Source organism: Coptis chinensis, chromosome 4 (assembly GCF_015680905.1).
Source record: "Coptis chinensis isolate HL-2020 chromosome 4, ASM1568090v1, whole genome shotgun sequence".
Lineage (NCBI taxonomy): Eukaryota > Viridiplantae > Streptophyta > Magnoliopsida > Ranunculales > Ranunculaceae > Coptis > Coptis chinensis.
This window is the reverse complement of record NC_141459.1, coordinates 90,472,136-90,544,224: the sequence shown is the minus strand read 5'-3', so window position 1 is coordinate 90,544,224 and position 72,089 is coordinate 90,472,136. Positions and strand designations below refer to the sequence as shown.

Sequence of the window (72,089 nt, the reverse complement as noted above, 5' to 3'; positions counted from 1 at the left end):
TAATTTTCAATATATGACACTTTTGTAATTTAAATTGGGTAGAAAAGTATAAGAACTTTTTTTTTGTAATTTTGATAAAATATACGGACTAATATTTAATTTAGAAAAAAAAATAGGGACTGTTATGTAATTATCGTACAATATAGAGACGGTTATGTAATTACCGTAAAGATTAGGGACTGTTATATTTATATAAAACATAGAGACCTAATTTTTTTTTTTTAAAAAAAAAGGTTTTTTAGACATTTACCTAACTTTAATGCTTGATGCCGGTCAATTAGATTTGACTCTCATTGACTGTTTGTACAAATTTTCTATTTTCTTCTAAAAAATATAAATAATAATCTAAAATTCCCATGATGAAATATTGAATATGCTCTCAATGATTTCTATTTCGTATGCAATTTGCTATTTAAAATCAAGTCTTTCTATTATAGTATTTAACAAACATGAACCGATGAATGCACTCAACGGGTGTTTAAAGTTTTAATTCATGTATTTGATGGCCATTGAAGGCATATTCAACATTTCATCAATGGAGTTTTAGATTATTATTATTATTATTTTATTAAAAGAAAATAGAAACATGGACTAACGGTCAATGAGAGTCAAACCTAATTAACGGGCATCAAACGTTAAAATGGGGGGCATGTCTAAAGAAAATTAGAGTGGGGGGTTATGTCTAATTCCCAATTATAATTTTTTTTGGTGTGTGGGGGTATGTCTGAAAACCCAAAAGTAAAATAAAAAATAAATAAATAAACTCATAAATGACAAAAATACCCCTGTGATGGACATAAAATGTGACATGAATTTTCTTGTTCATCAACCCCACATTTTTCTAATATAGTAAGATATGTCGAACCATTAGTTAAAATCGATATTGTGATTTTAAAAGAAAATAAATCCATGTCATGTGGAGTTACAAATAAGGAGCTGCATGATGCAGATGCTGCTCAGAATTCCTCCCATATTTGGTTTTGACTTTTGAATCTATTTGAGTGTCATGAATTCCTCTATTTCCATCCAAATTAGTTGGATTAGTTAGAAACTTAGGACCCATCTTATGCCTGAAAAAGCCCAAGAATAGATAACCTAAAGGGTTTTAACCTTTCCCATTCAGAAAGGGGTTGTCCACAACTCCGCATTACAAGGTCATCCATTTCATGATTTTTATCCCCTTACTATACCCAAATGGGTCTCACGTGTCCTTGCAGCTATAATTATCTCTAATATTAAAAGGGCCCAATTAAATTGCCAAAGCAAAAAAAAATGGAGTCACGCACATGCACAAAAACACAAGTCTGACAATCTTGTAGTATGATACTTATGTTACAAAGTTCATGGATCATGGATACCTTTGTTCTGACTTGCTTCTGTGCACAGTGCACTTCTCTGCCAATCCCATTTCCTATTATCCGCTCTTCATTTGGTGACTCCAGTATGAAATACCATGTTACCTGAATACCTGATCTTTCTGAAGAAGGATTGAAGATCATCAGAGAACCTTAAAGACTGATGAGCAGGTTAGAAATGTGGACAAAAATAACATTCGAGTGTACACAAAAGGAAGTGCCTAGGCGCCTTTTCTGTAACCAAATTCCATGTGACCAATGACCATATTCCCTTCACCAAAAACAAATGACCATATTCCTATTTTGGATAAATCAGAATGCACCAAAAAGCTTATCTCTTCTCTCTGATCTTACTCCCATGTGAGGCACATGTCCACTCAGTATACCTGTTCTTCAAATCAAGATTGAGACTTAGATCCTTGATAATCTTAATTGTCTACATTTGGCTTGTCAAGTACAGGGTGTTGAACTGTTGATACACCATTACCCTAATAATAAATAAGAACATGGAAGCGCGCAATTATACTCACCATGTACCACATTTTCAGAAAAAAAAGAAAGAATTATTGACTCCAAGTGGATAATAATGATTATTGTCTTATTTCATATCGAAGTCAAATGTGTGAAAATAAAAGTATATATGTATTAGAATTTCTGTTCAAATTGAAATTGTGAACCTAATATTTGTATAATATATTTGGTACACCATCAGAGTTAAAATTGATTTTATCAAGTATGTTATCAATTCCAGTTGTAACACTATTATTTTGATTAGGCCAACTATTAGGACGTTAAGATTTGTTTTCCGAATTCAATCATTAGATATTTGAACCACGACTACGATCTTTCTCATAGCATTATCAATGACTCGCTAGATTAATCTCTCACATATGCCAGTTAGGAGTTAGGAACCTGAGCCAAAAACTTAAGAACAAAGCGAAAATAAGTTGAGCTACTCGGGCTGGGAATTGATTTTGGCTCGCTCATGCTTATTCGTGTAACATGGTTAACCACAGAACTAGTCTAAACGAAAGTGATCCAAGCCCTAAATGTAAGCTACGGAGCCATTCAAGCTTCCTTATTGGCTCGGTTACACTCATAGTCGGGTGATCAGTCACAATAGTTTTGGCTCAAAATTCACCATAGTGGTTAAGTCAGATTGGTGGTATACTGGTAATCGATCTGGTATATCAATATATACAGTATGTGTTTGTCTTTTTGTCTTTGCTATGGAGGATGGGAGGGAAAAAAATTTCCAAACTTTTAGCTGCCACAAACTTGGTGCACATTTTCCATGGGCATTTCCAAAATCCAAATGACCATGTGGGCGAACAGCAAATTTGTAATGTTGAGTTTCCTTCCCATGTGATTGCTTCACAAAAGGCAATCAAACGACTGTGTCAAAGCTAAGCTGGCACAGGTTTCAATGTGACAATGTTGACGCAGTACTAGTTCTTTTGGACCTCGTTCGATGATTAACATGTCGGCTTTTACCACTCTCCGTACTCTGTGAACATCTTAGATTCCTCACCCTTGAGACATTCTTAAGTACTCTTTACACCGTAATCATTGTTTGTTGGCATATGCGAACTTGGCCTATGGGCCTATAAACTGTATTTTATAGCTTCTCGTTCAGTGTTAGAATGAGGAGATCGGTGGTTTTGGTGCTCTGTGCAATGGAGAAAAATGAGAGTTAAGACGAGGTTTGAAACAATACGACCTCGTGTGCTAACAGTGTGATTGAGACTCGTGCGTATAATGTGGTAAAAAATATGTAAGACTTGGACAAAATATAAGAGACATCTCCAAACATCTTTCTAAACCCCAAAACATGGTCATCTATCATTGGGTGTGTTTGTTAAGTGACAAAATTCTAGTGGAAAAATATAAGATTTGTCAGTGTTTTTCCACGTCAGGCAAATCTTTAGTGGAAAATTTTCAGTTTGCCAATAGTTTTCCAGTGTTTGTAGCTGTATAGCACACGTGCCATGGTGACTTCACCTTAGAGGCTAAGAGGCCTTGTCAAATTCTTCAATAAAGACACAACCTTAATCTAATGGAAAACAGTACAATACCCAATGATAGATGGCCATGTTTTGGGGTTCAGACAGATGAACCATCCCAAGAAGAAGTCCCGGCTTATTGTAGTATAGTACTATAGTTAGCACATTTTATGTTACAATGGACTGTTCAAATGTCCTTAGATATCTTTAGATCTACTATCTATATACTAAAGGAGAGACCTTTAAAGAAGGATTTTCTCTCTCCTATGTGGCACTCTAATATGAGAGTTAGCTTTTTTTTCTATCTTATGTGGCACTATAATATGAAAGATCTTTGAAGAGTTTGAGTGTATTTCTAATTCTTATATTTGGAGAGTTTGAGTGTATTTCCAATTTTATATATTTGATCAAATAAAAAAAAATATTACTAAAAAAATAGGTGATTTGTAGAAATACTAAAAAAATTACTAAAAAAAATAGGTGATTTGGAGAGTTTGAGTGTATTTCTAATTCTTATATTTGGAGAGTTTTAGTGTTCCAATTCTTATATATTTGATCAAATAAAAAAAAAATTGCTAAAAAATAGGTGATTAGTAAAAACTAATTTATATTTAATCAAATAAAAAAATTGCTAAAAAAATAGGTGATTTGTATAAACTAATTTCCTATTACAAATCATACAATTTTAGTATCTATAATAAAACACCTAATTTTATTTGAATATATTCTTAACATGACTTCAAAATATAGTTAAAAATAATTATACAAAATATATAATAGAAAATGAAAAAAATAATAATAACGGCAAAGCAATAATGACAAATATTTTAAAATATATATAATATTTAATGAAATTAACGACAAAAAACAATTAATGGAGAACGGGTTGGATGCAAATGCATCGAACTAACCTCAAATAATATTTAACGGAAAATCGGAAACTGGATGCAAATGCAAGCATTAAACTAATCTTAAAAAGTAATTAATATAAAATCAGAATATGGATACAACTGCATTAAACTAATCTCAAAGAATAATTAACAGAAAATCAAAACTTAGATACAAATACATCAAACTAACATAAAAAAAATAATTGTCGAAAAATCAGAAACTGGATGCAAATGCATTGAGCTAACCCTCAAAGATTAAATTAATGGGAAATCGAAAACTGGATGCAACTGTATTGAGCTAACCTCAAAGAAAAATTAATTATAAATTGAGAACATAATGCAAATGCGTGGAACTAATCTTAACAAATAATTAACGGAAAATCGAAAACCGAATGCAACTGCATTGAACTAATCTCAAAAAATATACTGGATGCAAAACCTCAAGAAATAATTAACGGGAAATCGGAAACTAGATGCAAACTCATTGAACTAACCTCAAACAATAATTAACGGAAAATCGGAAACTAGATGCAAATGCAACTTTATCAGATAATAAACATGAGAAATCGAAAACTTGATGCAAATACATCAAACTAATCTCACAGAATAATTAACGGGAAATCAGAAACTGGATGCAAATGCATTGAACTGACCTCAAAAAACAATTAATAGAAAATTGGGAATTTGATGCAAATGTATTGAACTAACCGAAAAGAATAATTAACGATCAATCAGAAACTGGATGCAACTGCATTAAACCGATCTCAAAAAAATAAATAATGGGAATTGAAATTGGATGCAACTGCATTGAACTAACCTCAAAAATATAAATAACGAAAAATCGAAACTAAATACAAATGCATTAAACTAACCTCAAAACATAGTTGGGTTATATGTTGTGGGAATGTCTCGATAAGTATAGTTTTGCATTTAAAATGATGTTTATCTTATCTCTTTCCAGATGATGATTGGGAACTCCTTGCTATTCAAGTAGCTTCAATATATATGAACTTACTTTATTAGGCAATCTCACAAAAATTCAATCAAACTTCTATTATTAAACAAAAATGAAGTTGAAGAATTTTATCAAAGGTGAGTTATTTTTTTAATGGAGAGTGAGGTTTTCACGTTATAAGAAATTTGGTTGAGTGATCAATATAATATTAATATATAATAGTTATGCATATTTGCAAATATTTTTTAGAATAATTAATATAACAACACCCATTTGTAGATAATCTTTGAAGATTCCACATAGTGAGTCATGCATAATTTAAAGAATAATTAACGAGAAATCGAAAACTAGATAATCTTCGATGATCCCACATAGTAAATTAAGTATAATTTACTTTTTATGTCATCTTTTCAATGACACTACAGATGGATCAGTAGAAGTTGGTATTACACACCACATTGAATAATTATAAGGAAATTGGAAACTAGATTCAAATACATGGCGAGCTCAAGGAGTAATTAATGGGAAATCATAACTTTTATGCAAATTGCATTAAACTAATGAGAGTAACTAACGGATAATTAGAAATTGAATGCAAATCCTTGAAAAATATTTATTGAAAAATCGGAAATAGTATGCAAATACATCAAACAAACCTCAAATAATAATTAATGGGAAACCGGAAACTGAATGCGAATGCATTGAACTTAACTCAAAAAATAATTAACATAAAATCAAAAAACGAATGCAATTGCATTGAACTAACCTCATAAAATAATTGGTGGGAAATTGAAAACTAAATACAAATGCATTGAAATAACCTCAAAGAATAGTTAACGGAAAATAAAAAACTGGATATAATTATATCAAACTAACCTCAAAGCATAAATAATCAGAAACTAGATCTTGAGATGTATTGAACTAACCTTAAAGAGTTATTAACATGAAATCGGAAACTGGATCCAAATGCAATGAACTAATCTCAAAGACTAATTAATGAAACATTAAAAAATGGATGAAACTACACTGAACTAACCTAAATGAATAATTAACGGAAAATTATAAATTTGATGTAACTGCATTGAACTAACCTCAAAAAATAATTAACCGGAAATCAGAAACTTGATGCAAATGCATTGAACTAACCTCAAATAACAATTAACATAAAATCTAAAATTATATGCAACTGCATTGAACTAACCTCAAAGAATAATTAATGGAAAACTAAAAACTGGATGCAACTGCATTAAACTAAAATTAGAGATTAACTAACGGGAAATCAAAAATTGGATGCAAATGCATTGAAATAACATAAAAAAATGGTTAACTAGAAATCGGAAGTCAGATGTAACTGCATCGCACTGACCTCAAGGCATAAATATCCACTTTTTTAGCCTTCTCATATGAGTAATTACAAGTAATTATGAACCCAAAACGAAAGTGAGTTTATAAAAATAGACTCTTACATGTATGCAAACTGTATAGAAATTGTAAACTATCGAACTAACCTAGAAAAATAATTAATGGGAAATCAGAAACTGGATGCAAATATATTGAACTAACCTCAAAAAGAGTAATTAACGGAGATTGGAACACGGATGCAAATACAATGAACTAATCTCAAAGACTAATTAACTAAACATCAAAAACTGGATGCAACCTAGACGCGTCTTGAATTAACTTTAATTAATAACTAACGGAAATCATAAAGTGGATGTAATTGCACCTTTATACTAACCTCAAATAATAATTAACGGAAAATCGAAAACTTGATGCAACTGCATTGTACTAACTTCAAAGAATAATTAATGAGAAATTAGAAACGGGATGCAACATACTATATTAAACTAACCTCAAAGAATAATTAATGGAAAATCATAAACTTGGTGCAAATGCATTGAACTAATAACCCTAAAACATATTTGTATTTTATGTAGAGGGGATAAATGTAAAACAAATATAGTTTTGCATTTTAAGTATTGTTTATTATAATTCTTTTTATTGTGATTGGGAATACCTTGCTATTCAAGTATCTTCAATATTATCTTCGCCGCATTGGGCATTCTCACAAAACTTCAATTATTAAACCTAACAATAAAAAAAAAAAAAAATCGATTAGTTTTATCAAGATTTGGTGCTTCATTTTTATAGAGAGTGGTGCAAGAAATTTAAATGAGTAATTAATATAATTTTCATATCTCATAACTATGCATAGTTGCTAATATTTTTTAGAATAATTTAATATAACGGCACCCGTTCGTAGGACACGTTCATATGATAAATCTTTTCAAGTGGGAGTAGTGTATTATTTGAGGATATGGAAACAATCAATCTGTTTTAGTGATTTGTACACATTAGTACGTAAGCCGAACGGTGATGATTTACCGCTAAATCACCATAAATCTAATAAAACTATTATACAAGCTAGATCGAGTTTAAAATAATTTTATTTGAAAATTACAGATTAATATTCTAAACCACAAAGTGAATAGAATATCTCAATTTGATCCCTTAGTTTCCAAGTACTTATGCACCATAATTGCTGTTCATTAACGTATTTCGGTTTATTTTCAATAAAAAAATATTCTGATTAAAAAATTTTCCGCTAAATCACCATAAATCTAAGAAAACTATTATACAAGCTAGATCGAGTTTAATATAATTCTATTTGAAAATTATAGATTAATATCCTAAACCACAAAGTGAATAGGCTATCTCAATTTGATCCCTTGGTTTCCAAGTACTTATGCATCATAATCGCTGCTCATTAACGTATTTCGGTTTATTTTCAATAAAAATATATTCTGATTCGAAAATTTGCCGCTAAATGACCATAAATATAATAAAACTATTATACAAGATAGATCGAGTTTAAGATAATTCTATCTGAAAATTACGGATTAATATCCTAAACCACAAAGTGATGAGGCTATCTCAATTTGATCTCTTAATTAGTTTCCAAATACTTATGCACCATAATCGTTGGTCATTAATGTATTTCGGTTTATTTTCAATAAAAATATATTCTGATTCGAAAATGTGTGTGAGACATTTTGTAAAGCATTTTCAGCCCACAAAATATTTAATAGATCCCGGGCGTATGTCCGGGTCCAAAATCTAGTATATATTATAGCTATACCCTCTTAGCTCTATTTTTCAAGGCTTCACAGAGTCTCCAATTTTTTGTAAACTCTAATACTAATTACAAAAAAAACAATTCCAAATCATTAGATATATATTATAGTTATACCCCTCACCAATCTATTTTTTGGAACACTCATAGAGACTCCAGTTTTTTCCAAACTCTATTACTATTTACTAATTACGAAAAAGTTGGATATAAATAAATAACAAATCTCATCTATAGTTTCACAAAGGCTCGAACTTTTCCTAAACAATATAGCTAATTATGAAAAAAAAAATATACAACAAAACTAAATTGTTAAAAACAATAGTTTCAACCAAAAATGATTTTCCTAAAACCCTTACGCGACAAAGAATAGTTTCCACACTAATCTCAGGTGAAATTCAACATAACAAAGTTTCTTTCTAGAAAATGACAATTAAACTATGAAAAAACAAAGGAAAAAATAAATTGAGTTGCTTGAACATTTACTTTATGCATTTGTTAACCACACATGTGACTAAGAAAAAATAAAGTAAATCATAAAATAAGTAACAGTACAGGTGTACACCCAAAACAAATAAAATTGTATTGTATGCACTACATATATGGGCCTAACAAATAAAGTTGGATCAATTTGATGTGTCATCCACTGTGGGATTTAGACATTTAGTCATAGTTAAGGATTTCAAAAACTACAATTCCGACCACAATAATTATGGCATATTCCAATTAAATTCTTGAATTTTATAATTTCCAATTTTAGCAGAATAACGAGATTCAATTAAAACGAACGTTGACTTAAATAAATTATATAACTATTTATTTAGTTAAAGTGGACGTTGGGCTTAAATAAATTATATACCAAACCAAAACAAATTACATGTGGAAAATTAAATTATACAAAAAATAACATCACAAAATATATAATAGAAAATGAAAAAAAAAATAACGGCAAACCAATAATGACAAATATTATAAAATATATATAATAATTGTATGAAACTAACAGAAAAAAGAACAATTAACGAGAAACATAAAACTAGATGCAAATGCATCGAACTAATCTCAAATAATATTTAACGAAAAATCGAAAATTGGATACACATGCAAACATTAAACTAATCTTAAAAAGTAATTAATGATCAATCGGAATATGGATATAACTGCATTAAACTAACCTCAAAGAATAATTAATGGAAAATCAAAACTTGGATGCAAATACATCAAACTAACATAAAAAAATAATTGTCGGGAAATCGGAAATTGGATGCAAATGCATTGAACTAACCCTCAAAGATTAAATTAAAATAAAATCGGAAACTGGATGCAACTGTATTGAACTAGCCTAAAAAAAATTAACTATAAATTGGAAACAGGATGCAAATGCGTGAAACTAATCTTAAAAAATAATTAACAGGAAATTGAAAACTGGATGCAACTACACTAAACTAATTCTAAAAAATAAATTGGATGCAAAACATTGAACTAACCTCAAGAAATAATTAACGGCAAATTGGAAACTGGATGAAATTCATTGAACTAACCTCAAACAATAATTAAATGGAAATCGAAAACTAGATGCAAATACAACCTCATCGAATAATAAATGAGAAATCGAAAACTGGATGCAAATGTATTAAACTAATCTCAAAAAATGATTAACGGAAAATCAGAAACTGGATGCAAATGCATTGAACTGATCTTGAAGAACAATTAACAGAAAATTAGAAATTGGATGCAAATGCATTGAACTAACTACAAAGAATAATAAACAAGAAATCGGAAACTAGATGCAACTGTATTGAACTAACCTCAAAAAATAAATAACAGAAAATCAGAAACTTGATGCAAATGCATTGAACTAATATCAAAATATAGTTGTGTTATATGTCGTGGGAATGTCTCGATAAGTATAGTTTTGTATTTAAAACGGTGTTTATTTTATCTTTTTTCTTATGATTGGAAACACCTTGCTATTTAAGTAGCTTCAATATGAACTTCTTCTTATTAGACAATCTCACATAACTTCAATCAAACTTCTATTATTAAATAACAAAATGAAGTTGAAGGGTTTTATCAATGGTGAGTTATTTTTTTTTAATAGAAAGTACATGGGGTTTTCATGTTATAAGAAATTTGGATGAGTGATCAATACAATATTTGTATATAATAGTTTTGCATATATAGTTGCACATATTTTTCAGAATAATTAATATGATAGGACCCGTTCATAGATAATCTTTGAAGATTCTACATAGTGAGTCAGGTATAATTTAAATAATAATTAACATAAAATCGGAAACTGGATAATCTTTGATGATCCCATATAGTAAATCAAGCATAATTTATTTTTATGTCATGTTTGCAATTAAGGACACTACATATGAATTAGTAGAAAGTTGGTATTACAAACCATATTGGATAATTAAAAGGAAATCAAAAACTGGATTCAAATACATTTAACTAAGCTCAAAGAGTAATTAACAGGAAATCGAAAACTTTATGCATATACGATAAACTAAACTCAAAAAGTAATTAACTAGAAATCGGAAACCGCTGCAACTACATTAAACTAACGTCAGAGAATAACTAACGGAAAATTAGAAATTAGAAATTAGTTGCAAATCCTTAAAAAATATTTAACGTGAAATCGAAAACGGTATGCAAAAATGCATCAAACAAACCTAAAATAATAATTAACGGAGAATCGAAAACTTGATGCAAATGCATTGAACTAACCTCAAAAAATAATTAACAGAAAATCAAAAACCGAATGCAACTTTATTGAACTAAACTCATAGAATAATTAGCTGGAAATCAGAAACTAGGTGCAAATACATTGAAATAACCTCAAAGAATAGTTAACAAGAAATCAGAAACCGGATGAAATTGCATTGAACTAACCTCAAAGCATAAATAATAAAAAATCATAAACTAGATGCAGATGTATTGAACTAACCTCAAAGAATTATTAATGAGAAATCGAAAACTAGATGCAAATGCAATAAACTAATCTAAAGACTAATTAACAAAACATCGAAAAATGGATGCAACTGCATTAAACTAACCTCAATGAATAGTTATCGAGAAATCATAAATGTGATACAACTACATTGAACAAACCTTAAAAAATAATTAACGGAAAATCGAAAACTTGCTACAAATGAATTGAACTAACCTCAAAGAACAATTAACGGAAAATCATAAATTAGATGCAACTACATTGAACTAACCTCAAACAATAATTAACGGAAAATCGGAAACTGGATGCAACTACATTGAAATCAAAAATTGGATGCAATATCCTTGATGAATATTTAACAGAAAATCAAAAACTGGATTTAAATGCATTAAAATAACCTCAAAGAATAGTTAACTAGAAATCGGAAACCAGATGTAACTGCATCGAACTACCCTCAAAATATAAATAATTGGAAATTGGAAGCTAGATGCGAACTAACCTTGAAAAATAATTAACGGAAAATCAGAAACTGGATGCAAATGTATTGAAGTAACGTCAAAGAGTAATTAACGAAAAATTGGAACCTAGATGCAAATGCAATAAGCTAATCTCAAAGAGTAATTAACGAAACATTGAAAACTATATGCAACTGCATTGAATTAACCTTAATGAATAATTAAAGAAAAATCAAGAACTTAATACAACTACATTGAATTAACCTCAAAGAATAATTAATAGAAAATCGGAAACTAGATGCAACTACATTGAACTAACCTCAAATAATAATTAACGTAAAATCAAAAACTTGATGCAAATGCATTGAACTAACCCCGAAACATAGTTGTATTATATATAGGGAAAATATAATGTCTCGACAAATATAGTTTTGCATTTTAAGTAGTGTTTATTATAATTGGAAATGTCTTGCTATTCAAGTAGCTTCAATATCATCTTCGTCACATTGGGCATTCTCACAAAATTTTAATCAAACTTCTATTATTAAACCTAACAACAAAAATAAGTCGATGAGTTTTATCAAGGTTTAGTGATTTCTTTTTATAGAAAGTGGCGCAAGAAATTTAAATGAGTGATTAATATAATTTTTCTATCTCATAGCTCTGCATAGTTGCTAATATTTTTTAAAATAATTTAATATAACGACACCCGTTCGTATGACGGGTTCGAAAGGTAGTATATATTATAGCTATATTCTCTTTGCTCTATTTTTCAAGGCTTCATAGAGTCTCCAATTTTTTGTAAACTCTAACACTAATTACCAAAAAAAAAAAAAAAGAATTCCAAATCATTATATATATATATATATATATATTACTAGCTTGTAGGCCCGTGTATACGCACCGGCTCTTTTGAAAATATTTAGATTTTTTTTTAGAAAATTAGAATTATCGTTTCAGTCGCTAACCCGATTTAATTTTCTAACAAATTGTTTTAACTAAGTTTTAAAAACACGTTTTTTTTTTTTTTTTTTTCAATTGAGAGAGATAATGTTTTAATAGGAGAATAATTCCCCTTTTAATTAGATATATATATATATATTTGATTTTCCTTTTTCAATAGGGGAGGAATTCCCATTTTAATAGGAGAATGATTCTCGCTTTAATTAGAACTACTAGAATTTGTTTTAATAGAAGAGGAATTTCCGTTATAATAGGAGAGAAATTTCCATTTTAATAGGAAATGACGTGGAATTTTAATAGAGCTGAAAAATACTCCTTGTGGGAGCTTTAATATTAAGACTAGCTTGTGGGCCCGTGCATACGCACCGGCTTTTTTGAAAATATTTAGATTTTTTTTAGAAAATTGGGACTACCGTTTTAGTTGTTAACCCGTTTTAATTTTCTAACAAATTATTTTAATTAAGTTTTAAAAATCTGTTTTTTTTTTTTTTCAATTGGGAGAGATCATGTTTTAATAGGAGCATAATTCCCGTTTTAATTAGATATTTATAGAAATTTTAGGACACAAATTTATAATTTTGTTGAATTAAGAGACACCTGAGTTAATGATGATAGTATCTAATAGAGCTAAAAAAAATACTCCTTGTGTGAGCTTTAATATTAAGACTAGCTTGTAGGCCCTTACATACACACCGGTTTTTTTTAAAACATTTAGATTTTTTTTAGAAAATTGGGACTACCATTTTAGTCCCTAATCCATTTTAATTTTCTAACAAATTGTTTTAAATGAAGCTTTAATTAAATTTTAAAAACCTGTTTTTTCAATTGAAAGAGAGATCCTATTTTAATAGGAGAATAATTCTCGTTTTAATTAGATATGCTATATTTTCTCTTTTCAATAGGGGAGAAATTCCCATTTTAATAGGAGAATGATTCCCGCTTTAATTTGAAGTATTAGAATTTATTTTAATAAGAGAAGAATTCTCGTTATAATAGGAGATGAATTCCCATTGTAAAAAAAAGATTATCGTTTTTCAAATAGGAGAGAAATTCCCGTTTAAATGAGAGATGACATGGAATTTTAATAGAGCTCGAAAAATACCCCTTGTGGGAGCTTTAATATTAAGATATAGATATAAATAGTTATACCATCACCAATCTATTTTTTGGAGCACTCACAGATTGAGACTCCAGTTTTTTCTAAACTCTATTGCTAATTACGAAAAAGTAGGATATAAATAAAAAAACAATCATCATTTAAAGTTTCACAGAGTTTCCAACTTTTCTTAAATAATATAACTAATTACGGAAAAAAATTGAGACAGAAAACTGCATTGCTAAAAATAGTAGTTTCAACAAAAAACGATTTTTCTAAAACCGTTACGCTACAAAGAATAGCTTCCACACTAATCTTAGATGAAGTTTAACATAACAAAGTTTCTTTCTAGAAAATGACAATGAATCTATGAAAGAACAAAGAAAAAAATGAATTGAGTTGCTTGAACATTTACCACACGTGACTGAAAAAAAAAAAAAAAAAAAAAAAAAAAATCAACGAATCATAAAATAAGTAACAGTGTACACCCAAAACAAATAAAATTGTATTGTATGCACTATATATATGGGCCTAAAAAATAAAGTTGGATCAATTTAATGTGTCATCCACTGTGGGATTTAGACATTTAGTCGTAGTTAAGAATTTAAAAAATCATAATTCCGGCCACAATAATTACGACATATTTCAATTAAATTTATGAATTTTATAATTTCCAATTTTAGCGGAATAACGAGATTTAGTTAAAGAGGACGCTGGCTTAAATAAATTATATAACTATGGATTTAGTTAAAGTGAAAGTTGGGCTTAAATAAATTATATACCAAACCAAAACAAATTACTATATATGTAGAAAATTAAATTATACAAAAAATAACATCACAAAATATATAATAAAAAATAAAAAGTAAATAAATAAATAACGGCAAACCAATAATGACAAATATTTTAAAATGTATATAATACTACATGAAACTAACGTCAAAGAACAATTAACTAGAAACAGAAAACTAGATGCAAATACATCGAACTAACCTCAAATAGTATTTAACGGGAAATCGGAAATTGGATGCACATACAAGCATTAAACTAATCTTAAAAAGTAATTAATAGACAGTCAGAATATAGATAGAACTGCATTAAACTACCCTCAAAGAATAATTAAAGTTTGGTTATTGAAAAAAAAATAATTAACGTGAAATCAAAACTTGAATGTAAATACATCGAACTAACATCAAAAAATAATTATGGGGAAATCGGAAACTGGATGCAAATGCATTGAATTAACCCTTAGAGATTAAATTAACAGGAAATCGGAAACTGGATGCAACTGTATTGAACTAACCTAAAAAAATTAACTATAAATTAGAAACATTATGCAAATACAAGCGTAGAACTAATCTTAAAAAATAATTAATTGGAAATCGGAAACTAGATGCAACTACAGTACTACACTAAACTAATCTCAAAAAATAAATTAGATGCAAATGCATTGAACTAACCTCAAGAAATAATTAACGAAAAATCGGAAATTGGATACAAATTCATTGAACTAACCTCAAACAATAATTAACGGGAAATCAGAAACTAGATGCAAATGCAACCTTATCGAATAATAAACGAGAAATCATAAACTGGATGCAAATGTATTAAACTAATCTCAAAGAATAATTAACGGGAAATCAGATGTTGGATGCAAATGCATTAAACTGACCTCAAAGAATAATTAACATAAAATTAGAAATTGGAATGCATTGAACTAATTGCAAAGAATAATTAACAAGAAATCAGAAACTGGATGCAATTGGATTGAAATAACATCAAAAAATAAATAACATAAAATTAGAAACTGGATGCAAATACATTGAACTATCTCAAAATATAGTTGTGTTATATGTTGTGAGAATGTCTCAATAAGTATAGTTTTGCATTTAAAACGGTGTTTTTCTTATCTTTTTTTGTATGATTAGGAACGCCTTGCTATTCAAGTAGCTTATTAGACAATCTCACAAAACTCCAATCAAACTTCCATTATTAAACAACAAATGGTGAGTTTTTTTTTTAATGGAGAGTACGTACGTGGGGTTTTCATGTTATAAGAAATTTGGATGAGTGATCAATATAATATTTGTATATAATAGTTTTGCATATATAGTTGCATATATTTTTCAGAATAATTAATATGACATGACCTGTTCGTAGATAATCTTTGAAGATCCCACATAGTGAGTCAGGTATAATTTAAAGAATAATTAACAAAAAATCAAGAACTGGATAATCTTTGATGATCCCATATCGTAAATCAAGCATAATTTATTTTTATGTCATGTTTGCAAGAACACTACAAGTGGATTAGTAGAAAGTTAGTATTACACACCACATTGGATAATTAAAAGAAAATCGAAAACTGGATTCAAATACATTGAACTGAGCTCAAAGAGTAATTAACGGGAAATCGAAAACTTTATGCAAATGCAATAAACTAAACTTAAAAAGTAATTAACTAGAAATCGAAAACTAGATGTAACTGCATTAAACTAACGTCAATAACTAACGGGAAATCAGAAATTGGATGCAAATTCTTGAAAAATATTTAACGGGAAATCGGAAACAGTATGCAAATGCATCAAACAAACTTCAAATAATAAACTAAACTCAAAAAGTAATTAACTAGAAATTGGAAACTAGATGCAACTGCATTAAAACTAACGTCAATAACTAATGGGGAATTAGAAATTGGATGCAAATCCTTGAAAAATATTTAACGGGAAATCGGAAACAATATGCAAATGCATCAAACAAACCTCAAATAATAATTAACGAGAAATCGGAAACTGGATACAAATGCATTAAACTAACCTCAAAAAATAATTAACATGAAATCAAAAACCGAATGCAACTACATTGAACTAACCTCATAAAATAATTGGCGGGAAATCAGAAACTAGATGCAAATGCATTGAAATAACTTCAAATAATAGTTAACGGGAAATCATAAACCGGATGAAATTGCATCGAACTAACCTCAAAACATAAATAATCAGAAATCATAAACTAGATGCAGATGTATTGAACTAACCTCAAAGAGTTATTAATGACAAATCGTAAAACTGGATACAAATGCAATGAACTAATCTCAAAGACTAATTAACAAAACATCGAAAATTGGATGCAACTGCACTGAACTAACCTCAATGAATAATTAACGGGAAATTGAAAACTTGCTGCAAATGCATTGAACTAACCTAAAAGAATAATTAACGGGAAATCAAAAATTGGATTCAACTGCATTGAACTAACCTCAAAGAATAATTAACGAAAAATCGTAAACTGAATGTAACTGTATTAAACTAAAATCATAGATTAACTAACATGCTAGGAAATCATAAATTGGATGCAATATCCTTGAAGAATATTTAACGGAAAATCGGAAACTGGATGTAAATACATTGAAATAACCTAAAAAAATAATTAACTGGAAATCGAAAACCGGATGTAACAATTTGGTGCAACTACACTGAACTAACCTCAAAAAATAATTAATATATAGGAAATAAAAAACTTGATACAACTACATTGAATTAACCTCAAAGAATAATTAATGAGAAATCGGAAACTAGATACAACTACATTGAACTAAACTCAAAAATTAATTAACGTAAAATCGGAAACTTGATGCAAATGCATTGAACTAACCCCGAAACATAGTTTTACATTAAATCGGAAAGTATAGTTTTACATTTTAAGTAGTGTTTATTGTAATTCTTTTATTATGATTGGAAATGTTTTGCTATTCAAGTGACTTCAATATCATCTTCGCCACATTGGGCATTCTCACAAAACTTCAATCAAACTTCTATTATTAAACCTAACAACAAAATTATGTCAATGAGTTTTATCAAGGTTTTGTGCTTTCTTTTTATAGAGAGTGGTGATATAAATTTGAATGAGTGATTAATATAATTTCAATATCTCATAGCTATGCATAGTTGCTAATACTTTTTAGAATAATTTAATATAACGACACCCGTTTGTAGGACGGGTTTGAAAGCTAGTTTTAAATGATAGGCGTAACCAATGGTGTCCACGGGAAAGGTTAATTACAAAAATAGAAACTGAAACATGTTCCAGTTTAAAAATTGATTCGTAAAAGATGAAGTCTTCAAAAGTAAAACCTCTAAAGCACAGGCGCACCTACTAATAGGATGTGTCTGCGTCGGATGCGGTCAACATGGTCAAGACGCAGTCAACTAAATCGGACGCGGGTCAAGACGCAGTCAGGATGCGATCAACATGGTCAGGACACGGATTTTGACCTAAAAAAATAAAAAATAAATCAAAATAATATTAAAAAAACTCAATTTTTTCATTTTTGTTTTGTTTTGTTAAGACTTATGGTATGTTTTTAAAGTTTGATTAGGAGATATTAAACTTAATTTTATGACTATTTATCTTTAATAGCTTTGAATTATGAATGTTAATACATTTAATTTAGTTTTTAATATTCAATTTATATAAAATAAAATTATAAATATTAATTAATTTTCACGTCTTTTGTCGCGTCCTCATCCTACTTTTTTGAGATATAACCGAATCGCCGCGTTAGTGTTCGCGTACGTGTCCGTGCAAAATAGAGTAAAACTATTTAGTAATTCAATACTGAATTAGTTCCAGTTTAGAAACTAGCTTTTCTCATTAGTTAGTTAATATCAATATTAGTTGTTTTAATAATTTTGAAGAACCATTTCCACCCTAAAAGGGCGTCTGGTCGGTCTGGAAAATGTACAATAACAAAATAAATACAGGCAATACTTTTAAATCTCCAAGTACCTTGAAATTGTCACAGATCCAGATCCAACGGTTCAACCATGAATTGAGGACTAAGTGTATTTTGTCATATTTGATAGTAGGGCCTTGATAGTATGGTGTATTGGTTTGGCGTCTCCATCAGTATGCTACACTTTGGCGTATTTCGTGTACACCAGAAAGGCCATAATTCTTAATAATGAGGTATTTAAGGTCTGAAAAGTCTGCATGGCATGCCATTGGAGTATTGGACATTGGTTATTGGATTTTAAGAGGGGCCTTCACTTTGTTTCCTAGTAAGCACTAAGCAGTTCCACACTTCCACATTTTATTTTATTTTTATTTTTTGAATGGCAACTTTTCAGTTCCACATTTGTTAGTCTAGTCACTCTTTTTGATAATGCTTATATGCCTCCTGTGATGAGGGCATGAGGCCCTCCCTCATCCCCACCTTCATCTGGAAAGAGTACAAGCCTGAACTATGTTTGTAGTGCAAGGTCAGTATCTCCCCAGAGTCAGTATGGCACCTATGTGGTGTGTTAGAGGGTGATACTGACATGTGAATGCCTCTCCGGCAGGGAGTCTTGTATCTATCTGGTCCAGCATTGAAAGTGTCATTCAAACAAAAGGAAAGGAGTGATTGTCCTGTAGGGGGAACACAAACTGTCAACCTGTTGCATTTGATATGTTTGTACAACAAATTATAAATAATCACTATCTAGAACGCAAATATGCACTTCTGTTCCAGTTCGTTAGTGAATTTTGAGGTCTTTACTTGTTCAATGAATGAACATGAAGGGGAATATTTGAGTCTTGAGGTTTGTAATCTAGTAAATTTAAACCAAAACAGGTAAGCTACTTCCATGTTTTGAGTACCACTCTGAATATATTCATAATTCATATAGAAGATATTTCAGCAAACAAGGAAATACACGGAAGAAAGTTTATAACACTCAAGCGTGTCAAATGCTGTAAATCTTTTTTTTTTTTGCCTTATCTCTAGTGCATAAAACACGCGTCTTCTCAGCGTCAGACACACCTAAACTGGATCACTATTCAACTTCAACGCCTCCTTAATCAAAAAATATGTCGATAGATTCGAATAACCAGTTAGGACTTCATGTAGGTATTTTTTTTATCTATAGGAAGCTGCTTGTCATAACATGTGTCTGTTTTTGCCTTTTTTCATCAAGTAATTTCACAGTTACAAAAGATGTCATGATTAGGTAAAGTAATTTGACAAATCTAACATTAGTGGGTGTTTGGTTCTCATTTTTTCAAAAAAGTATTTTTTCTTAAAAAACACTTTTATGAAAAAGAATTTATTCTAAAAACAGTTTTTCAATAAGCATGTTTGGTTGGACTTTTTTCTATTTTAGCAAATTTCGATATACATATAACAAAGGGAGTTCATTTTGCCTTTTTAGCTCCAAAAAGTGTTTCCTTGAAAAAAAATAGTTTTTAACTTAAAAACAAGTTTTACCTAATTAATAAAACAAGTTTTTGGGACCAAAAAGTGTTTTTGGATGAAAAACTATTTTTTTTTAAATAGAAACCAAACACATTTATTTTTTCAAAAAATATTTTTTCACTAATAAACACTTTTTAGCAATAAATAAATAGGATCCAAACACCCCCTTAGGCTTATACAAAAAACTTTATTACAACAGACTCAGCCAAGGAGCTGAAACTGTAGCAAAGAATACACTAACCTGTAAAAATTCCCGTTTGGAAAGATACAAAGAAGGGAAACAAAATGATTTATGCAAAATTTAACCAATGGTTCACAATGAGCTACAACAAACAAGCCGCACTAAATAGATTATAATCACAAAGCTACCCACTGTAGATATCCATATTTATGAAACAATGCCCAATATGCTCAAGGAATATTACCAATCTTCTGCTCCCATGACGAAGGATTTGACCAGTTAATTTCATAATCTGCAGTAGTAGAGACATCAAATCCAAGTAGATCATAACCATCACAGCAAATCCAACAGAGGTGGTTGCTCTGAAGGTGGCTTGGATCTACTAGAACGCGATGCTGGAGCAGCCCCAGATTGTCCTTGATACCCTCTCCCTCTTCCTCTTCCTACTGCCATCGATGGTGGCGGAGCAAGTCTTGGTGCTGTCTGTTCGCTCTTGGAAGAGGCAAAAATTGAGCCAAGGTCGGCTGCTCTTTTTTCAGTATACAATGTGGTGGTTCCAAGACCTGATCCAGAGCTCCCCTGATTTTGTCTCAAGGATCCGATAGAACTTTGGAAGTTCAATTCCCCATTATTCGGACCACTCTGGTTTTGTCTTGAGAGCATAGTATTCTGGGTGTTGAATCCCCAACTGTTTTGATCCCGAGCATTCACCATGGAGCCACCCTGATATTGGTTGTCCAGTCCGATGGGATTGGTGCTATTGGGAAAACTTATATTGGTCCCAAACCTACTGTTCAATCCCAGGCTATTTGTGGGCATTCCTGTAGAGTTCTTTGCAGCAGACGTCAAACCACCTACGGAGTTATTAGACCGTGGGGGCCAATCAGCAAAAGGGTCAATACCATCAAAACTAGTACTAGATGCTTCTAAACTCTGGTGCTGTCTCATACTTTCGGCTAATTGAGGAGCAAGACAAGAAGAAGTTCGCGGAGGCCATTCTATGTCAACTGGCGGACACGACGAAGAAGCTTGCTGACTGGATGCAGAAGAAATTAAAGAAGATAGGGGTTGCACAGCTGTATCCAACTGCACGACTTGTTTCGTTTGCATGGATGATAAGTTGGCCCCAGAAGGCTTGTGGGATATTACACTTCCCTTTGCTTTAGGACCCCAGTCTTCATCCCATGCCGGACTGCTCTTTGTTAAAGATATCGACCCACTTGTTTTCGTCACTGGTTCAGACTGAAGCCCATTTGCTAGAGCTGTTACTTTTACTTCGGGAGTTCCAGAATCAGTCACAGTCACGCCACGTTTTTCTTCTATCTGCCTACAAATTATATCAGTAGTCAATCTAAATTATGATGGTCATAGATTAAGAAAGAATATCAGAAGACAATGAAATTTTGGACAGAGTTACAAAGTACTAATACATACCTGAGGATATCTTTCACAAAAAGCATGTACTTGGCGAACTGCTGAACATTTAATTGTTGGGCTATGAGAAGTGGCATGAGTAGAGGAAGGACATGGTCTGCAACGAATTCTAAGCCATACTGTCCAAGAAATACATCATTAATTTAGAAACATTATATCAGTATCTGATCGGGGACAAGATTATCCGTGGAAATTCTAGGCAAGCACAATGGAGGAACTGAAACAAGAAGTTCTTCAGTCTTAACCCAAGTTTGCAAGCATAAAAAAGGCATCTTACTTTCCAGAAATAAGCAGGTAATGAAATGTTACCTGCTTAAGGATTGAGTTTGCAACGCCCAGGGTACACATGAGTGTGGGAGCGGAACGATCAACAGCTGTGCAACGCTGAATTGTTTGTAAGATGTCCAAAACAGCATGCTTATCTAGCGTGGTTACCAAATCACTTAGGCATAGCAAAGCATTCACTCGCACCTGCCAATGGAAGTAGCAAAAGGTTTCGGACTTCATTATTATATTGCTTATTTAGTAACTAATTATAGTAATAATAACAATAATAACAATAATAATAACAAAAATATTACAAAAAACGATTAAAAAGGGTATCGAACTTTACAAGTTTTGACAATATGGGGACTAATATTTTTTTTTCCGGTCAAATTGGGGACCAAACTTTTTAATTTTTGCAATGTGGGGACTAGTTACACATGTAGTCTAAATTTCTCACACGGTGTTTCATAATTCACAAGTTACATACATTGTTATACACTTTCTTATCTAAGTATATCCATGCTACAACTTCATGACCATAGAAATTAATTCGAATTGTGAAATACCATGTGAGAAATTTAGATGTCATGTTACACATGTCCCCATATTGCAAAAATTAAAAATTTTGGTCCCCAATTTGACCGAAAAAAAAGTTTAGTCCCTATATTGTCCAAACTTGTAAAGTTCGATACCCCTTTTTAGTCGTTTTTCGAAATAATTATTACTACGGGTAACAATTTCTGATAAGTGCGTGCCTAAGCATTCAGAACAACACGCAAAACAAAGTAAATGTAAACTGACAAGTTTAGTAAAAGATTATCTTTTTCTATGCTTCAAACCCCCCCCGATATCAGTAACAGAGTTTATGATGTAAATGCACATAAACAAAGGCAAACATACTGCGGCCACTGTTGTTTTCAATGCCAATCCATGTACACGAGGCAAAATTGCTTGTTTTACCAGCTGCAAATATAAGAGGAAATAAAATTAAGTACTGTAAAAAATGTGTTTAGGAAAACTGAAAGATGACTTAATAAAAAAATTGTATTTTATAAAGTCACATTACAGGAATAGCATTTAACAACATCCTACATATACGGAAATGAAGCACCCAAATAATTTTTTTTATTTAGTCAATAAAATGCAATTCCATTACCATTAAAAGAAGTATTAAAAACACAAAAGGATGGTCTACCCTTAGCAAGATACTAAGAATCAATATCATGTAACCTAGAAAGTTAAAGAGTAACGAGGAAATTACAGCAGTGATGAAGCACCCATATATGAAAATTGTACACGAAACACCCATGGTATCTCATCCCATATAGTCAAACGTACACGAAGAAAACTCCTGGTACTTTAACATGAAGAGGACTAGAGGAGTATGGTTTTGTTTTTCCATATTGTAAACTGACTATTTTTCCTATATAAATAGTGTGAGAGAAGGCCGAAACTAATTAAGCCATTCTCTCTTTTCTCCCAAAGTTTTTCTCTTTCATCAGCTTCAATAAAATTTTACTCTTAAATTGTTGAGAATTGCTAGCGTCCTGCCTCTTTAAAGGGATTCTAACGAGCTAAAGACAACAAATTCACTTGTTGACATATTCTAGCGGTTTTAATTTTCTTCTAAACTAAAGACCCATATCCACTGAATTGACTCACCTTCTTCTTCCTTTTCGAAGTTCAACCCTCGTACTGTTCGCTGTCACTATTCCAGTGTTTCAAAGTTCAACACCATTACTGTTCATCATCACTATTTCAGTGTTTTAGAGATTTATAAACCATCACTTTATCTCCACTTAAAATATACCCATTATACATTAAAGTATACAAATTTCTCTACAATTTTGAATGTACGATTAATTTCTAAACCCAAAATCAACATAATACTTCAAACAAGTAGATAGACAAACCATATAGAAAATCAGAAAACCCAACACTTGAAACAAGTAGATAAACAAAGAAGAACCTCAAGGAACCATAATTTAGTTCAATTGAAATGGAGTTCAATTTTAGCATCTTAAATATATGGCGACTTTGGAGAGAATTGAAATGATTAAGGATGAGGATAGTGGTGGAACAGTCACAGATGGCGGTGGAGAAGATGGAAGACTAGAGTAAACTTATTTAGTTAGTTAAAATGTTTAAATTTGGCACTAACCTGTTCTACCTTTCTCTGGTCACTTTCTTTTGTCCTTGGTAGAATGGTCCTACCCCTCAAAGGGGCAGGACGCTAGCAATTCTCTAAATTAGTAAATTGTTTAGCTTCTTTCCTTCTTAGATACAGATATCACTAAAAGGTGAAGCCGCAGACGTAAAAAAGAGTCTTGAGGTGAAACGTTTTGGACCTCAAAACCACATGAATGAAACTGTCAGAGACAGTCTATTTAAAAGAAAAATAATCCACATCGTACTTCAATTAAATTAACATTGTTCCGACCCCCACAAATGTGGCCCAAAAAGCCCAATTCAATACTAACCCACACTCAGAGCCCACGCTCAAAACCAGCCTACTTACCTACCTACAATAAAGCCTATGCTCAGAGCCCAAAAAGCCCACACTCAGACCCTACCTACAACAATGCAAATTCTATATATTTGATATTCAATTAACACGTGTCTTCACTTGGACGAAGAAGTCGTTTGACCAATTCAAACAACTTCCACAACTTTGTCCACCTTCAAAATTCGTTCGCAAAACTTCCATCAACTTCATATCGTATGACAGTTCTCCAGCAAATTCTCCAACTTCATCCCACGATTGGAATATTGGAGAACGAGGAAGTAACTATCACCAATCCTACCTATAAAATCTAACATTTGTCATTCTCCAGAACTACACAATCGAGACTTGATCCCAAGCAATATCTTTGGGTACGTAGGCAACTTCAAAACTGAAGTCCAGTCTCCTATTTCACCAACAACCATCCCCTTCGCAATCTCTTCCGAAAAGATCACTTCCGACCCAACTGGTGTGTTTTGGCAAATCATGTCGAAACATATTTGGCGCTGTCTGTGCTCCTACCCTCAACCACAAAAAAATTATGTCAATGGCATCACTTCACGAAGAACAAACAACGGTGAAAATTCTCCTCTTGCCACTCAAGTTCAGCACTCAACTTCTGTGAATGATTCATTTTCCAAGTCTGATGGTTCTTAACCATCTGCGACTGAGAAGGTGGGTATTCATATTGCAGATCCAACAACTCAGGTCGATTGTCGGCTTCGACATTTGGAGAACAAAAACAAAAATTTGAAGAAACAAATGCGTCGACTTATCGAAGATGATTCAGGATCAACAACCCAAACATCTAAAAATTCAAAAAGTGTTTGGGATCGTCTGAATTCTGATGCATCATTGTCAAAGACTCCAAGAACAAACTCCCGCACTAAGAAAAACCATGCAAGTCGCTTACGAAAGGCTTCGCGTAAACAACATGTATAACGCCAAAAACCAACATTTTCCAGTGTAATCGTGAGTGAATCCACAAACTCCTCTGCCGACCTTGATATCGACCACCTTGTGAGGGATCACCAACTCACGAAAGATCTCATGAAGAAAACAGGTTTAGCCGATTCGAACCATATTAAGGGAGACTGGCAAAATATCCATATAGGTCGGCAAGGCAGTCTACTCAACCCACGAAGAACCAATGAAGTTCCAACCCCAAGCTCTAGGATGGGTAGGCAAGCCACTGCAAATCCTCGTCGCAACAGCAGTATGCGCCGATCTCGCCAGCAACACTATACACCAAGCAGTTCCAGTTCACATCCTAATTGCTCAAGTCGTAGTCCCAATCCAATAGCTCATTGTTGGCCAGAGTATGTTGACAATGGTAGCCATGAAGATGGAGACTCACTTGCAACAGGTCAAGAAAATGGTCATAACAGTTCAACAATTCGTCCGTATTCTCCCGATGTTCACCATAGGAGACGAAGGAACCGATCTCCACTATTGGCTCGGGCACCTTCACCTGCATGGACGGCTCGACGAGAACTCACTCCACCTCCTCCGAAAAACTCTTGGCCAAAACGTCCACAATTTGGTTGTGACCATCGTCGAGAGAATGTTCCATTTTTTGAACGACGTCTCCATGAGATGATACTGAAGGCTGTTAATGATAAGGAGTTACGAGAAAACAAAATTCGAAATCTCGCTATAGAGAGTGGTATTGATTCTCCCTTCTCTCTCCGAATCCAAACAACCGTTCATCACAAGGACCTCAAGCAGCCAGAATTCGAGAAGTATGATGAGATTGATGGAGATCCTTTGATGCATCTTGTTAATTATAGAAACAAGATGATCTTATGGACTTTCGACGATGCTCTTCTTTGCAAGTTATTCCCGTCCACACTTATTGGAATTGAGTCGATGAGATGGTTTAACATGCTTCCAGAAAGATCCATTCATAATTTTACAGATCTTGCCTACAAGTTTGCCGAGCATTTCCGTCATAACTAGAAAGAACCGAAGAATATTGATTCTCTCTTCAGTATTAAACTAGGTTACATGGACACACCATATTTTGAAAAAATGCGGTCGATATCGTATCCATGTCCGTGTCCAGTATCCGTGTCGGAATACACGGACACACATATTTAATTTACCTCGAATTTCGATTTACCATCTAATTTAATAAATTTATAATTATTAAAAAATTAATTAATTATTCCTATCCGTGTCCCCGTGTCGATCTTCAACTGCTCCCCGTATCCGACACCCCGTATCCGTGTCGGACACCGACATGCGTGCCCGTGTCAATGTAACCTAGGTATTAAACAACAAAAGGACGAAAAACTCAGTAAGTTTGTTACGAGATTTCGAAAATCAGCTGTTGAGATTCCTGATGCATTTGATATTCTTGTCATTTATGCTTTCAAGGAAGGCATTAATTATGATAGGGATGACATTTACAACTCTATAGTAAAAGATGTCCCAACAACTCGTTATGAACTTTTTGCTCGAACTCAACAGTTTATTCGAGTTGAAGATGATGTATCGGCATGAGCTCATAGAGATAGGGATCGAATAAGCAAGCCGCAGGAACCGAGTCAAAAACTTAAGTATTAATAGACAACCGATCAAAAGTCCAAGAGTGATGGTAGGCCACAACAATGGAACGACAAAGAACAAAAGAAACTTTCCGAGTTAAAGCTTACCACCCTCCCTCAATGAGAAGTATGATGTTATCTATGAGAAGATTAAGGGAAAGAATATCTTATCTCCACCTTTTCCTCTCTCCGAAGATACCAAGGCTACACGTGACAAATCACTGTGGTGCAAGTTCCACGATGATTTTGGTCATGAAACTGAACAATGCCAATCTCTAAGAGGTAGAATCCAAGGTTTGATCGAGAAGGGTATGCTCCAGGATTACGTGCTGGGTAAAACGAAACAAGCTTTAGTCGTGACCGCACACAATGTAATCAAAGTCGGTCATGCCAGAGTTGATTAAATGTCTAATACCCAACGCAAGAATTTCAATCATTCCAAGATCACTGATCTCAGCCACCACTATTTTTATAGTGATGATTTTCTCCACGGTATGGGCACTAAGACGTATGAGGAATGACATCTCTGTTGGACTAACAATGATTTGATAGGAGTGCACCATTCTCATTGAAGCTAATCCGGACCAAATCCGTGCAATTACCAAAATGCTCTCGCCGAAAACCAATAAACAAATCCAGAAACTAACGGGTAGGATAGCTGCTTTGGATAGATTTATCTCAAAGTATTCAGAACGGCTCCACCCCTTCTTTCAAGCCATTAAGGGATCTCCACAATGAACAGATGAGTGTGAAGTAGCTTTTCAGAAAATAAAAGAATACCTTAGTACAGCCGCCAATTTTTGCTAGTCTGACCACCAAACAAACAATTAGCATCTATTTGGCAGCATCAGAAATAGCTGTGAGTGCCATCTTATTCATTAATGATGAAAATGAACAACCAATTTTCTTCATAAGTAAGACCCTTATAGCTCCAAAAGCACGGTATTCAAAGATCGAGAAAATAGTTCTCTCACTTGCATATTGCACGCAGATTGAAGTCTTATTTCCAAGGGCGTATCATCAATGTCTACACTGAATACCCCTTAAGGAAAGTTCTTCGAAATGCTTATTCGAGCCGATTAGCAGAATGGGAAACATATTTGAGTGCCTACGAAATTATCTACAAAGCCCAATCATCTGAGAAAGGGCATGCATTGGCATCACTTATGACAAATTTTTCTGTCGATGACATACCGACCATGGAAGAGCAGTTTGAGGAACCTCCTCTTAATCCACAACAAGGATCGGCCGATCCTTCTTTATGGATTCTACACACGGACGGTTCCAAGAACAAATCAGGTTCAGGCCTTGGTTGTGCTTTGATCCGACCTGATGGCGAGAAAATTGAAAAATCTGTTCGCTTCGGATTTTGCGCATCAAACAATGAAGCTAAATATGAAGCGGTTCTTTATGCAATGCGAACAACACTTGACCTGGGGGTGACAAAGATCGAGTTATTCACTGACTCAAAGCTTGATGTGAATCAATTTGGCGGATCTTTGCTCGAAATGATAGGATGACTGCATATGTCCAAAAAATGCATAAGCTATCCATTCATTTCAAATACATTGCAGTTCACCAGCGCTCTCGCAATGATAATCGTTACGCCAATGCCTTAGCCTATCTTTCTGCCGTAGTTGATGTTAACAATGAAAGAAAAATCTATATTAATTTCCAACCTGTTCCAAGCATAACTGTTATAGAAGAACATGTTCAAAACTTATATATTGCTCATCTATGCTATTTCCAGATGACATCTCGGAATTTTGAATTCGAGCAAGTAAATGCCGTAACAAGAAAGAAAAGAAAGAGAGAAGAGCTAGCTCAATCGGCCGACACAAGTTTAGAATCTCACTTATAGGAAGGAGCTCAAGAAAATTTAGCCGACTATGTTAAGAGTGATTCTCCACGCACACATGAAGCCGACCAAAGCAATGTTGATATGGAAGATGAGTCCCACGAAGTTGATAATTCTCCAGAAGTACCACATTTGGATCTCCAATCTATCGACAATGATTCTTCACCAGATTATTGGAGACCTACTTATTTAAAATATCTGCAACATGGAACTCTACCTAAGGATACTTCACTTTCCTACAAAATTAAGAGAGATGTCCAGAAATTTGTCATAATTCCAAATTCTCAAGGCAAGCTCCTACTTTATAGGAAGACTTTTCAGATGTCTTTCCATAGATCAAAGTCATCTAGTTCTCGAAGAGATACACTCCGGACTTTGTGGAAACCATTCTGGAGGACGTAGTCTTGCACATAAAGCCATGACTCAAGGATATTGGTGGCCTAGCATGCAAAGACACTCAGCAGAATTTGCCCAAAAATGCATACCATGTCAAAAACATGCAAATATGGACAAACTTCCAGCAACAGAACTCCACCCAATTCTAAGCCCTTGGCCTTTTGCGAAATGGGGCTTGGATATTGTAGGACCCCTACCAAAGGCTCTTGGAAGTGTACGATTCTTATTAGTTGTGACTGATTATTTCACTAAATGGGTAGAAGCTCAACCACTTGTCAACATCTCAGCAACAGATGTACGATGTTTCTTATGGAAAGACATCTCAGCAACAGATGTACGATGTTTCTTATGGAAAGACATTGTTTGTCATTTTGGAATTCCATCTAACATCGTCTCAACGGTAAACAATTTGATGCAGAAGAAATTCACAAATTTTGCGCCTCACTAACAATTCAGCATAATTTTTCCGCACCATATTATCCACAAGCAAATGGACAAACAGAAGCAACCAATTAGACGATTCTCTCGACTTCGACGAAAAAGCTTCATAAAGCAAAAGAAAATTGGGTTAAAGAGTTGCCAGTAGTGCTTTGGGCTTATCGCACCACTCCAAAGCATTATACTAATCTTTCCCCTTTCAACCTAGCTTATGGCATAGATGTTGTCCTGACAGAATTAATTGTACCAACTACAAGGACAGAAACAGCACAAACTGGAAACAATGATGCTGCTCTAACTTTGGCGACAAACTCAATTGATAAAACTCGAGAAGAAGCTTTTACAATGTCTAATCAAATATCAGGCAGACATGAAACACAAATATGATAAAAAGTTTTGCCTCAAGAGTTTCGAACCAAAAGATTGGGTACTTAGCCGCAAATAGAAGCTCATTGAATCTGGGAAGCTGTTAGAAAATTGGGAAGGACCGTTCATCATTGATAGGCCAGCATCTAAAGGGTCTTATGATGTATCTTTGTCGCGGAAGCAAGAACAATAGATACACAATGTATAAAGATACCCAAAACTAGGGTCTAATGAATAAAAACGAATTCTTTTAATTCAATAATAATAATCAAGTCTGAAAATCTTAAGGTTTACATCTGCTTATATAGAGAACTAGTTAACAAATCCTAATCATAATAGAACTTGGGAAACTAAAATAGAAGCTAGTCTAATTCTAATTAACTAAGGATTTAAAATAGAAATAGAATAAAAGATAAACTCTAGCTGTAGCATTATGCATGTGCTGTGCACATGATAATCTATTGCGTCCTCGCATCAATCCCCCCCGCTTGAGAAGAGCTTGTCCTCAAGATTAAGTCCTTGTATTTATGGTAGAAAGTAGGACCCATGAGTTGAAATGTAGCATCAGAAATCCATGAATTTTCAGAGAATGGACGGTCACACCACTTCACCAAATAACGATCATAAATACCCTGGCGAGTCGTAGTAGTAGAAACATCAATGACAGTTTCAATCCGATCTGTAGCAGTAGCAGGAACAACACTATGATCTACAGGTAGGGGAATAGGTGGAATACTATTGCCAACAAAAGGAGTGAAGTGGAATGGTATCAAGAGCCAATTGATTTTTGGAAAAAAAAATTTAAGGAAAACTGTTCACGAGTACTGTTCACCGGAACACTGTTCATCGTGGGGTTACTGTTCACCGAACACTATTCATTGCGGGAAAAAAAAAATTTTATTCAATTTTCTTGGTTAATTGTCATGGAGTATCATAAGAGAAGTAGAAGAGAGTCACCACCGCCGCCCGATTATCGAAGTTTCCATGGATCGAAGTACTATACCGATCACAATTATGGGCGAACTTACAATATGGATTGCAGCCGCCGCGAGAGTTTTACTCCTTCAAAAAGGTTTAAACTTCGTTCCCCTCTTCTATTACTGGTTGTTAGTTTACGACGAAAATTCAAGTCAGAGAAGAGATGCGAATTTTCCTCCTACGAATCGATATATGATTCCGATTCCGACCACACAAAGAGGGGTGGTGTTTCCTTTTTTAAAAATTGTCACTACCACCACCATGGAAAAAAGTCACTTTTGTTAGTTAGGCGAACCCATAAACCTTCTCTTCCTAACCAACAAGGCAAATTATCTCAAACAAGGAAACACCGATACAGTGATCCTGCATGGAAACATCCTCCACTGTCTAATTATGAAAGTGGGCGGCAGCGCCAACACCTTTTGTTTCGAGCAGCCTCTATAAGCTCTCGTGAACGACAAGCTTGTGTTGCCATTGATCCCACGACAGACAAACACACTGACCACCGACTGAATGATCCAAGGAATGCTTCAAAAGATTCTACTTCTACACCAATTGAAGATGATACAAAATCCCAGGCAGCTCATGTGGTTCGGAATAGTATCTTGGTAAGTGAGGACAAATCCAATCAACTTTCAGCATATGATAATGCTGTAAAGCATCATCTATTCCTTTCTCGTCAACAACTATTATCAATTGAAGAGGAGAAACCCCTATTGGATTCTACAATGGTGCAACTTTCACCGGGGGCAGCGAAAAATATTAAGAAAGAAGAATCCGAAGTTCTTTTTGATCCTGGTATTTTTGTTTACTCCAAATATCACTTTTCTGGTTATTGTATTGGTCAGCCAAGAATACCCGGCAGTGATAAGGCATTAACACTCAGCCAGGCAACAAAGTCTGTTCATTCAGTGAATTGGGGAAAGAATGCATAGTACTTGGTTCTTTTTGCGAGTCATTACTTGGGCAAAATTCGAGGACGAATTTTCTGTAACCCGGGGAGGGTGCCGTATTCGATTATGAAGAACTTTTGCGGGTTTGAAGATTTTCAAGACAACAAACTCGAGGACGAGTTTCTTTCAAGCATGGGAGTATGATGCATGAGCATGGATTATTAATAATTAATAGTTTATATTTTATTTGGTCTCCTAATTGAATTAGGATTAGGATTTAGGATAGTTTCCTATTTGGTTTTCAATTAGGTTTAGTAGTTGTTTTCTTATATTATTATTGATTATTAATTCTTTGTGAATTGTTCTTCATGTTTGAAGGTTTAAACCCTAGATTTAGGTGTTTGATTTATTAAATCTAGTTGATGTTCATCCATTGTTGAAGCTTCCGTCAACAAAATACATCAAATTTGGATTGCGCCTATTGTGGTTATTGCGCCTTGGTGGAGAAGGACTAGATGGAGAATCTGAAGGGTCCGGAAGATCAAAAGCTGGTGCTAACTGATGTGGCTATCGGCGGGGCGAAGGGGGTGGCGAATCAACTGGGTCAGGGGAATGGGGTGCACCCTGGTCAACAGTAACAGCGTTCTTGTGGATAGGCCTAGTATTATGTTGGACTGGAATATAATTTGTAGCCCTGAAAGTATCATGAGGTCTTCCATGGGCCTGCACATTAGAAACCCAAGGAGCGATGTTTGCCCGACCCGAATTAGGCAAATAGGATCGTCTTTTGGTCGATCGAAATTCTTTGGAGAAGATGACCGAGAGTAATGAAGCATCAATATGTTTTTTGACCGCGCCAAGGCGACAGATTTCGACGATAGCTTATGCGACTTGCATTGAGATCCGCATCATAATAAATTCGGGAGCAAAATCTTTATCTTTGAAAAGTTTGATCAACATGGGGAACTCGAATTGTGTGATTCGTCTGCGATCTTGACTCGGGAAGGCCAAATCAAAGACGCGAGGAAATCGACCGATCGATTGGGATTCAAAATCGGAACACTTCCATCAACAATAGGTCGTCCCAATCGATTTAATTGGAGAAGATGGTGATTTAGTGCTTGAAGCTACAAGCGATTCTTTATCGCTTTCAATGGAAGATGGATGTGGAGAAGTTAGCGAAGGTGCATGATCGGCGTCGATTCGATTGAGTATTTTTGGGCGCAACAACTAACTCAACTTGAACAGTGGTGGGAATCTTGGGGTCATCGCCCACCCACTATCCATCCACAACGTCAATGGTGTGTTTGGGTTGAAAATCAGCACGAGCTTCATCAAAATCTCTTTTTTATGTCAAGAAATCGGTCGAATTTGCTTGCAATTCTTTCTCAACACGAACCAATCTTGTATTCACTGCTGGTGGTCGTCCGCGTCCTCTTCGTTGAGTGGCCATGACGAGCAAACTAGGAAAAAACCTAAAAATCTGATACCAATTTGATGTATCTTTGTCGCGGAAGCAAGAACAATAGATACACAATGTATAAAGATACCCAAAACTAGGGTCTAATGAATAAAAACGAATTCTTTTAATTCAATAATAATAATCAAGTCTGAAAATCTTAAGGTTTACATCTGCTTATATAGAGAACTAGTTAACAAATCCTAATCATAATAGAACTTGGGAAACTAAAATAGAAGCTAGTCTAATTCTAATTAACTAAGGATTTAAAATAGAAGTAGAATAAAAGATAAACTCTAGCTGTAGCATTATGCATGTGCTGTGCACATGATAATCTATTGCGTCCTCGCATCATCTTATTTCCTTCATCGAATCACTGGAGAAAAATTTGCTAAGCCATGGAATGCTTTTCATTTGAAGAAGTTTTATCGTTGATGTCTTCCCTTTATTTAATGTTTGTTTTTCATTCATCTAATCATTTCATAATTCAATAAAATTCAATCCATCTTTCTTTTGTTTTAACTAAGGATCAAATACTCTAAATTTCATTATCATTACACTATAGGGGCGACGTCACCCCAACTTTCAATATATAATCGTTACAATCTGGGGGCGTCACCTCAACTTTCATTATCATTACATTATGGGGTGGCGTCACCCCAACTTTCAATATATAATCATTACAATCTGGGGACGTCACCTAAACTTTCATAATATTATCAATATACAATGGAGGGCAGCATTATCTCAAATCACATTATTACACATTGGGGACAGGAAACCCAAAAAATAAAAAATAATAATAATAAAGTCACCGATCACTTAAAGTATTTCAATTAAACTATCAATTCTATTTGCCGGTCCTTTTGCCGCCCATGGCTAGTGAGGTTTTTTTCTTTTTGTTGTCGACCCTATTAAAAGGCAATTCCTCTAAGTACAAGCCCATTAGCAATAGCTTTGCCGATCCTCTTTTGTTATTAGGTTAATCTTAAAAACCTTAAGCTCGTTTTCTGATTTTTGTCTACCACAACTTAACAGCTTGACAATTGCCGATGACACTCCAAACCCGATCGGTTTTGCACTTAACCCGACCGAAATTTTGAGCTGATCTAAATTAATAACCGACTCTATCAATTTGTTCAAACTGCTCTCCTTTAACTGCCAAACCGACCCCTATTGTACCTTAATTCTCTGTTCATACTATTTTAAAACTTATTACAATCCTTTGTTCAATCAATTTCCTATACCACGTAAGTGCCTTCTAGCTTAGTTGGTAAAACCTTTGGGTGATGATACCAGAGGTCTGAGGTTCGAACCCCGCTACATACAATTGAGTTACTGATCTCTTTAAAAACAGGCTTGCCCACACATTTTTTTTTAGCAAGTAAAACTTTGGATGATACCAGAGGTTTAGGGCTCGAATCCCGCCAGCATCAAAGAGTTACTAATCTTATTTAAAAAATTGGTTTGCCAATAAAAAAAAAAAAAAAAAAAAAAATCCTATACCACTACTTGCCGATCAACGTATTCAAACCCGTCCAATTTTCGAAATTCACCAATTACTAATCTCCTATTGAAGTACCTAGTTTCCTTTTGATCTCCTACCCCACCCGATTAGTATTGCTAAACTTCGACATAATTTGTTCAGACTTGACCGACCACTTCAAGTTGCCGACCTATTAATTTTCTTGACTTGCCGATCAAAATCCAATACGGCTTATCAAGTTGCAGATCCTACTTCATATGTACCGATCAAATCAATATCAACTTGAACTTGAATTTGCCGATCAAAATTAAAAGTTCGAATTTGGCCGATCGAAACTTGCCGATCAATTCAAAGAAAAATTCAATTACTTGCCCCTCGATACTATTGCCGATTAATTTCATTAACCGGCGAATCAGTTTTTCGAAAAAAGGAAATTGCCCGATCTATTAATTTGCCAATATACTCTCAAACCACCCGAACTTACCGATTTCAGCTCTACAAAAATATAGAAACAGATTCCATTGTTAACACCAATAGAAATACCAATGCTCCACATCAAACTATTGCTGACCAATACCCGACCCAATTTGCCTCCAAACAATTACAAACAGCCGATCAATCCTTAGTCTAGCCTAATCTATATTATGCCAATCAAATTAAATCCAAGACTCCAGCTTTGTCAATAAGAAAAAACCAGTCAAAAAACTGATCAGTTACAACAGCTAACCAGTTTGTATATTTGCCTATCAACTAATTTCACTTACCGATCAAAACGCCTTGTCAATATATATTTCTATTTCTTGAAAAAGAAATCGGTTAACTCCTTGAGAAAATGCCGACCCTTCCCAATTTGGTAAATCAATCTCTTTTTCGAAAAGAACTCTAGTGAGTTTACCTTTCCAATCTTCAAACAAACTTGGTGATACAGCCATCGTCTCCTTCCCATTTAAAGCAATCACGTTTAAATCTAGCCGATCTATTTCTTAGCTTTTGTTATTTAAAGGCCCAACCTTCTAAGCCAAGGTACCCTATTTACCAAACTGCCATGCACTAACTAATTGCTTAAGCTGCCGACCCTTTTTCTTTTAATTGTTCTTACCCACTATATTTAATTGTTCATTACACTATATCAAACCCAACTTTGACCTTCGATACACTAATACCAAACCCTTCAAGATATTGCACCCTTTGGATTTTCTTTACCGACCTACCTAAAGACCAATTGCTTCCTGATCCTTCTACCTCCATATATACTATATTGCTCTTACAATTCAATTCCTAAAGCCAATTAACATGCTGATCAATTCGCGTTTGGCCCCAACTATCGACATGCCGATTAATTTGGTTTTAGCTACAGCTGGATCCCAATCTAATTCATGTTCTTGAACGAATTCCTTCAGCAACTTCAGCTTCACTCCAGGTGGAAGGCACAATCTTATAGCAGCTTGACGATTGTTTATGTGTTAGCCAATACCGATTCACTTACCAATCAGTTTGGTTTTAACTTGCCGCTCGATAATGTTGCAAATCACTTTGAATGCTCAATTTTGAACTTTCAAAAGTAAACTTGCCGATCATGTTCGCTTAGCCTTGTTAAATTTGTTAAATTGTCGATCAACAATGCCGATCCAATTCCAACAAATTCAATTATTTCCCAAACCCAATAAAAAAATAAAAAAAACCTAGGTTACATTGACACGGGCACGCGTGTCGGTGTCCGACACGGATCTGAGGGTGTCGGATCTGGCGATTGATTGAAGATCGACGGGGACACGGATAGGAATAATTAATTAATTTTTTAATAATTACAAATTTATTAAATTAGATGGTAAATCAGAAATTGAGGTAAATTAAATACAATATGTAATGCGTATTGTGTCTAACACGATACGACGGTTTCTGGACATGTGGATCATTATCCGACACATATTTTTTTCAAAATATGGCGTGTCCATGTAACCTAGAAAAAAACTAACTAACTGATCCTATCAAGTTACCAATCACAACCCACCTACTTGTTTCAAATAATTCATTAATTGCATATTGAATACCCAACAGTTAGCCCGATCAATTCACTAATCCATTTACTGATCAAACCAATTCACTTGCTTACCGATTCAAAAATCAACAATTTGTATAGCCTCAATTACTTTACAATATTGCCGATGAGTTTGTCAAGTTGCGATCTTACGACTCAAAACCGATTGAATAGACAAACTATACAAATTGTCGATCAATGACAATTGCTTATCAATTGCAATTTCCAACCCGATCGCCCAATCGATTTTGATAACCCAATTTGCCGAAGAGATAGACTTGCCGATCAGTTTACCAATCAACAATCTCCAATTAACCCAATTTGTTTGTTTCAACATTACCTCCTTTACAACTGTTGCCGCCATCCTTGCTACTGAAACTAGTTCCCAATCCCATTAGTATTCTACTGTTTAAACCCAACGAATGGATTATAGCCCATCAATCTTCCAGTCAAGATACCGATCGGTCAATTTGAAGAACAAGTTCGCTAATTCGGGCGATCTCAATTCGATAGTTCTCAAACTAAAATTTTGTTTTTGTAACATGTTTAAATTTTGCCGTTCACTTTCTATTTCTAATTAGTCCAAAATAAGTTTGCCAATCAACTATATAGCAGTTTCCTTTTTAATAATCGTTTCCATTCGATTGTGAACCAGACCCTCCTTTTGCCGATCCCTTTGAATTGCCGATCCTATGAACTGCCGCTGGTTCACCACAGCCAACCTCTTCTCTGGCTTGAACAATTGACATTTCTTTGCTTCGGATTCAAGTTCAAGAAGATAACACTGTCGGATCTAACAAATTGTAACCGACCAATCCTTAAGAAAGCTATCTCGCACAAACCGACTAAGCCTCCAGAAATTGAAACCGATTCAATTATTAATTCCAAATTGTAACCATTGCTCTATATCAACTTGCCGATCAATACCTCCCATCACACTTTGAAAGCTCATCCCCGACCCTTTCATTTTCTTCAATCGGTTTGTATTTGCAATACTTGTTTCTGCCGATCCATAAGCCTTACCTTCATTTGCCGATCCTATTGCCATTCCACCTAGTTATTTGAACCAAAATATGGTTTATGCCGACCCATAATCCTTACCTTCATTTGCCAATCCTATTGCCGTTCCACCTAGTTATTTGAACCAAAATATTGCGAAAAATTTACCTTCATTTGCCGATTCTATTGGTAATTTCACTCTCCTTCACATACCAACCAATTTGTGAAAAATACCCGACCCACTTCAGATCGGCTTGGCACTTTAAACTGTCGATGGTTTGCTTACCTTTTCGTTTTTGCTGATCCTATTGCCTTTCATTTTCTTGTCAGACCAAAATAAGCTAGTCTGCCAAATCTCACCTAAACTTCTATTGTTGTACGGTTTGTACCTATCTTTTTGGTCTACCTGATCCATTAATCTACCGAGGGTCCATAAGCAAACTCCAATTCCAATGCCAATGCCTAACCATTTAATTTCTTTAAACCTTATATATTTACTGAAATGCCATTAATTTTTGAATCAACACTTTTGAACAACTGATCATTCTTTTCTCAATTTAATAATACCTCATAAGCTTAGCCCGCATATATTTCAAAATATATTTAAACTATTATAAGATTATCTATTTGTCAATCAATATCCAAGTACAAAAATTCCTACGATCCGACCAATTACCAAAAAAAAAAAAAAAAACAATTATTTACTTTCTTTGCCACATGGCTATGACCATGTAACAAAGAGAGGGCGATGTTCCGACCCCCACAAATATGGCCTAATAAAAGTCCAATTCAATACTAACCCACACTCAGAGCCCACGTTCAAAACCAGCTTACTTACCTACCAGCAATAAAACCTATGGTCAGAGCCCAAAAAGCCCACGTTCAGACCCTACCTACAACAACGCAAATTCTATATATTTGATATTCAATTAAACACGTGTCTTTACTTGGACGAGGAAGTCGTTTGACCAATTCAAACAACTTCCACAACTTTGTCCACCTTCAAGATTCGTTCGCAAAACTTCCATCAACTTCATATCGTGTGACAGTTCTCCAACAAGTTCTCCAACTTCATCCCACGATTGGAATATTGGAGAACAAAGAAGTAACTATCACCAATCCTACCTATAAAATCCAACATTTGTCATTCTCCAGAACTACGCAATCGAGACTTAATCCCAAGCAATATCTTTGGGTACATAGGCAACTTCAAAACCGAAGTCCAGTCTCCTCTTTCACCAACAACCATCCCCTTCGCAATCTCTTCCGAAAAGATCACTTCCGACCCAACTGGTGTGTTTTGGCAAATCTTGTCGAAACAAACATAAAGCAAAAGGAACCACTCACTTCAAGCATTTCTTTATGAAATTTTCACAATCCACATTCTGAAGTAGCACGAACCACTGCCATCTCCAGTACAAACACCACAACTGCTACCATTGTCAATGCCACCACAACCAGAAGTGCCAAAATTTTCATTGCAACCTTCAACCTCAATCCCACCATCATCACCAGAACAATACCATCTCCACCGCCAACACAACTACAACCACCACTGGGATGGCCTGTACCACCGCCAACACCAGTACTGACACCACCACTATCTTTTCTAGTGTTACCAAAGAACCATCATCACCACCACAACAACATCTTAGTTCTCCACAACTGCCACTAGCCCTATTATTAGTATAACCAATAAACTACCAAAGTCTTCATCTAGCCCAATAACTAACCACCATCGCCTCCACACCGTCAACAACTTAACAATGTTAGCAGATCCACCATGACGTGACTGTCACCACCAAAATCACCAGCAATGTCATCAATCGAGCTTTACCACAAAAACCACAAGATTATATACATCACTACATGTTCATTGCTACGAGCACCACCACCTCCATCTTCATGCCAAGACATGTGCTAAGGTCATCACCTAATTGAAGACACCATCAAAATTGGCATCACTAATACATTAGGGTTTACCACCATGAACTTTAAGACACAAACCTACCATCACTTTCACCAGTCATACCAACACCTCCATTAACATGACCTTTGATACCATAACTGCCACCAACTAACTACCAGCTTGATTCTACCACAAAATCCTACACTACGTGCATGACTACCATCGCCACCACCTCCTCTTCTAATGCCACCAGATACACCACCTTCGCAACATTGCTACCAGCACCAGTGTACCAACACCATCAAATACACCACCCGGGAAACAAACATCATTAAAATCCATCATCTTCCTAAAACTAGCATCATCACCAACTCAAGGTCACAATGCAAACTGCCAAAGTCACAACGAGACCATCCTCACTGTCATTTCCACAAGGATCTTCACAACCACTACAGGATTGCATCACCACCAACATCAAAATAGCCACAAAAAGCACAACTAGATAATTGCTTACATTTTCCAAGATTACAACCACCACCTCTACCACTATGATCAGTGCAAAAGCATGTCTATTTGATGTCATATCATCTAATACAAGATCCATGCATACAAGTAATTTGTAATTTATTACGTCTGTCGTCTGTCGGATAATTAATTTCTTGATGCAACTGACAAAGAATCAAAATGAAAAGTATAACCTGGAAAAATTGCAAGCAGAAAAATATTTCATCCAAATCATTTTATTGTTATTTTTTAAACAAATGAAGTTTGAAGAGATGAATTGCTTTAAATTTCCATTATGATGATGGTTGAACAGATCATTGATGCTTTGTGCAAATTGATTCAATAAAAAAAGGTTGACTTCTTAAACTTCGGTGTGAGAGAAGGTGATCACCTTAACATCAAGTTGCTTTGCAAGGGAAACTGTTCTTCTCAACACTTCTTCTTGTATGCGAACATCATTCTCATCATATGCTCGTACAAGCAAGGGAAGAACATGTGATATCAACTGCTCCTGTCCGGTCTGTTACAATTTACAGACATTCAATTCAAGATCACAAACCAGATATAAATTAAGTTTCAACAACCATCCGGGGATATATTCATCTATAAAGTCTTACATTTGCCTCGCAGACAACAAACTAGAGTACTTGCGGTCCTTAATATGGTACCAACTCCAATGTGTGTGTTGTAACAGCATAGTAAAAACTATTTTTTCACATGAGAGAGATTCACCAGGAAGCATAGTACTTTTAGCATTTGTAAAACGAATTTAAAATTTAGGACTTGAGAAACAAGCTTTTAATTTGGTGTAGGAAAAAAGCAGAAAGTATAAGCTGCTTAAGGACCTCAATCTAGTATACGTATACTTCATGAAATTCATCCGAGGAAATGGAACAGAATACAATAGATACGGTGAACTGGTAAACCTACTCAAAAGCAAAGAATATCCGAAGTGCATACACTGAGTTCAGAAGAACGTGGATCACTAAGATAGTGAAACATCAAAGGAAACACAACTTTCCAAAGCTTGTAATGCGAGCATAACATTATTAATCTCCCCCCTCCCCAACACACACACAAACACAGCACACAAAGCAAAAAAGAAAAGAAAAGAAATAAGGGTAAGCCAATTGATTATGAGACTAGGACAGTTACACATTTTGTGATTACATTAGGCAGTCCAGAACACTCATTTAATTGAACAGTATAGTTACAAATCTTTTGTCATTAGTAAATACATTAGCGACTATTTCAACTAAACATGACACAGAAAAGTTAGAAAGAAACCCCAGTACCTTGTTAATAATGAGATCTGCACGTTTCACAAGCAGCAACAATGTTTCGCCAGAAGCAGTACTCAACACAGGAACTAGTGCTGGCAGTGTCGATAGTTCAAAATCATTTTTATCCTAAAAAGGCAGAAAGAACTTTGAGAAGCACCATCCAATAGTCTCAAATGTGATTTTTGGAGATACACTATTTTCAGAAAAGATGTTCAAGATGATTCATAGAAGCTTTAGATACTTTGTATGATCCAATAGAACCAAAACTATATTGCTAGCCCAAGTCAGTTATTCCTTCGATAGAATAAAACTGAAAGGAAACTCAGCCGGTTGTCCTTCAAAATGACATTGAACACCCAATATGCTATATAAAGTATATGTACACAAGAAACTCATATAAAAGACCATATTGAAAGACGTGTATCCAGGTCACCATACTAGGAGCATGTTTGCAGCTACATAATTTTCACTGTAGTTCAAAACATTAGCACAAGTACATATATGCAATTGGAGTTACACTTGGCCAAGGTGCCCTGGCAATCTGGCACTGCCTTTTGAAAAACCTTTCTTGGCCCCAGCTTGGACCAAATTCATATGTAAAAGCTGAAAATATGTTTTAAACCTACTGGTGCAATCAAAACAAACAGCTAGTTCAAACTTCAATGTTTAATATCATACAAGCTATCAGCATTGTAAAAATTTGGGGCTTTTGTTAGGTCATGGAAAGAGAAACATTTCCTAAAACCCAATTGGCCCATGAACTCCCTAGAACTGAGGAATAAGAAATACAATCTATAGCTCACCCTCCTTCCAGAAATATATAATTACTCAGTACGATCAAAGAGTTTTCCAAAGACTAATATGTTCGATAGTAGAAGAGTAAGTAAGCTGCAGAGAAAATAAGCATGTATATTAGTTACTACTATTCCTTTTATCACACAGACGGATATAGTACCTGGGACTCCGCTATTGTGAGAACCATAGGCAAAATTACTGGTTGCATGACCAAATTTCGAAGTTCTGCACAAAGAGGTGGAAGTACCTGCATGCAATAATCATGAGAACCATGAGCAAATCATTAAGGTAATCACAATGTTTTCATCTCTAATGTAACACAGAAAACAAAATGTTTATTACATTTCTAGATCAAGTAAAAAGTATCAATGAAATGTTGCTTAGTATGCGACAGAGTTTTCTTCTTTTGATAGGTAAAGTGAAGATTTTCATTCACATAAAAAGTAGGTTGAGGTACACAACAAGTACAAGAAAAGGGGAGAAGTAAAAAAAGAAAAGAACATCCTCAAAGAAAAACACCAATATCATTTGTCTCTATACATAATATCTCCCATCTCGCAACAAAATACAGAAGAAACTTGGAGTATAACTAACAAATGAATAGGAATGCATTTTCTATTTCATGTGATAGGGTCTTGGTCATGGCAGAAGATTTGCTACCTCACCAAAGATGTCGCATCCTTGTTCCACGGTTTATTTTTATTTCAAAATGTGACGCCCACATGAAATAGGCACACCCTGATTTTAATGTATGATAGTCAAGTGGGTGGGTCACCATGGAAGCTTTTGCCTTACCAATTTCATTGAACAAACAATTTCAAACACAAGACTGTCACTTAACAAGAAGGAACAAACTCACAATAAAACAGATCAAATTACATGACAGTGTTATTTCTTTCTTTATATTGACCAAGATGACTCCTTACAAAGTTATGTGACGTCTAAGGTTTCGTTACTCATCTATCTTTATTTGTAGGGTTTGGTGTCTGACAAAAAGGTTTGCATCTTCGATAATCTTGAAACGAGTGGGAATAGAATGATGTGGAATGTGGCACCACAGAGGGGGCTAAATGATTAGGAGATTGATCATTTGTATCCGTCATGGCAACAATTTATTCATGCCTGGCAAAGATTTGAGAAAATTGATAGGAGGTGTTGGCCTTCGAAAAAGAAGGACTACAAGGTGAGATCATTTTATAAATGTTGACATATATGAGCTTCTAATATATTAATAAAATTGACCCTTCATAAAAGTTTGAGCTTCACATAAGTTCGAGCTTATGGAGAAATTGGTAATTTAACATGGTATCAGAGTCACTGGTTTCTGAGAAGCTCGGGTTCAACTCCTACCAGGTGAAGATGTCTAGTCCTTCTACCTGTGTATTTCTAGCATGTCCTGCTGAGGGGGAGTGTTGACATATATGAGCTTCTAATATATTAATAGAATTGACCCTTCACATAAATTCAAGATTATGGAGAAACTGACAATTTAACAATAAGGTCATACCAAATCAACATTCACGGACTCATCTCTTGCACAATCACTAGAAACATATGGGATATTTTCTTCAATTCCTTTATAAAGGTTCGGGCTACCTCAAATAGCATCATGGAAGATAGAAAAAACATTCATATTTCATCCTTCGACGACAAAATAAATGGTTAGTTGGACACAAATCATTTGATATTGTGCAAGGAAAGGGATAGTAGCTTGCACAGTTGCACACAGAGTGTGAGGTGCGCTTGCTTGGCTTATTTGTACTGTGGTACCATCATTCAAATTCTATTTTAGCCAAAACAAAAAGAAAAAGAAATACAAATCCTCACCAGTCATATCACATTTACATAGAATAATTTCTTTAAATAGAACATAAATGGATAATTGGAAATGTTATAGCGCACAACAATAACAGATTAATGGCAAAATAAGAGACAGCTCAAACCTTATACCGCAATACACGGGAATCAAAATCTTTCCACATATCTGACAACGCTTTTAGAAATTCCGACTTCTGCATATTATCTCTTTCCTGCAAAAATAATGGATCTTACAGTTGTCAAATCTCTAATTTAATGCCAAGTCTTAGACATCTCTGTTACAGAAGCATGTAACAATTAGCTAAGCAAAACAGGCTTACAAGCATGTGATCAAGGAAGCGAAGAGCTCGCAATCTAGTGTCATCGCGAAAAAATGGTGAACCTGCAAAATAGGAAATAAATCAATAATTAATGTCAAAAACCAAATATTATATGATGAAGTGGGCAAACATTTTCATGATATGTCAATGAGCAATACCATCACTGATTTAAGCTGATACATGCATTGGAACAAGATTACAAAATTTATATCTTTTTGTACTGGAAAAACACAGTATTGGTAATTTGAGAGAGGGTGCCAAAACACATTACATGAAAGAGTACAACGTAAAATTGCAAGCAGTGTGGCATAGAACTAGCTTTAGACAAGAAGATTGCACATATTTTCATTAGATCCCTTTTAATGCATGGAGGTTGCCAAAGAATAAAACCTCAAGGCTACTGCCACGAGGCATTTAGCTTCCCCTCAACTCTTTCATCCTTAGAGTTTGAGCTGCGTCTCCTTATCCAATTTATATATGATGGACATGGTCAGCTTTGTCAAGTGGTATCAAGCAGAGGCTTAAAGAAAGGACAAGTTCCAACTCCCAAACTCTTCATTGGTACCGAATAAGTCCGGGAAACAAATCAAGCAAATAATCTAGACTCTAGTCTCTAACTGTCCAGCATGAGCCTCCAAAACATGATAGAGAATATAAACTGGAAATTCTTATTTTTATTTCATTCTCACCAATATAGTTGTACAAATATTTGGAAGTCATTTTAACTTGAATACATCTTTCTGACCCACTTCCTAACATATTATGGATCTATATTTCCTCCAAACTTCCAAGTGCTTAAATCAGAACAGAATAATCACACAGAAAAGGCAAAGCACCTTCTTTCTTTTAATTAAAAAAATCAATATTACATCAATATAACCATAAGGATTACACTAATACTCTAAGTTACATTGACCAGGATATGTGTGTCCGTATCTGACACGTATATGAAGTGTCTGACATGGCGAAATATAAAAAATTGAGGTATATCACATACAATATGTGTCCGTGCCGTGTCCGACACAGGACGTGGATACGTATCCGAAACAGATTATTTTTTAAAATATGGTGTGTCCATGTACCATAGCTAATACTCGAGTAGTTAGCCAGTGGCTAACTAAACAAGACCAGATGGAAGTTTCTACCCTAGAACACCCCTGATACAAGCATCCCAGCAAGAAGAATACCCAACCCAGCAAACAAAAAACATACAAAAAAGAAAAAAACAGTAAAATAAGTATAGAAAGACCCCCAAAGAACACCAGAAACCAGTAGCATAGTCACCACCACCACCACCACCACATTCAAGCCTCCTTGCTCCAATCCTCCTCCGACGGCTCCAAATCTAATGCAAAGCACCTTCTCACTTGCATATTATAGTCTTTTTATTTTTATTTTTCTCTTCCTTGTACTTTTCTTTTTCCTGTTCTCTGTAGGGTCTTCTGTTAGCCCTTCGTAGGGCATCTAGAGTCTGTTGGGCTGTCTTCCAGGTGTAAGGGGCATGCTCCCAGTAGTTGCGAGCTGGTGACAAATGAGCTTGGTGTTGCTATGAACTTTTTTATTGCATAATATATCTTTTATCTATCCATGAATATTCTACACCTATGTACCTGACTCAAAAATATCAACTTCATGAAGAATAGATTCTCTTGGTATTTCAAATGTAAAGAATTTATATCCTATAAACGGAAAAAGTAAACAATAACTATGAACTCAACAGGCCTAATAAGTAAACGAACTATTGTAAAGCATTAATTATGCCACAAAAGCTATGTAATTCAAAGTTAAGAAGCTTGCACTCCATTACCTGTAAAATCCAGAGCACTTGGTCTAGAAGCCTCATTCACAGAGAGCATCCTTTGCAAGTCGGGAACCAAATCTGTTGGAATGCTTGAAAAGGCTTCGTGTGACATGTATGTCATAGTATTCATGTACTGCAATGCCACATTCCCAATAAAAATAAGAAATGTTTCAAATTTTTCATGTTTAGTAATATCGTCAGCAAGAAAACAATTTAAATTAACAGCTTACCATCTTGACATTGTTGTGACAGTCCAAAAGAGGCTTGCGAGCTATCAAATGGTAGGCAAGGCACCCAAAACTGAACATATCAGAGGCACATCCTGCTGTGGATGGTTTACTCCGAACCAGTTCAGGGGCGGAATAATCAAGAGATGGCTGACTGGGTAATATGGAATCCTCATCATATTCCTGCCAAGTTAATTCTTACTTAGATAACATTTGCAGACTTGCAGATCATTTAATTCAACACTACTCTATAAGATTGCTCGATTGACATGAGTATAGCCATATTTGTGAATTCAAGCAAAATTAAATGGAGACAGAGTATTATGACCACTACTGAATCTATCATTGTTGCATAAGTAGTACGAAGGCCTACAAATTTGGTTTTTCACTTCATCAGGTTTCTTCTTCATTAGCAGGACCCGCACATTTATTGAAAAAATACATAGGTCTAAGAGTTTATCATTTAACATATATATTTTTCTACTAACAAGAATAATAACTAATTCAAGTTTAAAAGAATAATAAGGCATCCGAAATAGTGTAAGATAGGCATATGCATTATGCAAAGAAACTAAGACATCCCAACTAGGTTGGCACCCCATAGCCTACTCCCCATTTGCCATATCAAAGAACATAAATAGGTCAAAAGTACAGATTTTTGTCGAGTTAATAGAAAACTAATTATACTTTCATAACTAAAGGTCCTCTGATGTACCTAGTATTCTACATTCCTTTTGTTTTTCTCCTTTTCTTCTTTCTAGAGTTTTCTCTTTCATACTATGTAAAGGGTTCGGCTATTGCCAATGACCAAATTTCTTTTGCCAAGGGCCAAGACAATTTCTGACAAAAATGCCCTTAAAGCTTAAAATTTTTAGGAAGGGGAGACTTCACCTCATACACCCATCATATTTGCAAATACAGAATTGAAGAAGACAATATAAAAAAGTTTGTCTTGAATTTTCGGTCAACTCATTTCAATCCAATAAAATAAATTTTCCTTTTTATTGATGTATATCTAACATCTTTTCATTTGATTGAATAATCTATTAAGATTTTATCGCACCCCATTCACTTTTAATTAATTATGATGAATAATCAGTAGATATTGATTTCAACTTAATAATATTTATTTTAATGGTGCGTGAAAAATAAATCGAATAAAAATTAGATAACTTCAAAACCTACAAGTAGTAATTCTAGAAAAATTGGTTTTTCAAGCTACAAGAAAATAGTCCAGAGGACCAATTTTGGGAAAAAGTAACTCTAGAGACACTGGTTTTTGTGAGCAACTCACAAGAACAAATTTTGGGGAAAAGTAACTCACGAACCCACTATTTCAAAATTAGGAACCCTCAAGGACAAAACAAGTTGGCCCGGCCCTTTTACTTTTTTTAAATGCCAGTTATACCCTTCCGTGAAAATAACCCTCAAGGACAAATAGCCCGGATTTAAAATAAATATTTTCCGATTTACCCTTTCTGTCATTTTACTATGAACAATGAGTATTCATACCTTTTGCTGGTGTATGAACAATGATTGTTCATATCCAAATAGGTAAATGTACCTTATACAATATATTGATGTATGAACATTGAATGTTTATACCAAAAGGACTATGAACATTCAATGTTCATACCCAAAGGACTATGAACATCGAATGTACATACCCAAGGACTATGAACATCGAACGTTCATACCCAAAAGACTATGAACATTGAATGTTTATACCCAGTCAATGTTCTATGGACATTCAATGTCCATACCCAAAAGACTATAAACATTCAATGCTCATACTAAATACACCGGGTCGTTTCGTCTGGGCCGGGCCGTTAATTATTTCGCGTCAGGAGTATACTTGACATTTCATTTACCCGATCCGTTTTTTATTTCGCGTCAAGGGTATACTTGACCTTTCATCTACCTGGTCCTTGTGAGTTACGAAAAAAAAAATGTCCTTGAGAGTTACTTTTTCGGCAGTTTTGTCCTTGAGAGTCACTCCCTGTTCACACTAACATATATGGCTATGACAAGATTAAATAAATATTACTATTGACTTCATGGGAGAACAATAAGCTTTCTATATAATATATATTCAATAAGAAGATATGAAGTTCTCTTTGTTTACGCATTGTTCATGGTTCGAATAGATTTTCAAAAAATTTAGGAAAAGGAAATTAAAGATAGAAAAAATGAAGAACTAATTAAATTTTAATTGGAGAATGTTTTTAATGTAGAGCGGATATTGTAGAAGGATTAAAATTTTCAAGAAATGGAAGTAGAAGAAAAATTGGAGAAGACGAAGTGTGGTGGTTTATGAATTATGATTATGGGGCGAGGGCATTTTTGCCAAATATGTATCTGGCCCTTGGCAAAAGCAATTTGGTCATTTTTTTCACACAAGGAACAAAGGTTAAGAGAAAAAAAAAAAAAACCCTTTATCTTGATATTTGTTTTTTATCAATGAAACTCAATTTATTCATGAAACAAAAGTTCACACAAAGTACAAGCGAATCCCAGTTACACAAGAAGTCTTATTATTTCACCCCCTTAAGCTTAAAATAACACTTGCTTATAAAAGAAACTTCTCCTTGGTGTCCCCCACAATTTTGTATTTTCTCTTCTTTCGCTCAAACATCTGCAAGTCTCTATTTTTCCATATCCCCACAATAGCTAGTGGAAAATACTCCACTCACCATTTCGCCTTGGTAGATAGTGGAAAATAGATGATATTATCAGCCGACACCGTCCTAACAGTCGCTGGATGTCAACAGCTATTCAAAAATCAAAGAACAACACCACACTCAATTTGATAATGGGCACGCAACAAAGTGAGTCACACTTCCCCAACTTATCAAAATGAGCATATATATTGTGAACTCATATCCTTAGAAGATGTGATCTATACCTTTACTTACAAGTAGATATGGAGGTACTCAATTCCATTTAGGGTGGCTTTCTTTGAAGGCTTGCTTTCTTAAGGAGAATTAAAAGTTTAAAACCATAGATGCCTTGAATTGATGAGGTATGGAACTTCAAAATATTTGCCCACTATGCAAACAAGAAGAGGAGCACTTGAATCATATTCTTCTCACATGTGCCATTTCAAATGGTGTTTATGGCTATTCTTGTCATCTTTTAACAGATGTGGACAAGTGCTAACATTTGGATATTGTGGAAAGAGAAATATACTAGGATCTTTGAACAAGTGGAAAGGGATTTGCACAAATTGGTGCAAGCGAAAAAAAGGAGTTACATCATTGGGCATGCACTAATCCTAGTTTCGAAAGGGTGACTTATCAAGATTTCATTTATAATTGGGACACTCTTTTATTGTGAAACACGTTTGTAATATCTTGCAAATTGGGTTGTGGTATTTGTAGGGGCTTGTAGAATCTTGCTACAAGAACCATTAGTTGTAATATCTCGCAAAATTTTGAAATGTTAATTTATGAATTTTATCGATAAAAAAAAAGTAATAAAAAAAATGGTGAACTCATATCCCTTTTATTAAAAATGTGTATATTTTGAATTTCCACCAAGTGAGCACCCCAACAAATAAAGTAACCTTGAAAGGAAAGTTATCCTTCCAAATCTTCTTATGTGGAAAATTTGTAATCATTTCTTCACTACTATGGATTTGCATTGCATTCTCCTTAGGTAAAACTCGGTAGTAGGAATTAACAAAAGATTCCTCCTTGTCCCAAAACCACCTTTATTAAGCACCCCAAATCTTCCCATTTGTAACTAATAGACATGAGGCTCCAAACATTTCCACTTCCAATTCTAAGTTGCACATTCCATTCCAACCCATGTCTACAATTCTCCAAATAAACCGCAATCTTCGCTTTTTTGTTAGAGGAAAACTTATATAACTTACCGTTCTCATAAAAATATCATGTGAACTTCTCAGGTCTCTTTTTCATGTGGTGTGCAACTCTGAATAGAATTACCTTTGATAATCAGAAAAAATCATTTTCAACTATTGGCCTCCATGTTTGTCTTCTACGGAATCGATTACTCACACACTTATCTGTTGCATCATTATCGGGACGGTGGTCTAACTTCATACATCAATCAAGGATTGGTTGGGTCATTCCCTTGATGGCAAAGGATCCAGATCCTTTAGCATCTCGAGTCTTGAAGGTGCATTCTTGTCAGGACTGTAGACTACTGAAGATTTTCTATCCCAGAAGAGGTGGTTATATCGACTAACGGGCTCGTATACCACTGGGGGATAATTTAGAGGAATGGAGAGACACTCTGTTTGGGAGCTTCAATTTCACATGGGACTCGTTCTTGGGCACTTGTAGTGAGGACCACTGATGTATGTTTTGTTTTGTGTACATGTATGCTCTTTGTTTTCTCCTGATGTATGTTAGTATGTAAGATATCTGATCCTACAACTTCCATCATTCACATTAGTCCAATACATCTACAGTTTACCATTGAAAAAGAAAGAGGATTGCTAGTGTCTCACCCCTTTAAGGGGTAGGACTATCCTACCTCTATATCTAACAAAATAAATTACAGTTGACCTTCTCTAGAGGTCCCTCTTTTCATTAATAGAAAGAAATGAAAGAAAGACCAAAAATCAACAAGTGAGTTGACTCGGTGTCATCTCCTCCAAACAAAAAAAACAATGAACCTTTCTCAAGTCCCACCAGAACTAGTTAACCGGTAACGAACCGATGATACCTTTGCACTGCCCGCCGGAGTTATCACTTGAATTCCGTCAACTAAGGTTGTTGTATTTTTTGTATTGGATCTGGTCTAAACCAAATAAAGAGCACCCACTTCCTTTGTTCTTTTCATGGTCCCACACTTCCACCATGGCTACAATAAAATACTTATTTGACTTGTTCAATTTTTTGATGCTTTGGTGGGTTGTTTTACTTGTCCATGTTGTAAAGAACACTATACTTCCTTGGAGAAACTATGATTTTAAGGCAATTTTGGCTGAACAGATTTGGAAGGCAACCTTTCCACAAGTTATGTTGACAATGTTCAGTATAAACAAGAGAAAATGACTCAATCAATTTGAAGGAGAGAAATTGAAACATTAAAAGAAAATACATCGTCTGTCTCTAGAAGCTTTGTTGTTTCTCTTGTATTTCTGTCTTGTTTCTTGTTTAATTGAAGTCAATCTACTTTAAAAATTGATTTTAAAAGCAACTGTTCAAAACATTTACCGGTCATCTTTTATTGTCTTAATTAGAGGTAGGATGCTCCTAGTGAGGACGCTAGCAATTCTCAAAAAGAAAACCATTAACTTCCTCTTCTACTTGTTCAAACCATCAACACGAATAAGTTTCAATGATAATGACTCAACAGAACATGAGGACAACCAGGGATAGACACGAATAAGCACCTATTGTGTGCTTAAATATACTCACCGGGTAATGGAAAGGTTGCACAGTCGTAAGATCACCACCCTGGTCTGCAGAAGTTGCAAAACCAAATCCGCCGAGCTTCCAAGCACCACTAGAAGTAATAAAGACAGTCTGCGACAATGATTGGATCAATAAGAAAAGCATGCTATGAAACTAGACCAGAAAGATCTATGCTGTGGGAACTAAAAGAGATAAAATAAATGATTCTAACACCATAAACACATTTCTTTACATATAATTAAAGGGAAAAGACCAATAATATCAGGGAACTGAAAAATAAGCTATCTTAATTGCATTCAACAAGTGTTTGGGAGGCTTTCTTCAACTCATTTAACAAGCGAAGGAGTCCCCCGGATAACATTAAGGAAGCTTTGGGGAAATATATCATTATTCATTAGTTTCCTTCTAAAGCCAAGTAGCTTAGTGGATCAAGTCCTAAGGCCGGTGTGTGGGTCTAATGGAAGTTATGATTAGAGTGGATGAAATGAGGCACTTCAAAGGATTATTCATGATGTTTCAGAGGTTTTCTTTATTGTGCCAGAGGGCATTCATCTTTTAGATGGTTCAGTTTCCAAGACTTTGTGTATCACTAAGAATCAGTTTATCGGGAAGTTAAACTCTTGTAAAGTAAGAGGCCACAGTGTTTGCTTTCTTTCGTGTCTTGCGAAGGTAGGACAGGCAGTCTATATGCTCCCCTTTTTGGGTAATGTAATATATGTTCACATCAATGAAATCACAATCTATTGATAATAAAATAAATAAATCAATCAATAAGGATTAAGAAAATATAACTGGAACCTAAGAAGAACATCTGCATACTTGCAATTTGATTCTATGCACTAACTAAATATACCGAATGAATGAAAACGGAAAGAAGTTTAGCATACGATAAAGATGTTGACCTCAGGCGAAATAGCTCGGTGTATAAGGCGTGCATTGTTATGGAGAAAGTCCAACGATTCTGCAGCCTGGAGCATACCATGTTTGACCTCCAACAGTCCCATTTCCTACACAAAAACTAAGAACCTTATATTAAAATCAAAATGCGACACACATAATTAAAAAAAAAAAAAAAAAAAAAAAAAAAATAGTCCATACCATTCCTTTAAGCTCCTTGGGGACCTTAGCAATATTATCAACCAACCCAAGGGCATTGGCCACGGAAGCAAACAAGGGTTCCGTAACCATAGCCATAGCATTCTTAGTCTCATCCAATCCTTGAACAACATGAACAACACCAGGATGTCTCAACCTAACCAATTTGGCCGCATCGGCACGAATAATATCGAAAAAGGCATCTTCAGCCGCCTTTGATAGACCAGAACGAGCTCTAGTCTCGGAAACAGACTTTTTATCCAACACCCAAACACAAACAATTGGATATTGAGATGGTATTGAGGATGATCTAGACTTAGCGGAGTACAGTTTCCATACTAAACCTGGACCACCAGATCCAATCTGATTAATAAGTTCGTAATCTTGTAATGCTTTTGGTCCTGTTACTTCTTGTACTGTTGTTGTTACTGTTTTTTCAATTACTGCTGCTGTTTTTGCTAATGCTTGTGTGAAACTTTTCATGTTTAATGCCATGATTTTCAGGAATGATCAATTTTTTTTGCCACTTTGTTTCTCTCTTTTGTCTTTTTTTTTTTGTGTTTGTTTTCAGGAGTTGAGTTGTTTTCTACACTCGAAATGCCATGGAATATCGATATATCCGACGAGATTTCATTATAGATCCCAAGCTCATGGGCCTTATGGAAGCTCGTGGGTTTCATTTACCCTTTACCGCGCAATTCAATTCTGAAGAAAATGCTGAGCACATCAATTCACATTCAAAGAACATATTTTATTGATATCAAATATAGATAACAGAGCAATTTTGGTTACATGCATCTAGCTAGCTACTACTTCAGCACACATCCATCCCTTGGGTCCCTCTTTATTATCTTCATAAAGCCTATGCCTCAAGGGTGAGTGATCCTGCATGAAGAGAAAACAGTATTGTGAGGGTCATATTCATGACATAGAAGGTTATAGGTGATAAATGGGCCGTAAGTAAGTTAAAGGTGGAGACGCGATCTTTGGTGATCACGCCCAGCGGAATGCCAACTGCTGGGAACGCTAGAAACTACCGCATGCGGTTGGGAGGACAGGCGGCGTAGGATCAAGGAGTGATCAACGAAGAATAAGAGGCAGTGAGTGATACAAGATTCGAATCGCAGGAACTGCCGGGACGGTGGAGGTACCGAGGATGCAAGATGAAGGAGAGATGAAGCAGCCGGACAAGAGGCGATTGAAGGAAAGGGAAAAAGAAGTATAAAAAGAGAGGGAGTTTAGAAGAAGAAAAAAAGAGAAGAGAGATTAGACTATAGGAGAGAGATTGTATCAGAGAGGATCAGAAAATTTGTCAACACATTTGGCGCCGTCTGTGGGGACCGAGAGAAAATGGCCACCATAGCGAAAAGAGCGGTAGGGAGACCTAGAAAAGAAGCAGTTCGAGAGCCAGAAGAAGAAGAAGCGAGCGCAGAGATAGAAGGAGTGGGGGAAGAAGAAACATCCGAGGTAGCGGCGGACACCACTAGACTATTGCAAGAGGAGATAGTCAGGTTACGCAATGAGAACGACGATCTGAGAAAAGAAAAGGAGGACACCCAAGTGGAAACAGAGCGGAGGGATCTACAAGATAGTGGAATGGAGGGAGAGAATGAAAATTTTCCATCCATAAGGGAGGAACAAATAGCGGGCATCACGATGGAAGTGGTGCAGGCGATGATTGAGAAAGATAGGGAAGCAAATAAAGGGGTGGAGAAAGTGAACCAGAGCGCAGCGCAGAAAGAGGTGGCGAGTCTCAATAAGAATCCACTGGCAGATATGGTATGGAATGCGAGGTGCCAAAAGGTTGATCAACCCAGGTTTGAAAGATATGATGGGAAAGGTGATCCGACGGATCATTTACATCACTTCCGACAACAGAGATGCCATTATGGCAGGAAAGCAAGTATGATGGACTCCGATGCATGATGTTCCCGGCTAGCCTTAAAGGGGGAGCGTCAGATTGGTATTATAGATTAGCGTCGAGGAGCATCAACAAGTTTGAAGAACTAGAGCGTGCCTTTGTCGATCATTTCATACATCAGAAGCGGAGAGTGGTCGATATCGCGGCTCTATTCAATGTCAAGCAAAGGTCAGCGGAATCGTTAAAGGGAGTTTTTTATGTAGGTTCAAGGAAGAGGCGTTGAGGGTAGAAAATTTGGAAGAACATCTGAGGTAATAGCATTCCGGCATGGTTTGAGACAAGGAACTAGAGTCCACGAGTCGGTATCAAGATTGAAATCACCACGTTACATGCTTTGTATCGAAGGTGGAAAAGTACATACGATATGAGGACATAATCGCAGGGAACGCAGCGAACGAGAGGAGATCGAGGGGAAGGCGTCTGACGGTGGACAAAGATGATCGGAGGGGTAAGAGCAGTCGAGAAGAAAGGGATAAGATATCATACAGTGGGCAGAATCGCGGACCAGAGAGGACTGGGGATCGTGGTAGGAGAGAAGTTCGGGAAAGGAAGCCGTACCGCGAAATAGAGCAGACTCCCCTCAACAGACCGTTGGAGGAGATCTTGCCACTAATTAAGGGACTTGAGTACTATGAAGGTCCGCGAAATACGCCCGGAGAAATAGAGGGAAAGCCATTCTGCGCCTATCATCAGGTCCAGAATCACGCAACCAATGAATGTTATGCCTTGAAATGGTTGTTGGAGAGGATGATTGAAAAGGGGATGCTTAGAGAATTTATCAAAAGGCCAAAGCTGAAAGAGAGTGCGGCACCAGCTAGAATCTTAGGAACCATCAACATTATTTTTAGCGGGGAAACACTGGGGAGAAATGTACACCGTGATAAGATCCGAAAGACAGCAAGTTTGCGACAGGTCAATGAAGTGGTGAGCATTCCGCGGTTAGTTAGTGGAACCGCGAAGGGAGAGGGAAACCATAACGTTCACTCCGAAGGACTGGAGGTCGATCATTTCGCCACATGAAGATGCCTTGGTAATCACCATTGCAATGGGAATTATTTGGTAAAGAGGGTTTTGATAGGCTGCGGAAGTTCGGTAGATCTGTTGTTTAAAGGAGCCATGGAAGAAATGAATATCGATAGAGACCGGATGAAAGCACCATGAACCAATTTGTTTGGATTCAACGGCGGTATGACCGAGCATCAGGCGAACTAGTGTTACCGATGAATCTTTGGTCCGGCGGCCGTATTCACAAGGTTCATGGTGGTGGACATTAAATCAATACAATGCAATCCTAGGGAGGCGGTGGATTCATGAGATGAGGGCAATTCCATCAACTTATTATCAGGTAATCCGTTTCCCCACAAAGGGAGGTACGTATGAGATAAAAGGAGATCAAGTAGCCGTATGAGAATATTCAAGCATGGTGGCGATGAGAAATACGGTCCGCTGAATTAAAGGAGAGATTGCAGAGCAGGAGCCGGGGGCGGCATAGCAATTACAAGAGGCGGCTGCGACAGTAATGTACGAGCCGCCACTTGGACCGAAAACTTTGGATGAAGTTGAGATTGTGAATCTGGGGGCAGGAGACGAGGAGAAATTTACTTCGGTGGGTTCGGAATTGCCGGATGATTGGAAGAGTAAGTTAATACAGTTTTTAGCAGAAAACAAAGATATATTTGCTTGGGCGATAGAAGATATTACGGGGTTAGATCCTGAGTTTGCATGTCATCGCTTGCACATGAACGAAAATGCAAAGCCAGTAAGACAAAAGATGAGAAGTGTCAGGCCGAAGTATGCGGAGGGTATACGCGAAGAGGTGATCAGACTGAAAGGGGCAGGGATAATCAGGGAAATTGAATTCACGGAATGGTTATCAAATGTAGTCGCGGTGCCAAAGAAGAATGGCAATGTTAGGATGTGCGTGGATTTTACAGACGTAAACAAAGAATGTCCTAAGGATTGCTATCCAATGCCACGGGTGGATGAACTGGTGGACCGAACCGCGGGGTTCAAATTATTTTCTTTTATGGACGCTTCTATGGGGTATAATCAGGTCGCGATGTACGGACCAGATCAGGAAAAGACAACCTTCGTGGTGGAAGGTGGAACTTATTGCTACACGAGAATGCCATTCGGATTAAAGAATGCTGGGGCCACATTTCAGAGGTTAGGAGAAAAAATGTTTGAGGGCAAGATTCGGAAGGGGATGGAAATATATATTGACGACATGGTGGAAAAAAGCATGTCAGAGCGAGAACATCTAGAGGGTCTGCAAGAGACGTTCCTCATACTGCGGAAGTACAAACTGAAGCTCAACCCTGAGAAATGCACGCCGGGGGTAACTTCGGGCAAATTCTTGGGATACATAGTAACCCATCGCGGAATAAGCTAACCCCGAACGGATAAGGTTTGGCGGAGATGCCGTCCCCTCAAAATGTAAAAAAGAAGTACAAAGGTTGGCGGAAGAGTCGCGGCATTGAGCGATTTATTTCAAAATCTTAGGATAAGTGCCGACCGTTATATCGTTTGTTGAGAAAAACGCCCGGATTTCAATGGACGGAGGAATGTGAGGGGCCTTTCAAGAATTAAAAGTTACTTGGGAAAGGCACCTTTACTATCGCCGAGGCGGGGAAAAAGCTGTATTTGTATCTTGGAGTGTCGAATCGCCCGTGAGTTTGGTTCTAGTTGAGGTGGTAGAAAAGTAGAAAAGCGGTTTACTTCAAAGTAAGACCATCTTTGGGCCGAAACCCGTCTGTGAGAATTGAAAAATACGCTTTGGCATTAATATTTTCAACACCGAAATTTGAAGCCTTGCCTGAGTCACATTCGGTGGTGGTAATAACTAATTTACCATTAAAGCAAAGCGTTGAAGGCGGATAAATCGGGCCGAATCTTTGAAGTGGGCGCGATGATGCTTTCGGTTGTTATGAGATCGGTATCAGATTAAATGCTTGCTGAAAAGCGCCAAGCCATGGCTGACTTCCTAGGCGAGTTCCGGCCGAAGACCCAACATGGGGAGAAGAAATGGTCATGGAACCGAAGGGGAATCATGTCAAGATCCATTGGATCCTTGGGATCCGCGGAATGGGTGGGAGTGTTCCACGAGATGGATCCGCGGCGAATCTGAGGAATGGAATTGGAGTAAATCCCCGTAACGCCTGAGAACAATAAAGCCGGAGCTGTCGATGAAACTGGATTTCGCGGCGAACAATGAGTCCGAATATGAGGCCGGTAATAGCGAGGTTTGGATCTTGCAAGGGATTTGGGGGTGAGAGAATTGTCTGTTTTCTCTGATTCGAACTTAGTAATTTGTCAGATGAACGGTGGATTTATGGCCCGTTGCCCAAGGATGGCGAGATACTTAGAGGTCCTGCAACAGAGAGCAAGCAAGTTCGAGAAAATTAGCTTTGCACATCTAGGCCGTGGTGAGAATAGACACGCCGACGCTTTGGCTTATGTGGCGGCAGTGCTGCCGGGGACAGAGGGACGGACAATTGAGGTGAGAGTCCTAAGCATACCCAAAGACATCCGAAAGCGGAGAGCAATCACGAAGTCGAAGAGAAACGATGTTTGCCTTACAAGTGAACAGGAGCAGGGTTGGATGATGCCCATTAAAACCTTCCTGATGGGTCAGGAAATAGAAGACAAACAAGAGAGACGAAAGATGGAACAAACTAGTCAAAGGTACACGTTGCTCGAAGGAGAGTTGTATAAAAAGAAATTTCAACGGACCTATCTTTGAAATCGTAGGGACGCGCCAGATACAAGAAGAAATTTGAGATACGAAGGAGATTGCGGCGATCGCTCGGCGGCACGACAACCCCTGATTGATATCAGGGGGTACTTTTGGCCACATATGAAGAGAGCGCCACCACATACGCCAAGAAATGTGAGAAGTGTCGAGATTTGGGCCACTCATACACGCTCGGGGAGAGCCGTTACATAACGTATTCGACCGCAGCCATTCGCCATGTGGGGTTGGACATTGTTGGGCGGCCCCCGAAGTGGCGGCAAAAGCGATTTATGTTGGCAGCTACGACTATTTTACCAAATGGGTAGAAGAGTGGCGTTGGCCGGGTGAAAGAAGACAATGTAAAGAAGTTTATATGGGAGAACATCATATGCGAGGTTCGGTTTACCACATACGATCATCGCATAACAGCGGAACACGTTCTGAGGAAAAAAGGTCAGAGAGTTCCTTCGGGCATTTAAAAGGTGAAAGCAGGGTTTCGGCACCATATAATCCCGAAGGAAATGGGCAAGCAGAGTCTTCCAACAAAATCATAATGGATAATATAAAGAGGAAACTGGAAGCAAGGAAAGGGGCATGGGCCGATGAACTGAACCATGTACTCTGGGCATACCGTACAACACCGCGAACATCGACTAGGGAGTCACCATTCGCAATGACTTACGGAGTAGAAGCAGTCATACCAGTGGAGATGATAGTCTCCACCACCAGAACCAATGCAGTAGTAACAGGAAGAAATGAAAGAATATTAGCCGATGATTTGAGTCTGATAGAAGAAAAAAGAGAAATTGCACGCATACGGTTGGAAGAGTATCATCGGAAGTTACAGCGGCAATATGCCAAGAAAGTGAGACCGCGGACGTTCGAAGTGGAGGATTTAGTTCTGCGGCGCGTTACACCAGCCACGAGAAAGGAAAATGAAGGAAAACTAGGGCCCAACTGGGAAGGACCCTATGTTGTGAGAGAAAAGGGTACATCCGGAACTTATCGCTTGCAAACTTTAGCAGGGGAAAATGTTGAGAAACCGTGGAACATTAGAATGTTAAAGAAATTCCATGTATGAATCAAAGTTTGTCAATCTTTTGTTACTTGTCATATATTAAAGTGTATGTCTTATGAATGAGAATAAAGGAATAAAGCGGCCTCGATAGGCATATCGCCGCCGCATAGCAGAGGGGGGAACTCAGCCCCCACAAGGCTTCACAGCCGCCAAAGACACCGGGGGGGGGAGAGCCCTTCGCGGACAATAGTCCAAATCAAACTGGGGGCAAACTGAGCTGCCCCCACAAGGCTTCACAGCCACCAAAGGCAGCCGGGGAAGAGCCCCCAGCGGACAACGGTCCAAATCAAGCGGAGGCAAACCAAGGCTGCCCCACAAAGCTTCACAGCAATCAAAGACAGCGGGGGGGAAGAGCCCTTCGCGGACAACGGTCCAAATCAAAACGGGGCAAAACCGGCTGCCCCACAAAGCTTCACAAAGACTCAAGGCGGCGGGGAAAGAGCCCGCCCAGCGGACAATGGTCCGAATCAAAACGGGGCAAACCGAAGTTGCCCCCCACAAGGCTCCACGGACACCAATCCAATCAAATGAGGGGAAGAGCCCTTCGCGGACAAGGGTCCAAATCAAACCGGGGGCAAACTGAGTTGCCCCCACAAGGCTTCACAATCAAAGGCAATGGGGAAGAGCCGCCCGCGGACAACGGTCCAAATCAAACTGGGGGCAAACTGAGCTGCCCCCACAAAGCTTCACAAAGAATCAAAGGCGGTGGGGAAGAGCCGCCCAGCGGACAATCGTCGAATCAAAGCGGGGGCAAACCGAAGTTGCCCCACAAGGCTCCATGACCACCAATGACAATGGGGAAGAGCCGCCCGCGGACAAGGCTCCAAATCAAACGGGGGCAAACCGGGCGCCCCACGAAGGCTTCACAACCACCAAAGGCGTGGGGAAGAACCGCCCGGCGGACAATAGTCCAAATCAAACCGGGGCAACCGAGAGCCGCCCCCACAAAGCTTCATAGCCACCGCACAACGACAAATGAAAGAAAGCAAAGGATTTCGACAAGTTACATTCGTTAATGGACTTATGCCTCCATATCAAACACTAAAGAAGAAAAGTGAGTAGCAACCCCATATAAAAGAGTTTAAAGAAAACCTGCTTTGGGCTTACCCGAAAACCGGGATACATTCACATATACGGCGCCAATGAGAAATTTAGATTGTATTAATGGTACAGAGCAAATTCATAGAATGCAAATGATAATCAAACAGTGTTCATGTCTTCAGAGGCAACTTAGCCCATTGGCGGGTTATCACTTCTAGGTTGGCTGTCATTCCCATCCTTCTGAGAAGAAACTTCAGGCGCCTCCCGACAAGTATAGGATCACCATCACCGGCCATGGGGAAGTAACCGCTATGGGCAGGGAATGGGTTGTCGCGAGCATATATCACCCGATGGGCACCATCGGAAGGATATCAATGAGTGGAGACGAAATAGTCGGAGGTGATGGAGGCAGAAGTCGGCCCGAAGCAGTGAGCTCATCAAGTTGATGCTTTAATGCACGGTTTATCTTCTTCTCGGCTAAGCCTCGAAAGCGGTCAGCGGCTTCCTGCAGCGCTTTGTCCACAGCAGCTTGAGTAGCCAGTTTATCCGCCTCCCGTTGGCTTTCCAGTTTCGAAGCGACCCCAGCTACGTAGTCTTTATGTTGATCTTCGGCTGGCTTTGAAGTGCTTTTCAGGCGACTTCATGGCCCACGATCGCCAGAATCATCCGGTCCTTTTCGGTTGTGCATACTTCACTTTCCAGCCATCGGGACCGTTAATCTCCGCCGTTATCTCCAAAAGGAGTCCGAGTGCTAGTCAATCCGCGGACCGGATGTCCAATATCCGAGCTTAGGAAAAAAAAAAAACTTCGAGTAAAAGTGCGCATCTAGGAAATCGATGTGGATATACAAGAAGAGAACTTACCTTTTCCAAACCGGTATATATAGAGGTTTTGTGGAGAAGCTAGAGAACCAACATCGCCAGTGAAGTTTGATCCTTCGGAAGATGGGAACCAAAGAAAGAGAGGTCGCGAATTTGGATTGTCAATCTTTGAATCTCTCGGGTATTAACCAGCGGTCCTTTACCTTGAATCGAGGTCGCCGGACTTCAACAGTCCGAGAAGGCAAGGAACCGGAGCAGCGGTAGTTTCCTTCCCATGCCGCATACAGGCCGGGGGGCGGGGCTTGGTAACCTGAGAGACAGAGGGATGAGCGGACTTGGCTTTCTTTGGGGGCGGACTTCTGAGAACGACTTCCACGGAGTCATCACCGTCGGAGTCACTATCCCAAAGCTTGAGTTTGCTGGCGGCCATATCAGCGGTTGAAGTGGTGGTAAGATGAGGGTTAATGTCGTCTTCCCATCTGCTAAGCCTTGAGAATAAGAAGAGGGGCGGGGGGGGGCGATGGAGGGTGCGCGGCAGCCTTTTCGCAAAACTTTAGAGTGGGAGATCTTGGTAGTGTATTTGAAAGATCTGTGGGGTTTTCTTTTAGGGACAGGAGAGGATTTGGGTTTTCTTTCTTTGGGTGGCGGCAAACGATAGAGGGGACCTTGGTAGTCACCGATGTTTTTCAAGGATGGATCAAGTAAAAAAGAGGGTTACCTTTTACGGATCAATACCGAAGCGGCACATCGAAAGCACTACCCAAATCGCGGAGGCGTTGAAAAATTTCGGAAGAAAGGCCGGTGTAGATTCGAGATCGCGAATCGGGTCTCCAACCTGGATCACCAAGTAAAGTCAAGTTAAAAATATAGTTAGAAAGGAGCACAGCGAAGTAAAAGGCGGTACGTACCACTTGAAAGAAAACTGAGATGCCTTAGAGAAACGTCGGAGGGGAGATCCGCGGAGAGAAAATTCCCAGACACATATAGTGGATAGTAATGCCACACTTTGTCAGAGGTGGTCAGGTGAAGAATAAAGGATTTCTTCTGCGGACGAGTACAGAAGGACTGATACCCTACACTACCAAATTTGGTGCTCTTCTTGATATAAAAATGAGTAATTATATCGCGGAGTTGGATTTTAGGGGATTGAGTCTCATTATAATGGTTCGCGGCATACATGACACGCCAAAAATTGCCTATGCCTTGACAGGGCGGAATATTGAAGTGATTACATACCTCGACATCTAGAAGGGTTAAAGGAAAGCGCCAAACTTCCACGCTATCGACCTCGGTAGCAATGAGACAACCAGGTCGGGGCTTTACCAGATGTGGAAAATGGGTGACACCGGGGACATGTTCTAGGACCAAATCATCGGGAATGCCATAGGCGGCCGTGATGGCATCGAGATTAGGTCTACAGTGGTATGACGGTGGGGAAAGAGCGATCTTCCGCCTCGAGGTAGGGTTCCCGCAGAATCGAAGAAGTTAGGGTTCGAGGATTCAGATGGATTCGTAGTGTGTCGGCTAGATCTGGAATATGAACCTTCGGATCGAGTGGCCGAGGTATCCGCTGATTCAGACGCTGACATGACGGACTAAATAAAGAAGGAAGTGGAAGCAACAATGGGGGAACGAGTGATAAAGGGTAGAGTGAAACAGTGAAGCAAGTGAATGCAGCAAAATAACAAGAGAAGGGAAGGGAAAAAGAGGAAACAAACCTGAATACAAGGTAGCACAACCCAGGAGCAGCTCTAAAGAAATCCGATCGGAGTTTGAAGATCGCCCGAAGGTGAAAAAAAAAAAAAGCGAGAAGAAGTTGGAGAGGCTGGAGAAGAAAATGAAAGGTTGAAATGGTCGATTTGGAGAAGAGAGAAGGGTTTAAGCGGGAGTCTAAGCGGTGGGGGTAAAGAAGTAAATTCAGCACAAGGGACCATAGAGAGGAAGACACGTGGGGCCTCGGAATGGTGAATGTCAGAGCAAATGCGCGTGCACGTGGGACAGCTGGATGCCATGATGAAACCTGAGCCAACGAAGAAAAGGAAGTTAATTGAACTAACACAATGCAGAATACCGCGAAGGGAAGAGAGGAATGAGGAGAGGTTCTCGGTCCCATTGGCTGTCCCCGGAACATTACAGAGTTCCCACGACGGCAAAGGAACCGAGAGGGGCATCTGTGAGGGTCATATTCATGACATAGAAGGTTATAGGTGATAAATGGGCCGTAAGTAAGTTAAGGTGGAGGAGACGCGATGCTGGTGATCACGTCCGCGGAATGCCAACTGCTGGGAACCGCTAGAAACTACCGCGACAGTTGGGAGGACAGACAGCGTAGGATCAAGGAGTGATCAACGAAGAATAAGAGGCAGGTGAGTGATACAAGATTCGAACTGCACGGAACTGCCGGGACAGGTGGAGGTACCGAGGACGCAAGATGAAGGAGAGATGAACGACGGACAAGAGGCAGTTGAAGGAAAGGGAAAAAGAAGTATAAAAAGAGAGGGAGTTTAGAAGAAGAAGGAGGAAAAGAGAGAAGAGAGATTAGACTATAGGAGAGAAATTGTATCAGAGAGGATCAGAAAATTTGTCAACACAAGTATCAAATCAAAGAACAGTTCAACAGTATCAAATTCTAAAGATTTAAAAAGAAAAATGAATGACTCACTTGCCGCAGTCTGTGCTCTTTGAGATACCGAAGGGCAACTTGACGCCACATTTGCTGGGTAATGAACTCACTGCATCATCTTTGATTTGTGGGTACTGAGCAGCAGCTTGCCTGATGCAAGTACATGCTTGACGCCTCTCGGGGGTATTTGCTGCCATACTGTTTAGTCGATTCACTCCCTCACAACACGAAACAGCTGGCTGAGGTGCGGTTCCAATCAAGTAAGGGAGACATGGAAGCAACAAGCTGGTAACTTCCATACAAGTAAATGCCTCAATTGGCTTAAGCATTGATTGTGCCATGACTAGCATCACCAAGAAACCTATGATCACTTTCTTCATGTTTCCTTAACGAAACTTGATATATATATTTAGTTGAATATGTGTGTGTATTACTGTGTTTTTTGCGCTTATGACTTACTAGTTTGATGGGTTGAAGGGGTATTTATAGTTGTGAAGTAAGATTCCTCATTTAAGCCAATGGTGATTGGTACTATAGTTTTAGTATCCGCTACATTTTACTAGCTGTCTTGTTTTGCTTCCTATGCATCTTTTGTACTTGAGATGAAGATTTCACGTTTCCTTCAAGGCTTATAGTATCCAAAGATTTTTCACATCTGTGTGCTGTCCTGCTGGGCACTAGTAAATGAAACGTGTGAGAGAACTGGGGATGCAGGGTCAACTCTACAAATTCACTGCATGTGAACATGTAAAACCATCGATGATTCTTATGTGATTGGTCAGGTGTCACTGATGCTCCCAATGGATTATGTAGAATTGTAGAGCCAATTCAGAACCAAAACCATATCTAGATAGTAACAATACACCATTTTAGGAATGCTCCAATGTGAATCAACAATGAAACAGAGTTACTAGGAAGTAGGTGCCGGTTATGGCTAACAATTTCAAATGCCATTCATCATAAGCGCAAACTCTCTACCTTTCAGCCATAAACTGATTATAATAATGTCATATTTAACAAAACTTCAAATGTTATGTTTGTATAGCAGATGGAATTGCATTGGTCTTCTCTGATTTTGGCTCGGTCCATTTGTTTTGAGCAATTTTAAAGGAACTCCATATTCTTAGTCAAGTTTTTACAGAATTACGTCATAATTGCTTTTGTATGTACTGAACTAGTTCATTGCTTTTGTACGAGACAAGAGAGTATCAATCCACTAAAGAAAAATGCCAATTATCCTAGTAACAACCTAGGTTCGGTACTTCGGTGGCTTTGGTCACAGTAGCTAGGAGCCTAGCCAGAAGCTTTCATTGTTGGGTTAACGAGTATTACCCCCACTAGATGAGCCAATTAGGATCCCCCATACACACAAAAAGAACACGGTCAACTCAATTTGATTTTTTTTTTGTGTGTATTGGGGGAGAGAATACTCGTTACCCATAAATGAAACCCAACTGAATTGAACTGAGTAACTAGCACGTCAGTTGCATTTTCACACTCTTCTTTTCATTAAAAGTGGAAGTCCAAAACCTGAACACGAGCCATGAAAGCTTATGCCCAAACCCCGAACAAAGTTTGACCCGTTTCAACACCCTTGGACTGAATCATGAAAAACCAAAAACAAACCACTCTCATGCCACCTCACTTTTCTCAACGAATTATGAAACTGAACCTAATCCTAGCAAGTCTTACTGTAAGGCTATGTATGCTTAATATCAAAGATCATTTCATACGAATTTCAGTTTCACCTATCTACAACATAATATATACTATTATAAGATTAAAAAAATTTCCCCCTAAACTACTTGAAACCTAATGTCGAAGCCCAAGAATCTGATTTTTTAGGGTTTTGACGAATCTGACACTCCGGCATCCAGGACAAATCCAATGCATTAATAAAGCACATCACTCAACAAAATAAGATCGATGTTCAGAGGAAAGTTCCACTAATCATTAGGTCATAGTGTCACACACGCACCCCATCGAACTTGAAACATTTGATAGTGAGGTTAAGTGACAGATTGAAACATGTTTGTTCAAGTAGAATCAAGCATTTCTATTAATAAAACAAGAAAATGGGTAAATGCAGTAATCAAAGTAGTAACCACTTAAAAAATGAAAAGAATGAGTGGAGAATCTTTTTTAGACTTCTTGAGAGCCTCTAAACAAAATTTCATATACCCGTCAAATGATGAAGAGAATGGGACACAATGAGGGAGACACATTAAGAGTGTTGTGAAACCCAATATATGCTCAATTTGGCAACGAAGTATGAAAACAATCCTTTCCTTTTCCCACTAATTTAATAGCCTGTTTAGACAGTAAACACCGAGTGAAATAATGGAGTGTCAAAAAAGTTTAGACAGTAATCTGCAATTTACATCATATCGTATGTATGTGATATACCTCAATTTTTTGATATTTTGCGGTGTCCGATACGGACACACGTATCCGTGTCAATGTAACATGGGAAAATTAAGCATCCTAAGCTAGATCCGAGTCAAGTACTTTAAGAATTACAAGTACACCAGGGAACCGTAAGAATTAACTTAGTAATAATCCATTAAATTGAAGGTAAGATATATTGGATGATAAATAAATAAAAGAACATATTAAGTTATCAATTAGAAGAATTCAATACTTTCGAAATTAAAGAACATGGCTGGTCGTACCCGTTACAAGAATAATTGCCAGCTGATGTACCATGATAACTAAAGCTCATTCGTCGCAACAAGTCATATAGAGCATTATTGACAACAACAGTCCCAACCGAAAAATATCATCCGCATCTCACCCTTACAACAAGAAATTACGAAGTATGTCCAAACTCTCATGATTTGGTTCATCTTTAGCTAGCAAATTTATAACCATAGACATAGTATTTGCATCCTGCTGAGAACCTCCTCTCATCCATTACCTTAAGAAATTGCACTGCCTTCTAAAAAATTTTGCCTTCGAGAAATCCTTGAACCATGATATTGAAAGTATGGTAATCTGGAGCTACACTATTCTCTTCCATCTCTATGAACAAACTTTAAGCATCAATTAACATGCCCTCCTTACAAAATCCATTGATCATTGTGCTATATGTTATTGTGTTGGGTTGCACCTCTTTTGAAGAAAGGCTGTAAAATAGTTCCTTGGCCTCCAACAACTTTCCTTCTTTGCACATGTAGTGAATAATACTATTATAAATCACAACATTAGCTCTTAACCCATTTCTTTCCATTAAATGAATCAATTCCATGGCTTCAGAAAGACCACTGTTAGCACACAAACCTTCTATTAAAGTACCATATGTGAAAATATTTGGACTTTGTCCATGAGTTTGCACGTCTTCAAAAAATTTCTTTGCGTCCACAACTCTCCCAACCTTACATAGCCCACCAATAAGGGTGTTATATGTAACAACATCAGGATTCAAACACTTGCACTTCAAATTCTCATAAAGTTGCATAGTCTCATCTAATCTCTTAACCTTGCAATAACCATTAATCATTGTATTATAGCTAACAATATCAGGTTCCAGACCAGCATCCACCATTAAATCAAAAATATTCACAGCCTCTTCCATTCGACCTTACATACAATACCCATCCATCAAAGAGTTGTATGTGATATTGTTAGGTGCCATATTTATTTGGATCATCTCCTTTAATAGTTGATGTGCCTCACTAACCTTCCCTTCTTTGCAATAAGTATCGACCAAAATATTGTATGTTCTCACATCTGGCAAGATTCCTCGACTGATCATATCATGCAACAATTCAGTTGCCTTGTTCCAATTACTGGAGATGCATAGGCCATGAATCAAAGAATTATATGTGACGACATCAGGCGTTATACCTCTTTGAAGCATCAATTCAAACACCTGAAGTGCTTCACAGGTCCTACCCTCATTGCCAAGGGCATCGATGAGAATGTTGAAGGTTACTACATTCGGTGAGATGCTTCTTTTCGACATATCTTCAAGCAAATGTATGGCTCCTTTCAGTTGACGAATGCTGCATAGTCCATGAATTAAAGAGCTGTAACTTACAACATCTGGGACAACTCCTCGACCAATCATTTCCTTAAAGAGATTGACGGCGTCATTCACCCGATATTGCTTGCAAAGACAGTCAATGATCATGCTGTATATGTGGACATGAGGCTTAAGTTTTTCCTTTTCCATTGAGCTCATCAATTGAAGGGCAGTATCTGAATTTAATGATTTGCAGAACCAATTGATGATAACCCCATAAATGACTACATCTCGGGCTATTTTGACGAACAATTCCAAAGCTGGTGCTGATTTTCCCTCTAGAAACAAACCCTTGAGAAGAGAACTGAAAGTAAAAGCATTCGGTTGAAACCCACGTTTTAAAATATTCCCCAGTACAGAAAACCCGAAATCCACCCCCGACCGATACAAGAGTAGCAATTGATCAAGGTGTTAAGCGACACAATGTCAGGTTGGACTCCAGCGGAAGCCATTGCATTGTACATGGATAAAACAATAGAAAAGTGTTTGGTCTTGACAAGGGCTCCTAACAATTGGTTGAAAGGGTGAATGGAAGGAATCAACTCATTAAAGAAACCCAATGCCTCGTCAAGCTCAAGGGTTCCAGATTTACAACGATCTCTTACTAAATTTACTAATAAATCAAAATGAAGGTGGTCTTTATTGGCAGAAGTGGTTGATGATTGACGTGGGTGATATGTAGTAGTAGGAGTAGCAGTAGTTTTGAAACGAAAGAAGGAAAGAGAATGCAAGATAGGAGAGAGAGTACCAGAAGAAACCCTTCTTATTAACATCGCCATTTTGAGCTAACGGCTGCAACAGTTGACCAGAAGAAATGAAACCCAAGTGAGTGTCAGTTGCATTTTCACTCGCTTTTTCTCATTAAAAGTGGAAGCCCAAAAACACAACCCAAGAAGCCCAAAACCCGAACAAAACTCTCGGAGAGAAAATATTCCAGTACGGTTATAGTAACTAGCTAAAGGGCACCTGCCCGATATCTATAAGGTGGATATTAAGAGAAAAAAGGAAATAGGAATTTTGAGAAGAACATGTAGTTCCTTACTTAAGGCAGGAGTATAGAAGGCCTGCAAATGATATTTTTGCAGATAATTGTTGTTGTAAGAGAATTTCATTAGGTAGCCTAAGTGCACACCCTGTGAGCGACTGAGCATGAGTTGCATACGCCTCACTTGAGTATTATTTAGTACAATTTATAGTTCAGTGAATAATATTTCAAAAGAATCCCATTGAAGACCAATCTTAATTAACGTATGCCATATATTTGTTTCCTGCCAGAAAGATTTAAACATATTTTAGTCCTCTAAGGGTCTCATGGTGGATGTGGATGTATCCTCTTAAACATGCACTCCTGACTCCTTCATTTCACCTATGTAAATATGTCAAAGTAAATGTCCAAACAAAATAGTTGGTGCGGCCATGAAAAAAAAAATTGAAGTTGATATGATGTACAATGTACATAGCATATTTAGCTCCCTTTCAATATCTATATCTACATGGAATACAAACTAAGATTAGTAATCTACAATTTTCTAACAAAAACCAACAAAAGCCCTTTTATATAAACAATGATACTTGATTATTCAAATGCCACCTACTAAGTACTCAAATGTATAATAGCAAACTCACAAAGAACAAAATATTAAAAACCTCTTGGAATTTATTTCAACCATTTGATTCCCCCCTAGTCAATTAAACTAAGTTAGCTTCACTAATCAAACTGAGGAACTTGTTCTTGAGCAGGCTTTAAGCTTGGTATCACCTGCATGGAGTGCCAACACTCTCTACATACGTAGATTGCGAAATCACTTGGTTTGAACGGAAAACGCTTTTTCAGCTCGATTTTATCCTGCATGCATGATAGAGTGTCAACTATCCCTCAAATAAGTTTAATGGCATCAGTGTTGAAAATCATTGTTAATAGAGTTATACCTCTTGTACACGAACAATATAAATCCATACAGTAGAATCATCCATCTAATGCAATAGTTATACCTCTTGTATGTGAACACTTCAATGTATCTTTGAAGAATGTAAAAGCGTATGTGCATACCTGAACACCTGGGCATGAAGAAGCTATCGCCTTGAAATCGCAGAATCTCAACTGTGAAGTGTTGATCAACAACGTACATTATCGAAGTCCTACAAAAAATGTGTAATGCAATTATCAAAACCAAAAAATTGGTTAAACACATCAAAACATTTTACAAAAACAATTGTGTTGTAAATTGTAAATATATTAGTGAACCTGTAAATCATGTTGCTCAGCCCAAGGCGATTACCCTCAATTGGTATGAAATGAATAGAGTTGATTGGCAGCAAGCCCTAACACTAGAGATTGTCATTGAGTTTCAAAATTGTGTTCCTAGCAAACACCGTGATCTAAATTCATCCGGGTATTTGTCTTATGCATAATACCCCCAAATGAATAATTAAATCAAGCACCTAAATATTATTAAGAATGACTATTTGGTCTTTTTACACCCATGTAAATTCGTAGTACCGATATTGTCATTCAATTAAAGCGTTGCTTAACACTGTTTAATAGGGGTAATTGGTCATTTTATGTGGTGGTTAATTAAAATACCAAATCCACGCCATTTTGAATTGTACGCTCACTTAATATTAATTACATGTCTTTAATTACCATAAATACACAGAGTCCTTTCTCTTTCCGTCTCCCTCTTAATCTCTTTCCGTCTCCCACTTACTTTTGCCTAAAGTAAAAGATAACAAAATGAAAAAAAATCATATTTTCTCCTGCTCTTGAACTTTAATTTGTGTAAGGGTTTTGCTTTTAATTCAGCATCAACGATTATTCTCCTGAGAAAATGTTAGTTTTATGCTCAATTTGATCCTTGAGAGGTTTTGAGTTGTGTCAGGTTTCATTGTTAGGGTTTGGTTTTTTCATGTTTTGGTAAGTGGGTTTTGCTGAATTTCTTGAAAATTCAATACCTAATTTTCATCTATTTGTTTCATTGAAACCCCCAAAATTTCTAAAATTTTTATTTTCGACTTATTGTTTGATTTGTTTCATTGTAGAATTACCACATTGAAAGATTAGGCATGTCACCTAAAACGATAATTTAATTTATGTTTATCTAATTTCCTATGGAGCACAATTAAGAAATTCTTCAGTGATGAAGATGGGAAGACCCTTACCTTGCTGACAAGGCGGCAGTGTTTCGCATTGGAAGTTAACAGTGAGTTGTGTTGTGTCCACTAATTTTATCACCTTACCATATTGTTGTAGACATTGGGAGTGTGCTTAAATTGAAGAATTGGGTTTATCCATTTGGTTTGAGTTCGTATTAAACTAACTATTGTTCATTTTCTAGAAAATTGCCAGTTTCATGGAGTTATAGGTATTTCTTTCGTCGAATATATATGTTCTCATCTTCATTGGCTTCTTCATGGATCTATCCCGAAGTGCCACCTTATCTCATTGTACCACAAAGCCCTGGTGTTATTTTCTTTCTTTATACTGTTTATTTTTTTTCCCTGAAGCTAGAGATATTGGGTTTTAGTTTTTGGGGTTTACCTTGAATTGGGTGTGGATCTGAGATCCTTTCTCCTCATTTCTGTTTTATATTGGCTTCCACAATTTGGTATGCATCTGAGATCCTTTTCGTGAACAAGTTGTTCGATAGACTACTGCAAACTTTCGCTATAAGGGTTCCACTCTGAGCAGGAACCATGCTGTTCCTGGAACCTTTTCATACGCTATTTTTGAAGCCTATGCCTCAATATCACGAGGTGTTCTTTCAGACTGTTGTTCCCCTCAAATGAACCTGATATACTAATGGGCATGTAGTCGAGTTGA

General features: G+C 36.7%; 1 protein-coding gene and 1 pseudogene across 5 annotated transcripts; both read right to left on the bottom strand.

Moving 5' to 3' along the window:
• Positions 1-20,208: 20,208 nt before the first annotated feature.
• LOC147505571 (SCY1-like protein 2 A) lies at positions 20,209-53,593 on the bottom strand. 4 transcript variants are annotated; one of them, XM_086558062.1, is made up of 14 exons: positions 53,032-53,593; positions 52,836-52,940; positions 51,937-52,044; positions 46,547-46,726; positions 46,323-46,449; positions 44,516-44,577; positions 44,321-44,407; positions 42,538-42,624; positions 41,595-41,708; positions 40,691-40,819; positions 22,824-22,886; positions 21,966-22,127; positions 21,657-21,775; positions 20,209-21,549 (listed from the first exon to the last, which is right to left on the bottom strand). In XM_086558062.1, exons 1-14 carry the CDS (start codon positions 53,521-53,523, stop codon positions 20,556-20,558), a joined length of 2,829 nt encoding a protein of 942 aa, XP_086414188.1. In that variant the 5' UTR covers positions 53,524-53,593; the 3' UTR covers positions 20,209-20,555. The 4 variants fall into 4 exon arrangements, with proteins under 4 accessions (XP_086414188.1, XP_086414190.1, XP_086414187.1 ...); XM_086558064.1 differs by having other exon boundaries at positions 52,836-52,951; positions 53,032-53,585; XM_086558061.1 differs by having other exon boundaries at positions 52,821-52,940; positions 53,032-53,579.
• Positions 53,594-66,783: 13,190 nt separating this feature from the next.
• LOC147505570 (uncharacterized) lies at positions 66,784-68,669 on the bottom strand (annotated as a pseudogene). Its single transcript, XR_015193358.1, has one exon. The product of XR_015193358.1 is annotated as an uncharacterized LOC147505570 (transcript).
• Positions 68,670-72,089: the final 3,420 nt, after the last annotated feature.

Coding starts and splice junctions, on each gene's coding strand:
- LOC147505571 (XM_086558061.1), bottom strand. CDS start 53,523: ATGGCATTAAACATGAAAAGTTTCACACAAGCATTAGCAAAAACAGCA. Junction 46,727..51,936: donor TGCAACCTTTCCATTACCCG/GTGAGTATATTT, acceptor TTAACTTGGCAG/GAATATGATGAGGATTCCAT. Junction 22,128..22,823: donor TGAAAACAACAGTGGCCGCA/GTATGTTTGCCT, acceptor TTCCATTGGCAG/GTGCGAGTGAATGCTTTGCT.